Source organism: Lissotriton vulgaris, chromosome 1_1 (genome assembly GCF_964263255.1).
Source record: "Lissotriton vulgaris chromosome 1_1, aLisVul1.2, whole genome shotgun sequence".
In the NCBI taxonomy this organism is placed as follows: Eukaryota; Metazoa; Chordata; class Amphibia; order Caudata; family Salamandridae; genus Lissotriton; species Lissotriton vulgaris.
The window spans coordinates 70,030,687-70,101,847 of NC_141685.1; the positions used below are offsets into that span (position 1 = coordinate 70,030,687).

The following is a 71,161-nucleotide window of genomic DNA, read 5'->3' on the forward strand; positions in this document are numbered from 1 at the left end:
CTCCTCAGGACGTGATGCACTTTACAATGTTTTGTAGTTTTTATGCTGTCACTAGAAAGTTATTTATTATTACCATTCTCAAGACAGCGGGTTTTAGGAGGGTGAGACCAGCTCTTATCTTTTTACAACTCCTCTCTAATAACACTGTTTTGCATACGCTTAACTTTTTACGGTTCGCTGCTAGACTCAGGTCCAGCTGCGATTAACTAATGTATTGTAATTCATGAATTTGTATCTTGTGTTTTGATTAACTTGGATATATTATATATGTCAATCTGTAACTTGGAAGATGTTTTATCATTTTATGTATGACTTTTATTGTTTTCATGTTATAAAACCGAATAAAGTTTGTTGATAATAATCACTAGGGGATTCATTTAGAGGGTAGCATGGTATCCCTCACAATAACTCCAGGAGTCACAGTCCACACAATGTACATGCTTTGTTCCCACTACTTCCAACCTTACATGTACCCCCAATCACCTGCCCAAACCTCTCCTTGCTGATGCCAATGTGGTCCTCCGTCATCCCGCAGACCATATTTTTTGGCCACTTTGAAACTGCCCATACAATAAAAATGCTGCAGTTGTAAATACATATCAACTACCATTTGTTGTGTTTGAAACATTTTATTGAATAATAAAACCTAATAAACATAAACTGATTATTAAAGCAAAACAAAACATCAGTTGCCATACACATAAGAGACACAAGTTGTACATAAAAATCAACATACTGTAACACAGCAAAGTTATGTAGAGCACAATTCTTAATTCCGGGCAATCTTTAAAGTTCAACAATAGAAACGTTCATAAAGAACAGGAAAGGAAAGAAAGACGGTGAGATACAGTGATTTCATTAATGTAATACTTCCTACATATAGAAAAACAAATACTAATTATTTTCTTTAAGCAATAAAGTCCTTAAATTAAAAAACTAAGAGAAATATATTGAACAATGAACATTTCATGTGTAATTTGAATTCAATTTGAATATTTTAACCTCCTCAGCATTATTTGACTCATGATTACAACCTGAATGTTTTCTGGAAAGGAACCGCCACATGGGGTTCAAAACCCATCTTTTCCAACAATATGATTAAAATGATAAACTTGAATTCCAATTCAATTTATTGATTCAGGCCTTTTTGAAGATCAACAATTTTAAATATATACAAAATCCATACACATTTTTAAAATTATCACCTAAACTTGAATTCAATCCACCTTTTGATTAAACACTTCCCATTCCAGCAAGCTTGTACAGTGGTTATTGTCATCTGCTCACCTACATTATGCTTAATATAAATAGTGCACAATGTCGGCGTTTGTGTCTGCCTACAACGTGGACCTAATACAAATAGCAGTACCTACAAGGTGGATTTTACAATTCAACAAGAGTCTAAGATACTCCAGCACAGATGACTTTGCATCAACATTACAGGGCATCAGTCTTGATGGCAAGCCAACTTAAAACTTATCAGTATTGTATACATTATTATCAGAGACTATACTTGCCTCTTGGATACAACTTTACAACGGAATTTTATTAATTTTCGCACAGTTGTGTGTATAGAATGATGTCAAGAATGATGGGCATGCTGGCAATTGGGAGCTGGATGGCTTCCAATTGCCTGAAATTGAACTCCGACAAATCGGAAGTTGTCATTTTTGGCAACTTATCCCCAGAATGGTCCTCTCTCTGGTGGCCGTCATCTATGGGCCAGCCTCGAGATCCGATTGGCAAGGTGAGGAATTTAGGGGTTATGTTTGACAATCGCCTGAACTTCCTACCCCATGCAAATCAGATCTCCTCTTCAGCCTTTCACAAATTACGGCTCATTAAAAAAAATCTTGCCTTTCCTACCCGAGAATGCCGGCAAAACCTTGGTTAGTTCCCTGGTCTTGTCTACTTTAGACTATTGTAATGCTCTGTTTTTGGGGGCCCAAGAAAAAGTGCTACAAAAAATGCAAATTATTCAGAATGCAGCCGCCAGGCTACTTGGGCGCATTCCAAAACACCAATCAGTGTCAGCAACTATAAGACATCTGCACTGGTTGCCGGTTAGAAAGAGAATCAAATTCAAGTCCCTCTGCTTAGTATATAAAGGCTTACATAATGTCGGACCTGCATTCTTCATCCAAAACCTCATTCCCTACTGACCCTCCAGAACATTACGTTCATCCAGCTCACTTGATCTGTTGGTACCACGCACCAAATCTGTTGCGTGGGGAGACAGAAGATTTCTGGTAGCCGCACCGAAACTCTGGAACACCCTCCCACACTCGATTAAAACGAGTACCTCCCTCTGGTCTTTTCGCAAGCAACTTAAAACCTGGCTTTTTAATCAATAAACCCTAGCTCCCCTTGTTGGTTAAACACTGCAGAGACCTCAGCGCAGAGATGCCCTAGGGCCTTCGTTCGCGCTTTACAAGTGTTTTAATAAATAAATAAATAAATATATAATAAAACAACCTACCTACCATAATCGATCTATCTATTCATCTTTTTGGGTTCTGGAGTGGCATGCTACTTGCCGAAAAGCGCTTCAACACTTCATCGGGGTAGCAAGCACTATATAAATGCAAAACCTTCCCTCTTCTATCCCTCCACTATCTTTTTCAACCCAACTAACAGACCAACAAGTCCAGCTCCCAAAATATTTTCTATATTTCCCTATACTAATTCACCACTAATCATTTTTGGATCCCAGAGTAGCGTGCTACTCGCCGAAAGAGCGCTTCAAAGTTCGTCAGGGGTAGTAAGTGTTATATAAATGCAAATACATTACAATTACTGTTTACATCGGGCTGCACTAACACGAGGATAGAAGTAGAGTGGGGCTTAGAGATTATCTGCCCAGAACGAAGCATACTACAGAAAGTGTGTGAACAGTCTATATATTGTGTGTCAGGCGAAACTGCATTCAATATTTATCTTAGAGTCTATTGGCTCAGTCAAGGCTTCTATTTTTAAGACGATTCATGTTTGCAAGCACAAGGATAGGAAAAAAGCTTTCTAAATACACAAAAGAAAATTTAATGAGTTTGAAAAACGTTCCGGCCCACACCCATCAACCATATAGCAGGAAGGATACACTGTGAATGCAATATCCTCTGTGGAAATGTGTGCCTTTACAGGACTTACATTTGAATTATCAAAAACATACCTCCTCCCAAAAAGAAAATGTTACAAGGCCAACTGGAAAGTAAATGTAAAGGAATAAATAGGCACTGTATCAATACTGAAGGCATTTTGCACAAACAGGGGTTAAATGTTTCAAAAGGCAACAATTCGATGAACCAGACTACCAAAGCACAGGAATGCGGTCTCCAGCTCTGGGTAGGATTCCTGTAATGATGCACGCGCCGCAGGGAACAGATACAAGGGGCACGCAGCGTTCTCGTAAACTACCTTGACCTATATGGTGCAAAAATCTAGGCGCTTTCATTATTTGTTATTAAAACACATAGATATAGAAGACAGACCCCACGCTTCGGACCTCAAAAGAATGGATTCTTAGGCATTCTGAAATTTTTTTGTGCATGGAGGGATTTAAAATTAACTACATTGACTGCAAAAGGTCAGAGGGCACGACATGCTCCGGAGTGTGCATGACTTGGTTCCCAGAACTCCTTGCAAGGAGCTTCTGAATTTGAGTCTCCACAGAGCTGCTGCGGGATCTCTGATGGGTCAGTTCATCTGTCCAAGCTATTATGCAATTCATTTCTCCTTAGTTAATGCTCAGAAACCAGCAGACGAGGTCCATTTTTCATGGGTTCGTCATACTCCAATCTGCCATAATTTATTAGGAACAGGGTGATAAAAAAAAGAACAACGATCGGTCAGCAGGTTTTACAGCTTTTTGTTAAACATTGAAAAGGTCCCAAAGCAAGAGAGGGAAAGGCAGAAAAGAGGAAGGTGACAAAGAGAGGCAGCAAGGATGAACAAGCGAGGCCGCGCGCGCCAGGTCGGCGGCGAAAGTGAAAGCGCCACATTTGGAGCAAAAGTGCACCAGGGCCAGCGCGGGCCTCTATCTGTTTCCAATTACCGCAACAGCGAGACGCGGGCATGATAACTGGAAAAAGATGACACTGCTGTTCGCTCCCGAGCTGCCTAGTCCAGGGGTGAGAGAAGGCGGGACATGCACCCTGTCTTTCTTAGAAAGACAAATGTAAAGGCCGATAGCTAGTGATAAAAAAACAAAAAGCACACGCATGGGCGTGTGTTCAGAATTTAAAGCACTTACTAAAAGCCTTGCAGAGCAGCGCATGCACGCTGGCTCAGGGGAGACCGAACAATGGTGTACGAACGAATATAAGTATACAGAAGGGTTTTAATGTACAAAACCATCCAGTGATCATATTAATCTACATAGAGTGGTGAATTTACTGGTGGTACCTAAAAGAATACACACATAGGAAATATAAGAATAGTTTGAAAAAATCTAGGTCAGGCATTTGAACATCTGTGCAAGCGTTACATTTCAAAGCTATTCAGTCCAGGACATACAAAACCATCTGAACGGGACTACCGTAAACTGTATAGTCAATGTCTGTTATTCTTCGTATAGGTGAAAAATAAAATCATTTTTAGACAACAAGATTCACTACAATAACAATATACTGTAGAAGGGTTAATCATCTGACGTTGGGAAATGTGCCTCAACTCACCGTGGCATGCGGCTCAGGGTGACTTTCCGCTCTATAAAAGAATTATAGGAAGGGGAGGATGGTAAGAAAATAAGTCTTTTGGAAGGCTGTAAGTGTTCTAGGCATTTCACAAACAAGTGTAAAGATAAAGTGTGCCCATGTAGATGAAAAACCATCCAAATACTCATAGGAGGTGTCGGCAATAGTGAATCAGGTATTTTCGTATGGCTGTGAAGTCCCTAATAGGTTCCCCAAGCATGTATTCAAATGTCACTAAGGTTTATCGAGACAAGCGGGCAGCGTAATGGTGTTGAACATTAGGGGGAGACACACCAAGACCATAGAGGCAGTCGTGTGTCTGCCTTGAAGTTTGTGTATCAATGCATTTGATGGCTTGCGCTTCATAACAGGCGTGTGTTAAGGCGGCACAGGGTGAACAAAGGCAGAACCTAGTGCAGTATCTTCCATAGCAAACGTGGTGTTATAGGGAAAAAAAAAGACTATTAGAGCTAGTTGGCCTAACACACAAGTACAGTGTGCTTAGATTTCAGAAGCAACTGCCCCATCAAAATATGCAGCGGTAAGGCACATGATAACACTGCCTAGTTTAAACATAGATGCAACATTCTTCAAGTAAAAACAGCGGACGTGTTTGATGTGCACTGCAATAACGAGGCTGCAATGGAGGAAATGCGCTTAAAATAGTTGACCTCAGCATGGGTGCAGCGTGCTTTGTTTTCAAGACAAAACACCTGCCACATGTGCACTGAGAGCTTTCCTACGACATGAGAGTGTGCTTTGAAACCTCCATATCTTCAACACAAATGCAACATTCTTTACGTTTTCATAACAAGAAAAAAAGAAAAGACGCGCACAAGGCACAAAAGATTCAAGTTAAACAAAAAGGTAGGTTCAGGGACCCATTTCTGCATACAAGGAACATGCTTCTTCGGTACAGAAAAAATTACAGATATAACAAAGGTAGGGTCAGAGACCCATACCTATATACGGGGAGCCAGCAATCCGGTATACCACTGCAGATGAAGGACGGTGCCCAGAGTAATTGTTTTTGCTTGAATAGAGGATCCGGGGCTAGCTAAACCCGAATTTGGTGTGTGGCTACTCACTCAGGTTGTATAATTGAATCACTCTGATGCAGTCACGTGACCATGTGTACTTGGGAAATGTAGTCCCATGCCAGCAGCATGAATCTGAATGAACACGCACTAAATGCTGAAGGCTTTCGTGCCTCTGTCACATGCAGCAGGGTTCTTCATGTGGAATAGAATCACTAACGACGGTCCTCCATCGAAGTTAAATGCAAATGCCACGATGTACTGGCATGTGTTTTTAATGGGTCAGCGCCATAAACCCAAGGGCAGAAGACCCATTAGGAAATTCAGCACACCCGAAAATCAGATTGCTCATAGTAGAAATGAGTGATGGGTGTGTAAACCGTGTTCCTTGTGCTACGCATGTATCCTGTTGCAAGCGGTCCGCCCCATATGTCTAAGGGTATAGAGAAGTCAGTGCACCCGAATCAGAGTGCCCAGGCTTGTATGGATAGGTGTATGATGCCCAACGGACAGTCTGTTACAGGTATCTGGTGGTGGTAATCTTCTTCTGAGCTTATGAGAGGACAATAAAAAAAAATATATATGAAAATATAGGAAAGAACAGGCAGTGTCCCTGGCACATATTCTAAGGCACCTGGTTATCAGGAGCCATAGTTCTATATGGTTAGCCATACGTATTCTCTTGTATGTTAGGTGACCTGTGGCACTGCACCACACACCCTGAAGAATTGCTCACGTGGAAAAGGTCAAGTCTAATGGGGCCGCCTCCGCCAGAGAAGGGACAACTCCCTTGTTAGGTCTCGGAACTGCGAACAGATTGCGAAGCAATCTGTCGTTCCGAGACTCTTTTGTAATCATTCTGGCTTTCGAGGAGTCAAGGGAGACAGACAAGCGAGGTGCACGCGCAACCTTGGAACTGGGATCAGGTCGCGCGCGCTTCCTGTCTCCCATGGCTCCATGGAAGCAGACTCACACGCACGCACATACAGACCACCCCCCCCCCCCTCGCCGCACATACACACACTCACCCACACACACTCACACACACACATACAGAACATCCCCCCCTCGCCGCAGCGCATGCGCACGCACACACAGACACCCCCCCCCTTCCTACCTCATCTCGGCGTGTCTTTGCGCTCCATGGTGACGTTCGCCAAATGAGGGTGAGCACTGGACAGACTGTCTTGCACAAGGACGGGCAGGTGCACAGTCGTCAACAGGCCCCCAACAAGTCACCGAGCACCTAAGGAGGGGTACCCTCTTTCAACAGGACACACCGGCTTGCCCCAGTCGCGTGCCGTCCCTGCCTCTCAGATTGCGTGCTAGTGCTCGCGCGCAGCCGCCGTTCACGGCTGCGCGCGCCCCCCGCAGCTGAAGCAGCAGGCCTAAGGTCGCCAGTACATAGGGAGAAGCGGGTTGCTTTGCTAATTGTGCCGGTGCTTTCTGGTGCTTAGCACCGGCACTTACCTATCAGGGCCGTGTCTACTGCATGTCACATTTATTCACATGCTATTTATTACCTCACTGACTGTTGCTGTTAGTGCGCCCTCTGTCGGCTCCCAGCCGCTACAGCATTGATGCCGCCTGAGACGATTACTAAGTACCGCTGGAGCGATGAAGAAATGCTCCCGCGGTGTCACTTACTTAACCACCAGAATCAAACTGAGCTGAAAGAATGGGTGACTTAACTGCTGGCGAGCGGGAAAAGAAAGATGAACACTGACTCACTGCCTAATAGTATGGAGACCCGGGCAGTGGTTATGTGTGTCGTGGCTGTGACCTCGCATCCTCCTCTGGAAGGAAGTGAGGTCGGATATTCAAAAAGTTGCTGGACCCGACTCAAGTGAGTGGTGTGCTCTTCACGTCCTAGCATCCAGCAGCATTACCGGCAGCAGTAACGAAGCATTCTGGTGACAACCAACACGTCTGATTGCAAGTAGGTTCCATGCACACGCACACCACCACTGCCATGCACACACGCACACCACCACTGCCATGCACACACGGACACCACCACTGCCATGCACACACGCACACCACCACTGCCATGCACACACGGACACCACCACTGCCATGCACACACGCACACCACCACTGCCATGCACACACGCACACCACCACTGCCATGCACACAGAGACACCACCAGCTGAGTGCAGAGTGCTGAGTAGTGAGTAGTGAGTTTCCAGAGTGCAGAGTAGTGAGTGCAGAGTAGTGAGTGCAGAGTAGTGAGTGCAGAGTAGTGAGTGCAGAGTAGTGAGTGCAGAGTATTGAGTGCAGAGTAGTGAGTGCAGAGTATTGAGTGCAGAGTATTGAGTTCAGAGTAGTGAGTGCAGAGTAGTGAGTGGTGAGTGCAGAGTAGTGAGTGGTGAGTGCAGAGTAGTGAGTGCAGAGTAGTGAGTGCAGAGTAGTGAGTGGTGAGTGCAGAGTAGTGAGTGCAGAGTAGTGAGTAGTGAGTGCAGAGTAGTGAGTAGTGAGTGCAGAGTAGTGAGTGGTGAGTGCAGAGTAGTGAATGCAGAGTAGTGAGTGCAGAGTAGTGAGTGGTGAGTGCAGAGTAGTGAGTGCAGAGTAGTGAGTAGTGAGTGCAGAGTAGTGAGTAGTGAGTGCAGAGTAGTGAGTAGTGAGTGCAGAGTAGTGAGTAGTGAGTGCAGAGTAGTGAGTGCAGAGTAGTGAGTAGTGAGTCCAGAGTAGTGAGTGCAGACTAGTGAGTAGTGAGTGCAGAGTAGTGAGTGCAGACTAGTGAGTAGTGAGTGCAGAGTAGTGAGTACAGAGTAGTGAGTACAGAGTAGTGAGTACAGAGTAGTGAGTAGTGAGTGCAGAGTAGTGAGTACAAGGTAGTGAGTAGTGAGTGCAGAGTAGTGAGTGCAGAGTAGTGAGTAGTGAGTGCAGAGTAGTGAGTGCAGAGTAGTGAGTGCAGAGTAGTGAGTGCAGAGTAGTGAGTGCAGAGTAGTGAGTGCAGAGTAGTGAGTAGTGAGTGCAGAGTAGTGAGTGCAGAGTAGTGAGTAGTGAGTGCAGAGTAGTGAGTGCAGAGTAGTGAGTAGTGAGTGCAGAGTAGTGAGTAGTGAGTGCAGAGTAGTGAGTGCAGAGTAGTGAGTGGTGAGTGCAGAGTAGTGAGTACAGAGTAGTGAGTACAGAGTAGTGAGTAGTGAGTACAGAGTAGTGAGTAGTGAGTGCAGAGTAGTGAGTACAAGGTAGTGAGTAGTGAGTGCAGAGTAGTGAGTGCAGAGTAGTGAGTAGTGAGTGCAGAGTAGTGAGTAGTGAGTGCAGAGTAGTGAGTGCAGAGTAGTGAGTGCAGAGTAGTGAGTAGTGAGTGCAGAGTAGTGAGTGCAGAGTAGTGAGTAGTGAGTGCAGAGTAGTGAGTGCAGAGTAGTGAGTGCAGAGTAGTGAGTAGTGAGTGCAGAGTAGTGAGTAGTGAGTGCAGAGTAGTGAGTAGTGAGTGCAGAGTAGTGAGTGCAGAGTAGTGAGTGCAGAGTAGTGAGTGCAGAGTAGTGAGTGCTGAGTGCAGAGTAGTGAGTGCTGAGTGCAGAGTAGTGAGTGCTGAGTGCAGAGTAGTGAGTAGTGAGTGCAGAGTAGTGAGTGCAGAGTAGTGAGTGCAGAGTAGTGAGTAATGAGTGCAGAGTAGTGAGTGCAGAGTAGTGAGTGCAGAGTAGTGAGTAATGAGTGCACAGTAGTGAGTGCAGAGTAGTGAGTAATGAGTGCACAGTAGTGAGTGCAGAGTAGTGAGTGCACAGTAGTGAGTAGTGAGTGCAGAGTAGTGAGTGCAGAGTAGTGAGTAGTGAGTGCAGAGTAGTGAGTAGTGAGTGCACAGTAGTGAGTAGTGAGTGCACAGTAGTGAGTAGTGAGTGCACAGTAGTGAGTAGTGAGTGCACAGTAGTGAGTGCACAGTAGTGAGTAGTGAGTGCACAGTAGTGAGTGCACAGTAGTGAGTAGTGAGTGCACAGTAGTGAGTGCACAGTAGTGAGTGCACAGTAGTGAGTAGTGAGTGCAGAGTAGTGAGTGCAGAGTAGTGAGTGCACAGTAGAGAGTAGTGAGTGCAGAGTAGTGAGTGCAGAGTAGTGAGTGCAGAGTAGTGAGTGCAGAGTAGTGAGTGCAGAGTAGTGAGTGCAGAGTAGTGAGTGCAGAGTAGTGAGTAGTGAGTGCACAGTAGTGAGTGCAGAGTAGTGAGTAGTGAGTGCACAGTAGTGAGTGCACAGTAGTGAGTAGTGAGTGCACAGTAGTGAGTGCAGAGTAGTGAGTAGTGAGTGCACACTAGTGAGTGCACAGTAGTGAGTGCACAGTAGTGAGTGCACAGTAGTGAGTGCACAGTAGTGAGTGCAGAGTAGTGAGTGCAGAGTAGTGAGTGCAGAATAGTGAGTGCAGAGTAGTGAGTAATGAGTGCACAGTAGTGAGTGCAGAGTAGTGAGTGCACAGTAGTGAGTGCACAGTAGTGAGTAGTGAGTGCAGAGTAGTGAGTGGTGAGTGCAGAGTAGTGAGTGCAGAGTAGTGAGTGGTGAGTGCAGAGTAGTGAGTGCAGAGTAGTGAGTGGTGAGTGCAGAGTAGTGAGTGCAGAGTAGTGAGTGGTGAGTGCAGAGTAGTGAGTAGTGAGTGCAGAGTAGTGAGTAGTGAGTGCAGAGTAGTGAGTAGTGAGTAGTGAGTGCAGAGTAGTGAGTAGTGAGTGCAGAGTAGTGAGTGGTGAGTGCAGAGTAGTGAGTGGTGAGTGCAGAGTAGTGAGTGGTGAGTGCAGAGTAGTGAGTGGTGAGTGCAGAGTAGTGAGTGGTGAGTGCAGAGTGGTGAGTGCAGAGTAGTGAGTGCAGAGTAGTGAGTGCAGAGTAGTGAGTGCAGAGTAGTGAGTGCAGAGTAGTGAGTGCAGAGTAGTGAGTGCAGAGTAGTGAGTGCAGAGTGGTGAGTGCAGAGTGGTGAGTGCAGAGTGGTGAGTGCAGAGTGGTGAGTGCAGAGTAGTGAGTGCAGAGTAGTGAGTGCAGAGTAGTGAGTGCAGAGTGCAGAGTGCAGAGTAGTGAGTGCAGAGTAGTGAGTGGTGAGTGCAGAGTAGTGAGTGCAGAGTAGTGAGTAGTGAGTGCACACTAGTGAGTGCACAGTAGTGAGTGCGCAGTAGTGAGTGCACAGTAGTGAGTGCAGAGTAGTGAGTGCAGAGTAGTGAGTGCAGAGTAGTGAGTGCAGAGTAGTGAGTGCAGAGTAGTGAGTGCAGAGTAGTGAGTGCAGAGTAGTGAGTGCAGAGTAGTGAGTGCAGAGTAGTGAGTAATGAGTGCACAGTAGTGAGTGCAGAGTAGTGAGTGCACAGTAGTGAGTGCACAGTAGTGAGTAGTGAGTGCAGAGTAGTGAGTGGTGAGTGCAGAGTAGTGAGTGCAGAGTAGTGAGTGGTGAGTGCAGAGTAGTGAGTGCAGAGTAGTGAGTGGTGACTGCAGAGTAGTGAGTGCAGAGTAGTGAGTGGTGAGTGCAGAGTAGTGAGTGGTGAGTAGTGAGTGCAGAGTAGTGAGTGCAGAGTAGTGAGTGGTGAGTAGTGAGTGCAGAGTAGTGAGTGCAGAGTAGTGAGTGCAGAGTAGTGAGTGCAGAGTAGTGAGTGCAGAGTAGTGAGTGCAGAGTAGTGAGTGCAGAGTAGTGAGTAGTGAGTGCAGAGTAGTGAGTAGTGAGTGCAGAGTAGTGAGTGCAGAGTAGTGAGTAGTGAGTGCAGAGTAGTGAGTAGTGAGTGCAGAGTAGTGAGTAGTGAGTGCAGAGTAGTGAGTAGTGAGTGCAGAGTAGTGAGTGCAGAGTAGTGAGTGCAGAGTAGTGAGTGCAGAGTAGTGAGTGCAGAGTAGTGAGTGCAGAGTAGTGAGTGCAGAGTAGTGAGTAGTGAGTGCACAGTAGTGAGTGCAGAGTAGTGAGTGCAGAGTAGTGAGTGCAGAGTAGTGAGTGCAGAGTAGTGAGTGCAGAGTAGTGAGTGCAGAGTGCAGAGTAGTGAGTGCAGAGTAGTGAGTAGTGAGTGCACAGTAGTGAGTGCACAGTAGTGAGTGCAGAGTAGTGAGTGCAGAGTAGTGAGTGCAGAGTAGTGAGTGCAGAGTAGTGAGTGCAGAGTAGTGAGTGCAGAGTAGTGAGTAATGAGTGCACAGTAGTGAGTGCAGAGTAGTGAGTGCACAGTAGTGAGTGCACAGTAGTGAGTGCAGAGTAGTGAGTGGTGAGTGCAGAGTAGTGAGTGCAGAGTAGTGAGTGGTGAGTGCAGAGTAGTGAGTGCAGAGTAGTGAGTGGTGAGTGCAGAGTAGTGAGTGCAGAGTAGTGAGTGGTGAGTGCAGAGTAGTGAGTGCAGAGTAGTGAGTGGTGAGTGCAGAGTAGTGAGTGCAGAGTAGTGAGTGCAGAGTAGTGAGTGCAGAGTAGTGAGTAGTGAGTGCACAGTAGTGAGTGCAGAGTAGTGAGTGCAGAGTAGTGAGTGCAGAGTAGTGAGTGCAGAGTAGTGAGTGCAGAGTAGTGAGTGCAGAGTAGTGAGTGCAGAGTAGTGAGTGCAGAGTAGTGAGTGCAGAGTAGTGAGTGCAGAGTAGTGAGTGCAGAGTAGTGAGTGCAGAGTAGTGAGTAATGAGTGCACAGTAGTGAGTGCAGAGTAGTGAGTGCACAGTAGTGAGTGCAGAGTAGTGAGTGCAGAGTAGTGAGTGGTGAGTGCAGAGTAGTGAGTGCAGAGTAGTGAGTGGTGAGTGCAGAGTAGTGAGTGCAGAGTAGTGAGTGGTGAGTGCAGAGTAGTGAGTGCAGAGTAGTGAGTGCAGAGTAGTGAGTGCAGAGTAGTGAGTGCAGAGTAGTGAGTGCAGAGTAGTGAGTGCAGAGTAGTGAGTGCATAGTGAGTCTAGAGTAGTGAGTGCAGAGTAGTGAGTGCAGAGTAGTGAGTAGTGAGTGCAGAGTAGTGAGTGCAGAGCAGTGAGTGCAGAGCAGTGAGTGCGCAGGGTGAACAATTCCAATCCATACCACATAATTCCATTACACACCACATGCATACACTCCATAACACATGGCTAAAAGACATTGCCATTTACAATGCCATTAGCTCTAACTCAAATAAATCCGAGACCTATTGCATTTCCAATGCTTGTTCCTATAGCAACCAATCGAGATTTGGGACCATCCTACATGGACAAGGGAAAATGGTGTTCAGGCCCGGTCCTATCCCAATCACTGCTTTTGTTACCATGGTTTGTCTGTGCCAATTGGGATTTCAGTTATATGTGTATATCAACGATATTTTGGTCATCTGTCGAGGTGAAGATCAATCTATCACTACCATCGGAAAATCGATTTGCAAAAACAAAGAGTGTGGCATGCCAATGACTGCTTCCACAACAACTTCAAGAAAATATTGTCCTACCTTACAGTCCCTATTAACTGGCACAAATAACATTTTCCTAAAGTAAACAATTGGTTTAATAAGGAATTCAGACTATCAAGTAGATATCTGGGTAAGGCACTTTGCACAAAGGACATCACAGAAATCAGTCTGGACGGAGAGAGGCACAAAAGGGCCCAGGCTCGGGCTACGAAAGAATGGGAGGAAGAAAGATGGCAGGAACTTAAATTGGCTTGCTCTCTTAAGAACTCCACCAGGTTTTGGGCACTTGTAAAGTGGAGGGGAGAGAGGTATCTGCTTCACCTCTGCAAAATAACATTTCTCCCCAGACCTGGGTTGATCATTTCTACAATCTTTATTCAATAACTCCATTTAATGAGCCGGACACTGTGCTGGGGACTGTGCAAACAGACAACTCTACAGCTGTACCTAGCCCTTTCCTTGACCTGGCCGACATCCTCAGCTCTGGATGCAATAACCAGAGGTGGAGCTTTAGGATTGGACAGCATTAAAGCATATATCTTTCTGCTAGAAAGAGATAAATTGTCTTAGTATAACCTTTTCTTAACTAATGTCATTATCAGTGGTGCCCCAGTACCAGACTCTTGGAAGGGAGCGGAAGTCGTCCCGATATATAAGAAGGGGGGTAGATTCCATCCAGCCAATTACAGGCTGATCAGCTAGATCAACTGTGCAAAAAAAAAATTCTGCCCAACTGATCTTGAGCAAGATTGAGGAATGGACTGCTGCTAAGGCCAACGTATCCTCCTTTCAGACAGGCTTTAGAAAGAAGATATCCACGATTATGCCCAGGTTCTCTGGAAAACCCAGGGCCAGGTGACTGAACGATTTCTTATCAATTAAGCTGTTCGCCAAGGCTGTGCACTGGCACCCACCCAGTTTTTTTATATCTTAATGTTGTTCATTATCTGCCCTCAATTGATGCACCATCCCTGGCAGGCACAAAACGAACAAGTTACTTAACTTCGGTAACAATGTATCTGTAAGAGACATACATTATTTATAGATTCTTTACCTTAGAATTACCCTCAGGTGCCAGACTGGATCCGAAGAAATTGGCAGTACCCCTGCGTGTCGGTAGGTGGCATCGGTAGACTCCTCGTCCGTCATCAGCGTCGTGGTCGCCAGGATGACGCCGCAGTGTCTACTTAGACTCCGCTCCTGAGCACCAACCTCAGTTCTGACACGACGTTCAATGCCAGAAGCGCAGACCCATGCATGACACTGACCATTGGTGCACAAAACTAGGGCCCTGCAAGGGAATCCCTATCCCTAGAAGTCAGTGTGCAGAATGGGGAGGTTGGGTAGGGCGGTAAGGAATCTATAACTAATATATGTCTTTTACAGATACAACGTTACCGAAGGTAAGTAACTTGTTCATCTGAAAGAGACTATTGGTTATAGATTCCTTACCCTAGAATAGATACCCCAGCAATACCAACCCTGTAGGCAGGAAACTAAGTTCACCCCAAGAAGTCCTGGAGAACAGAACAGCCAAAATAGCCATCTCTCCGGACTTGGCTGTCCAGGCAGTAATGCATAGTAAATTTGTGCAGGGATGCCCGCGTGACCAGCGGAACTCCACGTCCCAAAGCAGTAGTGGCCGTCGCCCTGGTAGAGTGGGTGTGCAGTCCTACAAGCGGTTCCTTTCTAGCCAAATAACAGATCCTAATGTATAGGCAATCACTTTGGGCAGAAAAGAGGGCTTATACGGAGGACTACTTTGTCGGGATGGACAGCAAGAAAGGGAGGTCTGGAAGATAAGCCTGAAGCTCACTCACCCTGGGAGCAGAGGTGATGGCAAGTAAAAAAGCAGTCTTCCAATGAGGCAAAGTGGATGATTATGTAGGGGCTCAATGGGAGGACACATAAGATAAGTGAGGACAAGATTCAAGTCCCACTGGGGCATTACGAAAGGAGAAGGAAGAAAGATTAGTAATGCACTTCAGAAATCTGTTAACAATAGGATCGATGGCCATGCTCAAGAGCTCGGGGAACCAGACTCTTTGTGCCCAGTCAGGAGCCACAAGAATGACTTGGGACCTGTCGCGTTTGATCTTCTTCAGCAATCTTGGCAGAAGTGGTACAGGCACAACTCCACTCGCGACGAAAAGGGTAGCCGATCGAGAGCCGCCTTGGAAACTCTAAAACGCAGAACTGCTGACATTGCGTGCTCTCTTCAGTGGCGAATAGATCTAACCAAGGCTCTCCCCACTGCTGAAAGAGACCTTGCCCCACCTTAGAGTGAAGATGCCATTTGTGATCCATGAGGCACTGAGTTTGTCCATCCTGGCGTTCAGTGAACCTGCTAGTTGTTGAACTACCAGAGATATGGCCTGATGTTCCAGCCATGTCCAAACGCGAAGAGCCTCTTGACATAGGGTCCACAACCCCACCCTGTCCTGTTTGTTGCAGTACCACATGGCGGTGGTGTTGTACGTGAACACCTGCACAACTCTTCCTTTAACAGAAGGAAGGAATGCCTTCAGTGCAAGATGAATCGCCCAGAGCTCCAGAAGGTTGATGTGGTGCCTGGACTCCGCCGGAGACCAGAGGTCTCTGATCTCCGCCTCTCCCATTTGCCCGGCCCATCACAGAGTGAAGCATATGTCACTGCTGTGAACTCAGGTTTGGGAAGGGAGAGGGATCTGCCGTTTACCCAATCCTCGTTCGTGAGCCATCACTGCAACTGACTTGCAGTCCCCTCCGAGATCTGAACGTCATCGGAAAGATTCCCCTAGTGCTGCGCCCACTGGAACTTCAGGTCCCACTGCAGAGCCCGTATATGCCATCTGGCATGATCCACCAGCAGGATGCAGGAGGCCATGAGGTCCAGCAGCCTCAAGGTCATTCTCACAGAAAACCGGGATGGATGCTGAAACTTCGGTATCATAGTCTGAATATCCTGGACTCGCTGCTCCGGAGGATAGACCCAAAACTGCGCTGTGCCAGAACCGCTCTGATTCAAAGGACTTATGGGAGGGAATCAGGTGCGACTTCCGCGCGTTAACTGTGAACCCAAGCAAACGCAGGAAGTCCGCTGTAGTCTGGAGGTGGGAGACGACAGCCTGGGCGAGCCTGCCTTCAGCAGCCAGTCATCGAGATAGGGGAAGACTGGAACCCCTGATCTGCGCACATGAGCTGCGACCACCGCCATCACTTTCGTGAACACCCTAGGGCCGTTGGTAAGGCCAAAGGGGAGCGTGGTAAACTGAAAAAGCTTGTGGCCTACCATGAACCGTAGGTAGCGACAGTGGGCAGGCAAGACGGGGATGTGAAAGTAAGTGTCCTGCAAGTCCAACGCTACCATCAAATCTCCAGGGTCGAGGGCAGACAAGACCTGAGGCAAGGTTAACATCATGAACTTCTCCTTCCGGAGAAGCCGGTTGATGTCCCTGAGGTCTAAGATAGGACGCAGGCCTTTGTCCTTCTTGGGTACCAAGAAGTAGTGGGACTAGCAACCACAACCTACTTCTGACACAGGGACGCATGTATCTCTTCTGGAATGGGATGGGAAGGCCATATGGGAGACAGAGATTAGGGAACCCTCGTCAGCGGCAGATACCCAACTCCACATCAAGCTGTTGGAGTTGCGAGCATTTCACTTGGCGGTGAAGGTCTTCCGGCCCACCATCACAGGAGGGCTGGAGCAGCTTCTCACAGACAAGACAGTCAATGGCGATGGACTCATCAGGAGTCACACTTGAACTTGTTTGACAGCGAGCCCGGGATTTATTGGCTGCAGTTGTTTGGTACGACGAACAGGCGCTGGAACTGCTTGGTGGAATTTGACTTTCGTGAGCAGTACCCCTGCGTGTCGGTAGGCATCGTCTGCGGCTCCGCGTCCGTCATCGTGATCACCGAAATGACGTCACTGGAGTACTTAGACGCCACCCTCGCTGACGTCAGTTCTGTACATAGCTTTCCGCGCCAGGAACGCAGAGCCATGCAAGAAACAGACACTGGTACCATGAAACTAGGGCCTGACAGGGAAATTCCTGAACCCTAGATATCGGTTCGCAGAAACGGGGAGGATGGGTGGGGCGGTAAGGAATCTAACACTAACTAATGTTTCCTACAGATATATCGTTACCGATGGTAAGTAAATTGTGCATCTGAAAGAAACACGTTAGCGTTAGATTCCTTACCTTAGAATAGATACCCCAGCAATACCAACCCCGGTGGTGGGTCTGCGAACCAAAATCACACCAGGAAGTCCTGGAGAACAGAACGGCCAAAGAAGAAGTCTCTCCGGCCTTGGCTCTCCAGGCAGTAATGCTTGGCAAACGTGTGCAGCGAGGCCCACGTAATGTAGGTATACTTATAGAGCGCAAACCTGTCACCCAGAGGATATCCTGGCGCTTAGCTGCCTGACAAATGTCCTGCAAGGGAATCCCCGTCTCAAAGCAGTAGTAGCCGCTGTAGCCTGAGTGGAATGGGAGCGCAGCCCCACAAGAGGTTCCTTTTTAGCCAAGGAATAACAGATCTTGATGCACAAAACGACCCACGAGAGATGGTCCGCTTGTGCACTGCCTGTCCCTTCTTAGCTCCCACGTGGCCAACAAAGAGTTGGTCGTCCACCTGGAACTGTTGTGTGCGGTTCAGGTAAAAGGAGAGCGCACGTTTGAGGTCCAGACGGTGGAGCCTCTCTTCCTCTTTTGAGGGATGTGGAGGTGAAAAGATGGTGGGCATGGTAATGGTCTGTCCGATGTGAAAGGCAGTAACCACCTTGGGTAGAAAAGAAGGACGAGTCCTCAGAACAACTTTGTCCGGATGGACAGAGAGGAAAGCAGGCTAAGAGCCTGGAGCTCACTCACTCTTCTGGCCGAGGTGATGGTAACCAGGAAAGCAGTCTTTAGGGTCAGAAGATGGAGAGGGCAATTATGAAGTGGCTCAAAGGGAGCGCACATCAAAAAGGTAAGAACCAGATCCAAGTCCCACTGAGGCATCACAAAAGGAACAGGAGGAAACATGTGCTTGATGCCTTTCAAGAATCTATTTACAACAAGGAACTTGAAAAGTGCCCAGGACAGAGCCCTGCTGGGCGACAGAAAGAAGAAAGAGGAAAACCTCTGAAAGAGGGGCAGAGAGAGGATCCACAGCCTTTGCTGTGCATCATGCCACAAATTTGTTCCACCTGCAGGCATATACCGTTTTTGTTGGGGGACGCCTGTCTGGCAGAATAGCATTACAGACTTCAGGAGGCAAGTCAAATGGCCTCAACTGTCGCTGCTCAATCTCCACGCATGGAGGTGGAGGTTGGACAGGTTCGGGTGGAGGACACCTGCTGCTATGACAGAAGGTCCTCCTGAAGAGGCAGTCGAATCGGGGGATCAATTCACATTCTGAGTAGCTCGAGATACCAGTATCTTCGTGCCCAATCCGGAGCCACAAGGATGACTTGGGCCCGGTCGCGCCTGATCTTCTTCAGCACTCTGGGCAGAAGTTGGATAGGCAGAAAGGCGTACAACAGACCGCAACTCCACTCGCGACGAAAAGCGTCGCCGAGCGAGTGCAGCCTTGGAAATTCCAACGCGCAGAACTGAAGACATTGCTCGTTCTCTTCGGTGGCGAATAGATCTAACCAAGGCTCTCCCCACTGCTGAAAGAGACCTTGTGCCACGTCCGAGTACAGACGCCATTCGTGATCGATCATGCACCAGCAGCTGAGTTCGTCCGCCCTGGTGTTCGGCGAACCTGCCAGGTGTTGAACCACCAGGGTGATGCCCTGATATTCCAGCCATGTCCAGAGGCGCAGAGCCTCCTGACATAGGGTCCACAACCCCACCCGCCTTGTTTGTTGCAGTACCACATGGCGATGGTGTTGTCCGTGAACACCTGCACTACACTTCCCCAGACAGAGGGAAGGAATGCCTTCAGTGCAAGCCGGATCGCCTACAGCTCCAGAAGGTTGATATGGAGCCGGAGACCAGAGGCCTCGGATCTCCGCCTGTCCCATGTGGCCACCCCATCCTAGGAGGGACGCACCCGTCACCAATGTGTGCTCCTGTTGGGGAAGGGAGAGGGATCTGCCACTGACCCAATCACGGTCCATGAGCCACCACTGCAGCTGTCTCGCAGTGCCCTTCGAGATCAGGATGTGGTCAGTCAGGTTGCCCTGATGCTGTGCCCACTGGAACTTCAGGTACCACTGGAGAGCCCACATCCGCCACCTGGCGTGATGTACCAGCAGGATGCTGGAGGCCATCAGCTCCAGGAGCCGCAGGGTGATTCTGACCGAAACTCTGGATAAAGGCTGAAAGATTAGAAACAGAGCCTGAATATCCCAAACCCGCTGCTCGGGAGGATACACCCAAAACTGCGCCGAGTGTAAAACCGCTCCGATGAAGAGGATCTTCTGAGAGGGACTCAGGTGTGACTTCGGCACGTTGATGGAGAACCCCAGCGAGTGCAGGAGGCCGGCCGTACTCTGGAGGTGGAAGACGACTGTCTGGGGCGAGCCTGCCTTCAACAACCAGTGGTCGAGATAGGGGAATACTGGAACCCCTAATCTGCGCAGATGAGCTGCAACCACTGCCATCACTTTAGTGACACCCGGGGGGCACTGGTAAGGCCGAAGGGGAGCATGGTAAACTGAAAGAGCTTGTGGCCTACCATGAACCGCATGTAACGCCGGTGGGCCAGCAGGACATGAATATGGAAATAGGTGTCCTGCAAGTCCAACGCTACCATCCAGTCTCCAGGGTCTACGGCAGCCAGAACCTGAGCTAAAGTCAGCATCTTGAACTACTCCTTCAGGAGGAAGCCGTTGACGCTCCCGAGGTCCAAGATAGAGCACAGGCCCCCTTTGCCCTTCTATGGAACCAGAAAGTAGTGGGAATAACAACCACGTCCTACTTCTGGACCTGGAACGCGCTCGATGGCCCCCTTGGCCAAGAGGGCCGTAACTTCCTCTCCCAGAAGTTGCAAGTGATCCCCCGACATGGTACTGTGGTGGCATGGCTGGAGGGGTCGCCTCAAAGGGGAGGGAGTAGCCCCTTCGGATGATTTGCAGCACCCACCTGTCCGAAGTGATGGAACGCCAGTGGAGTACGTGATGGTAAACCCTACCTCCGACTGGCGTGGAATGAGCCTGAAAGCTCAGACTAGGACGGCTTTGAGGCAGAAGCTGCGGGAGCTGATGTGGGCTGACCGGCTCTCTGACCCCCTGCTCCACCACGGCGGAAAAAAAAAGTGGGTGGACAGAAAGCAGGGTTTGCCCGGAGCCGGGCATTGGCGTCGGTCCACGTACTGATCCACAGGGAGAACTGTGGAGGGCTTGGACCAAGTGCCCATCAGAAAGTCAGTGAGGGCCTCATTAAACAGCAGCAGAGGCTTCGTAGAGCTGACTGGCGGTTGAAGCACCTCAGTGAGGAAGTTAGTCCTCACGCTGCTGCAGGGAGCTCAAGGGCTAGGGCCTTGGCCGCCCTGTGCAACACCACAGCATAAGTAGCCCCCTCCTCCGTAGTCACGGAGGGAGGAGAGAGAAAACCAGTGTCAGGCGAAGTGTCTCGACCACTGGCATCCCCCAGCTCATCTGTCCAGTCCTGACTTAACCGGCACTGCTGATCCAGAGGGTCCTCAGACCCCTCCCAGTCCTCCCCTTGATCCGTGTCCTGATTAACAGGCTTGTCAAATGTCAAATGTCAAAGGTTCTTAAATAGCGCCTTATCACCGATAGGTCTCAAGGCGCTTGCTTTGGGAACCCGTCCTGGCTTTTCCCTGTGAGATAACCCCTACTGGGCATCCCCAAGGTGAAAGCCAGGCATCCCGCCATGGGGGGGCCGTAGTGGAGATTAAGCAAGCTATTGCCCAGAGTTGCAGAGTGTGAACCCGTGATTCGAGTAGGCACCGAAGCGAGAATTGTCGAGTCCGTGGACATTTGGGGTCAAGACCCTGCCGCGTCGGGAATTGAACCCTGGTCCCAGGTCTGACCTCTGCTTCAGGGTCTGCCTCCTCTAACCAGTGAGCCACACTTGCATAAATGACAGAGCCGGTAATAGGTGAAGGGCTCACCCATCGACGTCGGAGACGGCGCTGCTCCGACGCCGAACCGGGACTGGGGCTAAAACCAGGGACGGTGTTGTCCGAGGATGGCGCCGGGGTCAGCACCAGCGGAGGAGTCATAAGGTCAACTGGCGTCGACCGGGATCCAGGCCTGGATCCCACGGGGTCCTGCACGCCGAGACCGAAGTTGCCGACGGCACTGGGGCCGAAGCCGCCAGCAAGTTAGGACTCCCAGTCGGACCCGCGGGCCCGAAGCCGCGCCGGCAGGTGTCGACGGCGGGAAGAGAGTCCTCTTGGCAACGAGGAAGTCTCTAATATCGCCCGGAGTCGCATTGAGTCCAGGGAGCGGAGGGTGTGGGACAGGATGCAGCTCCTGAGCTGCGTGAGTGGCGAGGGGAGACCGAAGAGCAACACTGCTTCTTTTTGACATGCCTCGACTTACCCGAGTGCGACGACTTGGATCCGGATGATCGGTGATGACTGCGACTCCGCGACCAGTTCCTCGACTTCCTCCCTGACTGGGACCTCGAGCGTCACAGAGTCGACTGCCGGAGCTCGAGGAGCTTACGGGAACGCTCCCGCCTAGCCTTCGACGTCAAGGCCCGGCAGTCGGGGCACGACTTGGCATCATGGTCGCCCCCCAAACAGTAGCGACTCCGGCGGAGGGGGTCGGTAACAGACATCAGTCGGTTAAAGGCGTCACACAGCTTTAAACCGGGCATCCCTACTGGCACCAGGAGTCGAGTCGACTCGACAAAGATAGACAAAAATGTCAAAAAAGTTAGTCAAAAAATGACTGAAGGTACGTGCTCTTCCCGGATCTGCGCTAGCTGGCGCGGAAAAAAGAAGAACTGACGTCAGCGCGTGAGGGCGGCGTCTAAGTACTCCAGCGACATCATTCCGGCGATCCCGACGACGGACACGGAGCCGCAGACGACGCCTACCGACGCGCAGGGGTACTGCTGACGAAGAACTTTCCGTATCTAGTCTGACGCCTGGGGGTAATTCTAAGGTAAGGAATCTAGCGGCGCATGACTTACTATGCCCGGTTGCTCTAAAATAATTTGAATTGACTTGCTGCTAACTGGTCTTTACTGCTGCTATTTTAGAATTGACTTTTCATATATCGCCGAATTTTAAAACTTCTCGCATTTTAATTGGAAATCATTTTACTGTGCATTGGGTGCTTTGCTTAGTGTTGTTTAGTCCCTACCTGCCTGTGCCCCGTTCCACCGCAGGTTTTCCCGTTTGCGTGGAGGGCACGGCGGCAGACAGCTAGTCCCCCCGCTCCCATTGGCTGGTGCCGGTCAAGTGGTGCGCCAGACTCGGGCCGGACATATTTAATCGGGACGACTGGAATCCTCGGTTGGTTCTCGTTACCGGTGCATGACTTACTATGCCCGGTTGCTCTAAAATAATTTGAATTGACTTGCTGCTAACTGGTCTTTACTGCTGCTATTTTAGAATTGACTTTTCATATATCGCCGAATTTTAAAACTTCTCGCATTTTAATTGGAAATCATTTTACTGTGCATTGGGTGCTTTGCTTAGTGTTGTTTGGTCCCTACCTGCCTGTGCCCCGTTCCACCGCGGGTTTTCCCGTTTGCGTGGAGGGCACGGCGGCAGACAGCTAGTCCCCCCGCTCCCATTGGCTGGTGCCGGTCAGGTGGTGCGCCAGACTCGGGCTGGCCATATTTAATCGGGAGGACTTTCTCCGCGCACAGCGGACGCGCGCAGCGGGCGTGCACCGAAGTTGCGCCCGTCCGCGCTAAGGACGCGCAAGGGGCTAGTTGGGCTGGTCCTCGTTTTACTCTTCATAAAAATCATCATGAGTTATATTCCCACTCTGCACTTCTTGCACTTAGACCTGGGTTTAAACTGTGTCATTTCTCTTCTATTCCTAACAACCTGGTTAATCTCAACTGTTGCAAAGGGGTTTCTAGATCCATACGCCCTCGCCATTATTGTCTTAATAAATGTAGGAGATATGGAAGTCAGTTTCCCGTTCCTAACGATTTAAGTGAGGCTGGCCTGCTCCTTAATGCTAGGTCGTTGGCTCGTAATAATGTTGCCTTCAACGACTTTGTCTCTCAAAAAAGGGCCCCTTGGGTCTTTATTACCGAAACCTGGGGTTCTGAAACCTCCGGCCCTGACTTCGTAGAGGCAGTCCCCGAGGGCTATTCTTTGGCCAGAATGGATAGGTCAGGGTATCCTTTACAGAGACACTTTTACTTGTAGCACTAAGCCTCTTTCATTACCCTCTGATAAGTTTGAGGCTTTGTATTTCTCTATTAATTTCCTTCCCTCGGCCTCTTTCTCTGGTATTCTCTGTTATAGACCTCCTGGCCCCAGAACGACCTTTGCCCATGACATCCTTAAATTGATAGAGCCCTACATTGATAAGCCCCACTTCAGTATTCTCGGCAATTTTAATTTTCACTTAGAGGCCATAGAATCGAAGGATACAGCAGTACTTGTAGATGGTCTAGCGGCATGTGGTTTGGGTCAACTGGTCATTGGCCCCACACATTTGGCCGGCCATACGCTGGATGGTATCTTTTCAAATGATTCAAGACTTTTGGCAGGAACTCCCATCCCCTCTAGGATTACCTTTAAACTCCTGTGCTTAGCCCATGGTGCTTTTTACGGCGCAGGCTCAGAAGGTATCAGGGCCCTTCTGTGTGTGTATTCCCCCAGTAAAACCCTCCGGTCTTCTTCCAATAATTTGCTTGTGGTCCCCAAGTTCACAAAGGCAAAGTGGGGAGGCAGAGCTTTTTCTGTTCTAGCTCCTAAACTCTGGAACTCTCTCCCTTTGGAGCTAACTAGCCAATCCTCTTTAGCGGTCTTCAAAAAACACCTGAAGACCTGGCTTTTCTCCCAGGCATATTAGGGACTGCGCCTTTTGTGGCTTCCTGGTTCATCTATCTGGTAATGTGGACCTTTTGTTTGTTTTTCTGGCGCCTTGATGCCCCTTGGGGCTAAGTTTTGCGTGGTATAAAAATGCTATTCATTCATTCATTCAACACGAACGTGTTTCTTTCAGATTCTGTCTTTCAGATACTAGCTTTTTTGGCATAAGGATTTTCTCCAGTGTGTAGTTTCTCATGGTGAGATAGCATTTTTCTCTGCAGCTTTTCTGGCATTCAGAACACTCATAAGGTTTTTCATCAATATGGAGAATCGCTTATGGTTAGTGAGGCTGTGCCTATCAGATAGGAATTTCTGGCATTCACAGCATTGGTAATGCTTTTTCCCTGTGTGCGTCTGCTCCTGTAGAGTGAGATTGTGTTTAAAACTGGTGCTTTTCTGGCACTAAAATATTTTGATGGTGTGTTTTCTTATGGCGCTTGTAACCATCTCTACCTCTGAATCTTTTCTGACAATTAGAGCACTGATAATTTTCTTCTCCAGTATGGATTTTCATATGTTTAGCGAGATTACATTTAAGGCTGAAATTTTTTTTGCATTTGGAGCACTGATAAGGTATTTCCCCAGTGTGGGTTCTTATATGCGGAGTGAGACTGTTTTTTTCACTGAAACATTTGTGGCATTCAGAGCACCGATAAGGTTTTTCCCCAGTGTGGGTTCTTATATGAATAATGAGACTGTTTTTTTGGCAGAAATATTTTTGGCATTCAGAGCACTGATATGGTTTTTCCCCAGTGTGTGTTCTTATATGCTGAGTGAGACTGTTTTTTTCACTGAAACATTTGTGGCATTCAGAGCACCGATAAGGTTTTTCCCCAGTGTGGGTTCTTATATGAATAATGAGACTGTTTTTTTGGCCGAAACATTTTTGGCATTCAGAGCACTGATAAGGTTTTTCCCTAGTGTGGGTTCTTATATGCTGAGTGAGATTGCTTTTTACCCTGAAACATTTGTCGCATTCAGTGCACTGATAAGGTTTTTCCCCAGTATGGAATCTCAAATGTGCAGTTAGAAGTGATTTACAGTGGAAATGTTTTGGGCATTCAGAGCACTGATAAAGGTTTTCCCCAGTGTGGGTTCTTATATGTTGAGTGAGACTGCGTTTGTCTCTGAAACATTTCTGGCATTCAGAGCACTGATAAGGTTTTTCCCCAGTGTGGGTTCTTATATGTTGAGTGAGACTGCGTTTGTCTCTGAAACATTTCTGACATTCAGAGCATGGATAAGGTTTTTCCCCAGTGTGGGTTATTGTATGTTGAGAAAGAGTTCTTTTGTCAATGAAACATTTCTGGCATTCAGAGCACTGATAAGGTTTTTCCCCAGTGTGGATCTTTGTATGCCGTGTGAGATTACGTTTTACACTGAAACATTTCTGGCATTCAGAGCATTGATAAGGTTGTTCCACAGAATGGATTATTGCATGTTCAATGAGTTTGCTTTTGTAACTGAAACATTTCTGGCATTCAGAGCACTGAAAAGGTTTCTCCCCAGTGTGGGTTTTTATATGATGAGTGAGACTGTTTTTGTCAATGAAACATTTCTGGCATTCAGAGCACTGATAAGGTTTTTCCCCAGTGTGGGTTCTTATATGATGAGTGAAACTATTTTTGTCAATGAAACATTTCTGGCATTCAGAGCACTGAAAAGGTTTTTCCCCAGTGTGGATTCTTATATGCCGCGTGAGACAGTTTTTGTCACTGAAACATTTGTGGCATTCAGAGCACTGATAACGTATTGCCCCAGTGTGGATCTTTGTATGCCGTGTGAGATTACGTTTTACACTGAAACATTTCTGGCATTCAGAGCACTGATAAGGCTGTTCCACAGAATGGGTTATTGCATGTTGAGAAAGACGTTGTTTGTTACAAAATCTTTCCTGGCATTCAGAGCACTGATAAGGTTTTTCCCCAGTGTGGAATCTCACATGTGCAGTTAGAAGTGATTTAAGTTTGAAATGTTTTGGGCATTCAGAGCACTGATAAGGGTTTTCCCCACATTGGATTCTCGTATGTTCAATGAGTCTGCTTTTGTAACTGAAACATTTCTGGCATTCAGAGCACTGAAAAGGTTTATCCCCAGTGTGGGTTCTTCTATGCTGAGTGAGACTGTTTTTCTCAATGAAACATTTCCGGCAATCCGTGCACTGATAAGGTTTATCCCCAGTGTGGGTTCTTATATGACGAGTGAGACTGTTTTGGTCACTGAGACATTTCTGGCATTCAGGGCACTGGTAAGGTTTTTCCACAGAGTGGGTTAATGCATGTAGATTTAGACTAGGTTTGAAACTAAACCTTTTCTGGCATTCAGAGCACTGATAAGGTTTTTCCCCAGTGTGGATTCTCATATGCTTAGTGAGATAAGATTTACGCCTGAAACTTTTTTGGCATACTTTGCACTGAAAGTGGTTTTCCCCAGTGAGCATTCTCTCAAATTCAGTGAGATGAGATTTATGGTTGAATCTTTGTTGGCACAGGTAACTTTTTTCCCCAACTTGGGTTATTTTGCTTTGATTGAGACGGGTTTGAACACTGAATTTGTTCTCACAGCCCGTGCTTTTATCAATTGTATTCCTAGAGTTAATATCTCTACTTTTCTCTTGCTTATATGCCACAGTAAGAGTGAACCTGATTTTAAAGTCGGGCTTGTTTAGATAATGTTCAGCACTTATCTCTAAAAGAAATTGTATGTAATCTTCTTAACACTTGATTTGAGCAAAATATGACTGGAAGCAGCCCTGTAACACCTGTCGAAATGTTTCTAGCAGATAATAGTCTTTTGGTTATAGCCTCTCTGGCAGCAACTTATTTTGTGACTGAAGTTTTTCTCAAATCTATTTGTATAGGTTCTTAGCAATGCAGTGATAAGGTGTTAGTCTGATATTTAATGCTTAAGCTGAGAAGTCACTTTTTGCACTGACGTATTGGCAGTAACCGAGGACATTAAAACATGCACAGTACTATTGTGGATCATTAGTCGCAGAACATCAGTTCCTTTTACCCTTTCTATGTTTGGTGTAAGGTTAAGGTTTGTAGTTCTGAAGACGAGGATTTATTCACATTAGCTATTACGCAACGGTGCTCATTTAATCAGTTTTACATATCACTCCTGCACAACAGATAATGTTGAGGCGATTTACATAGAATTACAGAACTGTACATAATAAAAAGGAAACAATCTGAGATGGTCATGAACACAATAAAGTGGTGAATTTTTAAGGTTTTCGCCAGAGTGAGCAGAGTGGATCGAGGTGTTATATCCCGAGGCAGATAGTCTCAAACTTGCGTAACTGGTTAAAAACGGTTGTTGAACAAAGGTGATTTTCCAATCTTTTGGTTGTTAGCGTGTCAGCTTCGAAGTCTTCTTTAGTGTCTTTTCTTTGATGGTCTGCAGAAGAAACCTTTTGTTATAACTTTCATTCATGCAGTGTGTCCTTCCTCTCTGGGATTACATGATGCTTTAGATGAACGTTATGCTGTCATGCTGAGCCAATTTGTCTTTCTGATAATATTTCAGATGAGGATGCTCTGATTGGTCTTTCTGGCATTATTTCTGATGCTGTGTGCACAGGTATGACTTTGCTCTGGGTTAATGAAATGCAAAATTAGATACTTCACTTACAGGTATAGTACTTTCCTCAGCTCCCACTTCCTCGCCACACCTAGATTTCGGATTTTTTTTAAACTTAGAATGCTGGATGTCCTTCAGTTTTTCAGAATAATCCTTCTTATGGCACTAACATTCAGTTGCCTGGTGGTAAATCGTGCTTTTTTCGTCCATAATTTCAATCACCTATAGTATTAAAATTAAATAGTTAATACATGTAAATTTCTCTAAAAATAATTTACAAGCCAAATCAATACAGAATTGCAGAATTTTGAAAATGTTGAGCTGTTCTTCTGACAGATCAGAGTGTAGAATGGTAGCCTGAAAATACTTGGATGTAGGAGTAAGGATTTGTAGAATTTTCAACATTTTATTAAACTCACAAAGGATACCTGTACCCTATGGAGTTGTAATATAGAATCCCAAAGGCAGAAATTAAAGTCATATGCCCTGGCACCAAACAGCTATTTTAAAAAAATACTATTAATAAATTTTTAATGTAGATTTCTGGGATGGGAATTTCCCCATGGACAACAGGCGTTTTCCCCTGCCCTGAGTTCCCACCAACTTGTATCTGGTATCCTGACTTTTGAGTTCTGGCCTCTGCCGCACGCAAATCTATTCTGTGCTGCGAGGACTATGCCTAGACCTATCCCTCAACTATTGTCCAGAGTGTGAATCAAGGGCAATGAAATTAAGGCGTACTTTCATGTGTTCATTTTATTCCACCTGATTATCAGTGGTTAGGTTTTTCTGCACCTGGATTTAATGGGTGCAGAAAAACAGGACACCATTTTTTTCCAGACAGAAAAATTAGACTGAAAAGACGCACAAGACTCTGGGTGCAGCAGAAGCAGCCAAGACTTATGCTGTTTTTTTTCACTAACTGCAGAAAACACACAATTCTTCCCTCTGTTTTCCCCTTCCCTCCCCTGCTTCACCAATCCCTCCCCTACTTCACCAATCCCCCCCCCCCAACCAACCACATGCATATATATATACCACCTGCTTAAAACAAGTGGTAAATAAAAGCAGAAAAACACTATGAAATAGTGAATGGTATGTGGTTTGACAGGCAGAAGAATCTGTTCCTCGTGGCAACTCCCCAGTCCATGGCGTCAAACTAGTAACTACACGTTACTGGGATAAATCTACCACAAAGTAAAAAAAAAAAGAAATTTACATGAGATTTTCCTGTCACCCCAGTACTGTGCAACTTCGAACAAGGGGTTATGATAGGTCACGGACCGGTCCTTTGACCTGGAGGGTCACACCAAGTGTGCCTTTATTTAAGGCAGAGGACAGTCATGGGTTTAACAGCTAGAGCGGTGGTGGCAATGCACCCTGTTGTAAGGATCAATAGCCTGATGCGATCTTTGCATCATGGTCAGTGGAGTCGCTTCCTACTGACACACCCATGTAATGCTCCATTTCTTTGCCTGTGCCCAGACTTTGCGCTAACATCCAGTGTGTGTTTAGGGTGTTGGTGTGCGTAGCATAGATGCAATGTGAGAGTGGGACAGATTAGAATGCATCTCCTGCCTGCCAGTTGTGTATGCAAGTGGGGCCATCTATCCCTCTTTTATACCCTAGTTCAAAGTCCTCTGTTACCAAGGAATAATGTGCTCTACAAAGTACCCAGGTGCCTGCTGTGCCACCAGGGATGGTGTCAGCCTGACAGTTTTTCTAAGTTGAGGGGACATCACCTGCAGGCTGAATTACTTAATGGAGAAGCTGTGTACCTGTCCTGAAGAGCCTAGAACTCTGCCTAGAAGTCTGCCTGTCTGGTGAGAAAGGGAAGGGAGTTTGACTATCCAGTAGGAGGACAAGGCGGTCCTGGAAGAACCAAGGTCTGACACATCCCCGGTGTTTGTAGGGCGGGCCGGAAAGCCATTCAGCAGGACCAGCTAGTCTGAGGGACCCCCCGCCAAGACTCTCCCAACGGTTCAAGGCAGAAAATAAAACTCTACGACAACGTGATTGTTGAGGCCCAGACACGTTGGGACGTGTCTTGTGCGCTCCCACCCTTTGAACTGTTTAAATTTTGTGAGCTGACGAGCTCGGGAGCCTGCACCTTCATGCTGTGAGTGGAACTGGTCCTGAGAGACGAGGCAGCATGCCCTGCAACCTATGAACTTTGCTTTTTCCCTATTGACGATTGAGGAATCATGAAACACGTGTCTAGGGATACGAATGGAAACTAATAATACAGCACTGGCTATGAACACTTTGAAATGAATTGAGCGAGAAATAATGAACCATCATGCTTGAGGTAATTATGTTGGGACGTGTCTGGTGCGCTCCCACCCTTTGAACTGTTTAAATTTTGTGAGCTGACGAGCTCGGGAGCCTGCACCTTCATGCTGTGAGTGGAACTGGTCCTGAGAGACGAGGGAGCACGCCCTGCAACCTATGAACTTTGCTTTTTCCCTACTGACGATTGAGGAATCATGAAACACGTGTCTAGGGATACGAATTGAAAATAATAATACAGCACTGGCTATGAACACTTTGAAATGAATTGAGCGAGAAATAATGAACTACATGAACCATCATGCTTGAGGTAATTACGTTGGGACGTGTCTGGTGCGCTCCCACCCCTTGAACTGGCTATATCTATCAGGCTAATGGGCCTATAATTCGAGGGTTGCAGAGGGCAACCTTTTTTTCAGTTCAGTTCAGTTCATAGGGCTTTATTTCGATAAAAATATCATAAAAGCACACATTATATACAACACATTTACATAAAAACAATTTGTTAGCAATTCATTATTGTTTAAAATCTAAAACCTTAGACAATAAAATTGTGGTTACAGATTTAAAATTTAACCATGTTTTAAAACCAGATTAAACATTTGGTGTTAGCCTTTTAGCCCTAATGGACCATGTCCCTGCTAAAAACTTAGAAAGACCACAAACATATAGTGGCCGTGTGTCCGACATTAAAATCCGGAGTGCCCCATTGGAGTGCCTAGTTCCCATAGCTTGGCATATAGGTTTGAGCCACCTTCGTCTTGGGTGGGCATAATCCGGGGAAGCACACACGATATGTAGTACAGTTTCTCTACTAGTTTGACAAATAGGACAAAGAGATGTTGTCTGAGACAGGGTTTCCAGTGAGCAGTTAGGGCGCGCACTGGGAGTGCCCCTACCCTGAATCTAAAATATAATGCCCTGTCATAAGATTTCCATACAATATCTAGATATAGTTCCCGAAATAGTACATCTTTATGCCTTAGGAACTCTTCCGTCAACCTACCAAGAGTTGGGTCAATACAAGTTCTGGTAGCGACCCATTTCCAATAAAGGATCATAAGGGTCGCTTTCGGGGGAGAAGACTGAGTATCCCAGGCTTCAGTAAGGCCTAGCTTGCCAAGTAAAAATGTAACAGGGGGGGCGCCCAATTTTTTTCGGGGGGTTCAACACCAGAAACTTAGTCTTGTCAGTATTTATTACTAGGCCACGTTGGATGCAAAAAGCCTGAAAGTTATCTAGGAGGCCATGAAGGCCTACTGGGGTCTTAGAGCGTATCATCGGCGAATAATTGGGTAGGGATACACTCCCCTGCCAGGGATGGAGCATCTGATGGTTTAAGTAGCAAGTGCTCAACCACCCCATTCACATACAGTGAAAAAAGGGTCGGGGCAAGGGCACATCCCTGGCGGACCCCAGTTCCCCACCGGAATCCTATTAGTTTTCTGCCCCTCTGTACCCCACCTCACTTGTGCGAAATTTCCTTCGTGAAGCCTTACTAGAATAGACAAGATGTTGGGTGGAATCCCCATGTCTGACAGCACCCCCCATAAACGTCCTCTAGGCACAAGGTCGAAGGCAGTCCTTAGATCAATAAAAGCAAGGTAAAGGCTGCCTTTGCCTATAACAGCCACTTTCCAATAAATAAGTAGTAATCTAAAAGCCTGCTCTATAGTGCCTGTGCCAGCTCTGAAGCCCGCTTGATAGTTGGAGAGAATCTCATTGTCCTCAGCCCATTGCAGAATTCTTTCAAGCACCACCTTCCCCACAACTTTCTGGGTGGAGTCTAATAAACTTATTGGGCGGTAGTTGGAAGGGTCGTCCCTCTGGCCCTTTTTATAAACAGGGACGACCTCGGCCCCCTTCCCGGATTCGGGAATGGCGGCACCCTTGTCAATAGCAGTCAAAAGAGTATGAATAAGCTTCCCCCATTTCGGCAGGTTAGAACAAAGCAAGTCCCCAAGAATACCATCAGGGCCAGCTGCTTTTTGGGGCACAATGCAACTAATTGCGAATTCAACCTCCTTGACTGAAAAAGGAAATTGATTATTCTCTCCGGGTACTACTTGAGAACTGCATGGAGCGGAATCACTAGGAGCTTCTGGCAGGCAAGAATACAACTTAGAAAAGTGGTCAAACCACACCTGGTCAGTGATGTTACAGGTAATAAGGTCGCTGTCAGGACTATTCCTCGCTCTTATAGTGCTCCAGAACCGGCCTGCATCCCGCCCTGCGCTAGCCTCTTTTAATGTTTCCCAATGCAGGTCCTCCCACACCCTTTTGGCGTTAGTTACCGCAAAAAAAGTACTCTTTCCTGGTGTACTGGATCAGAGGTTGTGACTTCATCTTGACAGCCTTAATTAATGCCAACTTCTTCTGCCTACAATCTGTTGTATACCAGCCCTGCTTTGCCTTAGGCCTCTGGGGCCCTTTTGCCCTGCCCCCACATGTTTGTACCAAGAATACATTTCCTATGGACTTTGTGGTATCCTGGAATACCAACGTAGCCCGGGAAGGGTCTGGATGCTCCAGAAGGGACACTTCCATCTCGCTTAGTGAGGCTGCCAGTATCATTCCTATAGCCTGGACCTTTGCTTCATCTAAGGCAACTTTGCACCACTTGAGGCGCCTTCCGCAGTTAGATGGAAGAACTTCTGAGGTGGACTTTACTTTGCTTGGAGGCAATAAGCCGCTTTGGCATGGCCACAGGTGCTTTAGGCTCAAAGACAGCGAGTTGTGATCGCTGTCTACAGTTGGTACTACTACCATATCCTGAATATATTTCCAAAGTGTTAAATCAAGGAGAATATAGTCAATCCTTGACGTATGGTTGGGCCTATTGTATGTGTGGGCACCTAAGGGATCCGAGGCGGTTCTGCCATTTGCTGCTCTTAAACCATCTTCCAGCATCAGGGCATTGAGCTGGATCGCCCTCTGGGTCCATTTTGTTATTGGTTTGATCGCTAACGCTGGTATGCCCCTCCTAGTGTCGTCCTCAGTAAGATCTAGGATGTCCTCTACTGCAAGGGGCTCAAATGTGCAGTTAAGGTCCCCCGCGACCAATACATGCGTGCCACTACCACAATCTCGAATAGATTTTTCTAGCAATGCTACTGTCGGGGAAAAGGAACAGCCTTTAGTGCCCCTGGCATATATATTAAATATATCAAGTAACCTCCCCCTGCCTGGGCCTCTTATTGAGATCCCAAGAATGTCTGGCGAGTTGCACTGCTCTTGTGTGATACTACATCCCAGGGAGATGCTCACTCAGATGAGTAGTCCGCCCCAAGGCCGACCCCTCCCTGTGGATGGCAAAACTGCGGGTATAAAATACGTGGTGTAGCCAACCTTGTGGTTAGGTTCCATGCTCCAGGTCTCTTGGAAGATACAAATTGTGTGGGACTCCACCAAGGTGTTCCAATCAGGGAGATCTAACTTCCTAGCGATTCCTGCTATATTCCAGCTGAGAGCCCGTCAGCCACCTCTACACCCTGGAGGCAGTTAAGTTGCTCTGCATGTAGTGGTGAATGCTCTCCACCAGGGTCAGTTGCCATAGAAGATTGCAAGAGATCTTGTACGGGGAAATGGCGCTCTCTTGGGCAGATAAATCTGCAGAGGGAATAGGGGTGCCCAAGGGACTAACAGATATATCCTTGTGGCCAAATGGGCCAAATCTGATGATGGAATGGTTCCCATATTCCTTTCCCTTCCGTTTACAGGAGTTGGTTGCCACAGCTTGGGATCCTATCTGAAGCCCATCACCCCGGCGAGTTATTTCTGGTGAAATTAAATTCGGGGCTGACTGGATAGTCCCTGGGGAGAGGATTGGAAACCTACAACCACTGTGCCTACTATAATCAGGAATAAAGGGCAAAGAACGCGAAAACAAATCATCGCTATGTCATTACCCCAAATTACTTTCGTGATGGATAATATCTCTGTAAAAAGCAGGATTTGGGAAAAAATTGGAACTGCCAGCGTACCCTCCCCAGAGTTGGCTTCCAATGTTCTGTCCCTGATGCCATCTTAGTGGGCTTGAGTAAAAATATCCCAACTCATGCGTACTGATCGCAAATGTGCCTAGCCACTCGTATGTCACTAAAATTGACTAGAATACAATCCCCTTTAATGTCTTTGGTCCTTTTTCCCACCCATCTTACTCTTCTAACATGAAGGATCTGTCCATCTAATTCCCTCAGGAGGGGCCTATTATCGGTTAGCCAGAAGATGGTTTTATTCTTAAGTTTGGCATATGATTCAATTTTGCCCGGTTTCAAACAAGGGACTCCTGCCAATACAACTACATAAGGCAAACAGGCTGGAGGCAAATTAACACAAGGAAGATTGGAATCCATGCTATGAGCTATATCAGATTTTAAGAGTGGATCTTTGCTCTGCTTATCTAGTTTGCTATTATTATGATTACCCTCTTAGCCCCTTTAGTTAGCGATTGATCTGGTAGATTGCTAGCCTTAATTGGAATAGCTACTATAGCTGGAGCTTTGCTCGTTGTGACAGATCTCGTGGGAGGGTTAGTTCCATTTGGGGTCCCTGAGGCAAGGTGTTGTTTTGAAGGTGTCTGTTTACCCATTACTGCAGGAGCTACAGAAGGATTTTGCTTATGTGCGCCTGTTGCAACATTTTTTTGGGAGTGTAGCTTAATTAGGGACTCTACAGAGAAAAAGTTGTCAAGTGTACCCTGTTCAAAGCAATCTATTGTTGTTAATTCTTTTAACCTCTCAATCACCGGTAAGATCAAGGACTTCAGAATTTGCTCAATATGAGCAAAGGGATTTCTTTATCGGCATTGAGAGGGCGCGCAATGTTTGGGCTAGCATTTGTTTGCTGGGTGTCATTACCACTACCCGTTCCACTGCTCACTGGGATGGTAAGAGATTCTTCCAAAAGGTTGTCTAATAATTCCCGGAAACTCTCATCAATAATAATAATAATAATAATCAACATTTGTAAAGCGCACAATGACCCGATAGGGTCTCCAGGCGCTGGGGGCCGTCGGGAAGATTAGGCAAGCTATTGCCCAGAGTCACATGGTGCTGGGCTAATCTCCCGCCGATGCCGGGGATCGAACCGTGATCCCCAGATTCCGGAGTCAGTCGCCCTAGCCACGGCGCCACACCTCTTCAAGAGATGGGCATGAATCCTTGAGAATGTCAGGTGCAACATTAGGTACCTTGACATTAGCATTCTTGCCCTTTGATGTGCAGGGTTTGGCAGGTACCTTCTTAGATTTACTCCCTCCTGGTAATCCCTTGCTATTACTCACAGTTGGGTGTGCCTTGGCGGCGTATTTCGACCTACACCTTGCTAGCTGCCCTCTAGTTGTAACACAAGGCCTATCACTATTCGCACTTGACTGTGAGCCAGGGACTGAATTAGTGCCAGCTGGCGTATTACAGCACCCTTTATCATTAGAGACCACTTCCTCAGACGGGAAATCATCAATGGCCACATCTTGGAAAATAGGAGGGGTCAATGATAGCCTCGCAACAAAAGGATAAATATCCGAGGATAAGTTACCCACCGTAGGGGCTACATCCTGAGATGTTGAGGTATGACTACATCCAGGGAGAGCGACAAAAGAAGGTCCTAGTAACGAATCCTGGGAATTAACAAAAAATGTTGACATATTAGCAAGGGGTAAAGGGGGAACAGAACCAACAGGTAACGAGAGACGGCGCTCTGTGTTCTCTATGGCATTTTCCACCACCCCGATGGTCTTCTGAAGCATGCAATCTATAGCTGTCCGGCTAGGGAGTTGGGGTTTCGCAGCCTCCTTTTGCTTAGGGGGAGGGGCAGGCATTGCGGGGTTACGTCTCACAATTTTTTATTGCTATAACAGCCAAAGTGGAAGATGCAAGAAAAAATGTGCCAAACATTACCTATCAAAATAGCCCACAACAAAGAACGCTCTGATAGACAACAGTCGATACCAGCAAGCGAATAATACAGTTTAAAACACTAGCTAGCTAGAAGCAAGCATGCAGGAGCCCAATCAAATATAACAAGAAATACCTATAACGCAAATGAGCAGAGTCAAAGGGGGTGGCCCAGCCCGGCCTCACACGGCCACTAACGGCCAAAAACGGTCCCGCCCTTGTCCCGGGCTTCTCCCGGGACGCTCCCGCGTAGCGGAATGGGCGAAGCAATTAATAGACGTGTGCTGGGGGCGGTGACAAGCCCCGTCACAGGCGCAGGCAGCCCCAGAGCCTTCTGCGGGATGAAGTCCAGATGGTTATGCTGGGCGTTGGGGATGGTTTACTAGCAGCCAGCAGGTAGATCACGGCGCAGGGGGTCCTAGCACACGACCCCGGCGCTTCTCAAAGTTGGCCCAAAATAGGCAGTAAGTTCCTCCCTGGACCGAAAAGCACTCCTGGACGCAGCGGCCTTTTTTAAAAATAGGGACTATCTCTTCCCCCCGCCAGGTCTCTGGTGGGTCCATCCCTGTTAAGATTGCATTAAACAGGACACAGAGATAGGGGGCCCATATTTTCGGTTCTGACCGATACAAGTCCCCGGGGATTTTGTCAAGCCCCGGGGCTTTGTTAGGCAGTAACTTAGCAATGGCTGATTCCACTTCTAGTATCGATATCTCCTGGGCCCTCCCCAGTCGATACTCGTGGAGGATGCTCTGTGACACCGATACAGGATCGGCATTGCTCGGCCGAACATAGAGGCTTCCAAAATGGTCTTCCCATACTTTTGGGGCTAAGTTAGAGTTTACTGCATTTTTCCCTCCCCTCCCATCATTACTAACAATTGCCCAGAAGGATTTGAGGTCTCTAAGCTGTAAAACTGACCTCATTCCTCCCACTTTTCCGCCTCCCAGCACTTTCTTACCCTTTCTATAATTTGCTAGTACTGCACCCGGAGTAACTTGATACAGGGTTTATCTTTGGCCTTAATTGCTTTAATCAGGTCCTTTTTTTTCTTACGACAATCAGCATTGTACCATGGGTGAGTCTTAGCTGGGTTTTCCCTATAGGTCTGGATTGGGAAAAAAACCTCCAGCATTATTGAGGCTAGTTGGTTGAGGATTTCAACAGGCCTATTATCCCTCCCGTCTATAGGCCCGTTGACCCTACCTATGCCATATCGATAAGATGGGGCAAAACCTGAAGATATATTTGCGACTGCCTGTTGGGAGAGCCTATTATGTGGGGCCATTTTACTCTCTGTCTATTATTGTGGAGAAGGTGGGGCTGTTGGGCAGGATTCGGCTCAGTCTGGTTATTGGACAGTCCCCAACTCCCTGCCTTTAGAGACATAACTAGGGCGTTGTGGTCGCTGTCCATCCGTTGGTGGATCCTAAAATCCTGGACCTTATCCCATGATCTACATTCGATCAAGATGTAATCAATGATCGATGATTGCCCTTCTCTGTTAAACGTCACCTGGCCGGGTCTATCCGATTTTAGTCGGCCATTACAGGGCCTTACAGATAAAGACAGGGTAAGGGAAGTAATTTGTAGCACCAACGGAGTCCAAGCTTTAACTGGTGGAATTAAGGTTTCCGGAATATTCCAATGCTGATTCTCCTCATCAGTGTCATCCAGGCCTATGTTGCTGAGGGGTTCAAACTGACAATTGAAATCACCCCCAATGATTAAACCAACCTCGGGATCAAGAGTCAGTGCGATTTCCCTCAATTGTTCAATAACCATGGACTCTTGCCCACTCTTGATAGGCCTAGAGTAGATGTTTAATATGGCTATGTGCTTATTTCCTGTCAAAGTTAGCAAGACCCATTGGATGTCTGGGGAGTTTACTGTCAGCTGCTTGGCTGTAGCTCCCAAGTGAGTGGCTACCCAGATACTTAGCCCTCCTGACGGTCTTCCTCTGCCCCCTTTTGATGCGGGAATATTAAATGTGGCAAACCCACTCCGCTGGTAATTGTCCACGGCCCACGTCTACTGCATTAGGCAGATGTCGTGTTTGTCCATGAACAAGCCCCAATCTTCAGATTTTAATTAGTTTTTTTAGTCCTGCCACATTCCAGGAGAGTATGTTGATGTTCCCATTTGACACCCTGTGAGTGGGGCTTATATTTAAGCCACAGTTAAATGGTCTATGCACACGGTCACCCGTCGGTGTAGTTCCCCTCCCCTCATTTACACAGCTGACCCCACTGATCCCCAACGCTCCTACCCCCGCACCTCCATTTTCCATAAGTTCTCCTGACCCTGGCCACTGTAGTTTTTAGGACCCACTTTTCCAGCTGCTTAGTTCCCCCTAGTTTGACCTTTTTTATCCCCTAGTATACCTTCCTCACCCATGGATCCTCCCAGGATGATTAAACGTTTCATCTCAACAAAATTGCCCTTGACTTCCAGTAAGTTCTTGTTTACCACTGCAGAAGATAACGACTCCTTAATCTTCGGCAGTCAATCTACTAATTCCAGAGTACTATACCTATTCTGGTGGTGGAACATATCAAGCAACAAGGGGCTATTTGGGACCCATTCCAGTTGACATTTCCTAGCAGGGGATTGCCTCCTTGGGTTTCCTTGCCCTCCCACTGTATCTCCCCCTCCTCTTGTGTGCTAAATGAGCATTACTGTGGGCACCCGGGTAGAAATACGTTAATGGAAGTGATTTTATTAACATTTCTGGGTCGTCTGTCTCCAAATTATATATATATGCTTGACTGTCCAACTGTTCCTGAAATTAATCACAATACAGTCCCCGTCTATGTTTTTCCCTCGAGGCCCCACCCAATCCACTCGTCTTGCGAATAGAATTTCGTTAGATCCCCCGTTTGGAAGGGGTTTGTTGTAGTTTAACCAGTGGATGCATTTGTTTTTGAGGTCTCTATAGTCCTCCAACTTTCCCAGGCTCAGGGAGGGGACCCCTGCAAGGACCACCACATAGGGTATTGACTCTGGGGGCAAATCTAGACGAGACAGCAGGGGCCAATTCGCACCCTGTGACCTCGTCCTTTGTCCCATATTTGTTGGCTGTATAGGGTTATGTTCAGAGCTACTAGCCCCCAAGCCCCCCTTTCCTCCCCCATTCTTTGTATTTACCGGGGCATTAGGTACGACTAAGACAGGCTGAATAATTGGGTTATCGTTCGTTGGACCTATTTGAACTGGTGTTGCCCTTTCTGCATTTGTAACCACCGGAATTGTACTCCGGGTGCCTACCCTAATAAGACCAGAAGGTCCCATGCCGCTACTAGCGGGTTCCACAACCCCTAAGCCCTCCCCTCCCTGTTTTGGTAAACATAGTGATTCAAGGCGAGATAGTCTTTTCTCAATAGAGACCAGTCTTTCATGGATCGGGAGGCAGGACTCTATAAAAATCAGTTCCATTTTAGCCCAGAAGTCCCCCCTCTCTCTTGAGGTGAGATGTTTTCATTGACATCTATGGGCAGCGACTCGTCCACTAAGGGCGGCGGTCCATGAGGTACAACAACAGGTGGTTCATTTTCCATATTAACCAGTTTTTGCATTTTCATTTTCTTGTTCATTAATGCAGTTCCCCCAGGTTTTCTTTTAACTACTTTGCCGGGCACTTTGTTAATAGCCCCTAGATTAGTTTCCATAGCCAACCGGATTGACTGTCCCGGTCAAGTAGTTCCTGGGCTTTGAGAAAGTATAGATGGGTCTCTTGTTGGTGGTGCCACAATGACTACTTCTGTCAGTTGATTGCCCTCTCCAGTCGGTCTAGCAAATGCAATATCAGCCACAGTGTGTATTGCAGGTGGTGGCGTCACAGATAAAGATTCTGGTATCGGGGATTGTACCTTGGCTAGTTGCCCCAGTGATGACCGTTTGTTGAAAATTGGGTCCGTGGATAACCTTCTCTCTGTTAGTTCAATTTCACGTTGCAACATGGACGTTACGCTGGTTAGGAATTGGTCAATTGTCCCTACAACACTTCCAGTGGTAGACTTTCTCCCCTTCCCAGCACCATTTAAAGCCATGATCACGTTTAGTTGTTATACAGTATCTCCAGGCTTTATTGCCCAAGCAAAATTAGTCGATATCAGTGGGATTTACTCAGAGACTTTGTGGTACAAATATAACACACTGACCTTGCTGTGCAATTCTGCATGGGAAGTCAAAGAGGAGGGCCCGCCCCGTCCTTGGTCGTGCTTGGACGGGCTCAGACGGGCCCGCCCTTGGTCCGGGCTTCACCCGGCTCGTCCCGCGGAGCGGGTTATGCGTCTGATTAAATACAGTGCAAGTCGTGTCTCCAAAGGGTGTCTCTCAGCCCCGCTGGCTTGTGGGGAGCGTGGTTCTCCTCCTTGCGTATCCCCCTCTGCTGCTGCTGCCGGTAGGTTTTGCCCACAAAGTACGAGGTATTTGGCTTCCACTTGGGCAGGTTGTGTCTCCAAAGGGCGTCTCTCAGCCCCGCTGGCTTGTGGGAAGTGTGGTTCTCCTCCTTGCGTATCCCCCTCTGCTGCTGCCGGTAAGTTGTGCCCACAAAGTACGAGCGTTTCCTGCGGAGTGGGAAACGCGAGAGGTATTTGGCTTCCACCTGGGCAGGGCGTGTCTACTAAGGGCGTCTCTCAGCCCCGCTGGGTTGTGGGGAGCGTGGTTCTCCTCCTTGCGTATTCCCCTCTGCTGCTGCCGGTAAGTTTTGCCCAAAAAGTACGAGCGTTTCCCGCAGAGGTATTTGGCTCCCACCTGGGCAGGGCGTGTCTCCAAAGGGTGTCTCTCAGCCCCGCTGGCTTGTGGGGAGCGTGGTTCTCCTCCTTGCGTATCCCCCTCTGCGGCTGCCGGTATGTTTTGCCCACAAAGTACAAGCGTTTCCCGCAGAGCGGGAAACGCAAGAGGTATTTGACTTCCACCTGGGCAAGGCGTGCCTCCAAAGGGCGTCTCTCAGCCCCGCTGGCTTGTGGGGAGCGTGGTTCTCCTCCTTGCGTATCCCCCTCTGCTGCTGCTGCTGCCGGTAAGTTTTGCTCACAAAGTACGAGCGTTTCTCGCTCCGCGGGAAACGCGAGAGGTATTTGGCTTCCACCTGGGCAGGGCGTGTTTCCAAAAGGTGTCTCTCAGCCCCGCTGGCTTGTGGGGAGCGTGGTTCTCCTCCTTGCCCATCTCTCTCTGCTGCTGCCGGTATGTTTTGCCCACAAAGTACGAGTGTTTCCCGCGGAGCGGGAACGCAAGAGGTATTTGGCTTCCACCTGGGCAGGGCGTGCCTCCAAAGGGTGTCTCTCAGCCCCGCTGGCTTGTGGGGAGCGTGGTTCTCCTTCTTGCGTATCCCCCTCTGCTGCTGCCGATAAGTTTTGCCCACAAAGTATGAGCGTTTCCCGCAGAAAAGAGGTATTTGACTTCCACCTGGGCAGGGCGTGCCTCCAAAGGGCGTCTCTCAGCCCTGCTGGCTTGTGGGGAGCGTGGTTCTCCTCCTTGCGTATCCCCCTCTGCTGCTGCTGCTGCTGCTGGTAAGTTTTGCCCACAAAGTACAAGCTTTTCCCGCTCCGCGGGAAACGCAAGAGGTATTTGGCTTCCACCTGGGCAAGGCATGCCTGCAAAGGGTGTCTCTCAGCCCCACTGGCATGTGGGGAGCGTGGTTCTCCTCCTTGCGTATCTTCCTCTGCTGCTGCCGGTATGTTTTGCCCACAAAGTACGAGCGTTTCCCGCAGAGCGGGAAACGCAAGAGGTTTTTGGCTTCCACCTGGGCAGGGCGTGCCTGCAAAGGGCATCTCTCAGCCCCGCTGGCTTGTGGGGAGCGTGGTTCTCCTCCTTGCGTATCCCCCTCTGCTGCTGCCGGTAGGTTTTGTCCACAAAGTACGAGCGTTTCCCGCTCCGCAGGAAACTCGAGAGGTATTTGGCTTCCACCTGGGCAGGGCGTGTCTCCAAAGGGTGTCTCTCAGCCCCGCTGGCTTGTGGGGAGCGTGGCTCTCCTCCTTGCGTATCCCCCTCTGCTGCTGCTGCTGCTTTGCCCACAAAGTACGAGCGTCATTCAGGATATAAGATCAATTTGAAGAAGTCCTTAATATTCCTGCTGGAGGCAGGGACCCTGCAGCTTTTTTGGGCGTAATCTGTCTTTCCTACTACCTCTTCTCTTTCTGACACTTTTCTGTCCACTCATCACTGCTCACTTCTTATGGGCCTCTTGCCCGTGTTCTTAGTGTTGTTGTTTTTAAAGGGTCCTGCGACTTCCCACAATAGACCAATATTGCTATACATAATGTGTCACGCGGCCCCCCCAACAAGGGTTGTAGGCGACATGCTGTGTTCAAGCTACTTTGCTACTGCTTCTCCATACTCTTGGAGACTCTCCTACAGTACACGGCCGGCCCTAAATAGGGTTGTGGGCTTAACGCTGTGTATATCTGGACCTGTGTTCTATTCTTTACCTACAAAATAAAAATAGATTTCAAACAACATACTTGGGCATGTTCATTACAAGAGAGCCACAGGCAGGAACATACTCACGGAATTAGACCGGTGTTGCAGGGATACCCCAAACTGGTAGGCGCTCTGGCTCTCCTTACTGGGCCGGGTGGCCCTATTTAAAGTGATAACCCTTCAGGGTCTCCTGTACATCGTGCCAAAAACGTCCTTTAAGATCCTACTGGACATTTTCTTTCAAAAGGTAGACTGAGAACTTCGGCTCTTGTTGTGCGATGGTGGTACTTCCCGCTGAGTACGTTGCAGAAGTGAGTTTATTAAGGTGGACCAGCAGTTCGGAGCATTCTCAAGTATTACTGGACCACGCAGCTGGTGGCAGTAAACAACTGGGTTTTTGCGGACCGTGAGGAACCTGCTTACCGGGTAGATAGATTGGCCATGGGCAAGAGAGGTTAACTTACCCCGGTGCTGTATCGAAGAAAGTATGAGTGCACCCTACCAACTCATACCCAAACAGTGGTAAGGGTGTGGAGAGAGGCTACCAAGTATTTAGGCTGAGAAGGTAAGCTGACTGAAATTACTCCACTGAATGATGGTGATCTAATAAGTGCAACAGGAGTATTGCAGGGCTTCACAAAATGGGGATTGATTAGCTTAAAGCGGCCGAGCGACGTGTGGAGGGGACAGGCACTTGTGTCCTTCACGATCCTACAACAAAAGTATAAATTAGGTGACTAAAAATGGTTCTAACATTTGCAGCTGGATCACGCTCTGCAAGGTCACATCTGGGAAGGGGATCAGTTGCCTGAAGAATCCCCACTGGAGGACCAGCTGCTAACTAATCCCTGACTGAAAAAGCAATCTCAACCATCTATAGGAAGTTGATCTACAATTCCCTGGATCCCTTGGGGACGCGGAGGGATGTGTGGGAGAGGGATCTAGGCACGCTTGTATATGGCGATTGGGTTGAGGCCATTAAGGGTGCCAGGGAGGTTTCAATTAGAACTTGTTTTGGTCTAATTTAACTACAGATCCTACATAAGACCTATTACTCCAGAACTTTGTTGCACCAAATAGGGTGGGCAGCCACCTCTCTGCATAAGGTAATGTGAGGGGGGGCTTTTTTTAATGTGGTGTGGAGTTGTCCGGTAATTCAATGCTACTGGGTAGAGATCATGAGAATAATGTCCCAGGTCATGGGACTAGCGATCCCCATGGGGGCCAAATGGCACCTCCTGAATATCACAAGTGAGGTGACATGGCATAGTATTCACAGAATATGACTGGCCCTGGCATCAGCGGTTGGCAGCGTAATATTGCACGGGGTTAGGGAGCCAGCTCTCCCCCCCTAGGGTGGAGGATTGGGAAGCAGATCTTGATTGGTGTCAACGGGTGGACACAGGGTGTATCTCAGCAGGGGCTGCCCTTGTAAATGGGAAAAGATATGGGAGGGATGGTAGAGCTACCGGGCCATGTGACGCACCATGAAGTGGTGAAAGTTAAATATGTACCATTCTTGTGAGCTAGTTTTATGTAGTCGTATTTAGCCAGGGAGTGTCAGGACAAGCCAAGCTATGTTACTCACTCCATATTTGCAGACTTTGCCCTTTCGTTCTAATCACTCTCACTAATGTGCACCGTATTTTCGGTGTCAACACCATCGATTGAGCACTTGTTCAATAAAAAGAGCTTTTAAAAGTACCCGTGTCTTGGCAAGATAAGCAGCGTGCTGGTCATTTATTCAATCGAGTCTGTTGATCTATTGCTGAGTTCTGAGTTCAAGCTGGTCGACATTACAAAGCTGTGAATATTGTGACTGCTCGCCCTCGCTAACTTGAGAGTCAAGAACAAAAAAGGGTTTACTTGGTCAGTTTGCGCAGCATTACTAGGACAGGTCACATGACATCAAAGGAAAGTGACCTCAACCCAGTAGCCGCTGCCTATCCCGTCGCCCCGGAACTAGACTGAACAGAGAGGCGGCACTGAAACTCCCGTGCTTTGTCAAGCTGAAGCGTTTGGTCCTTGTATGCTTTTTAGACAGCAATCCAGTATGACATAATTTAACATAACCAGTAACTTGCTCAGCTGACATTGCAGAGATAAACCAATGCGACATATATAGCAGGTTTTTTAAAAAAAGGCTGAGTTAAGGTAAGGAACACAGCAGCGTCTTGTCATTTACTTATTCACATACAAGAAATCACATAGAGGCAGCATTCTAATTAACTCTCTTTTCTCCACTCCTCTATTTGTCAATTATCAAGACTATGGGTTTGATTAAAAGTCCAAAGGGTCCCCGACTTGTTAGAGATCTCTGCTGGCCCTGTTGCGCTCTCTGTTCCTTCAGAAGAGCAGCAGCCATGGTGGCTCCTCTGAAGGCACTGCAGGGGTGGTGAGCGGCTGCGTTGTTTCAGGCGGCCATTCACCAACTTGTGTGTTTTTCAAAAACAAGCTTCCAAAGCAGTAGTTTGTTTTTAAAAACCAATAACTAATCACCCTCGCACCCTAGGAACTTTCTCCCTAATTAATTTTCTCCCAGGAAGTGGGGTTCATTTAAAAAAAAGATTCTCATCACGACTGCCAGGTATTCCCTGGTGGTCCTGAATAAGAGAAAAAATCATCAGACTGCTTGATCTAAAAAGGAATGGCCGTCCGATGTATTTAAACCAACGGCACCCAAGCAAGGCTCGACACATGACACTCCACCTGACTTGCTTTAGGTCAGGCAGACCATCCGTTTGTTGGACAGGATACTCAAACATGCTTGTGAAGGAGTACCCTGCTCACCAAACTCTAAATCAAGACCTCTATATTTTCTGTGTTATGCATATATCTCTAGGTCCGCTTCAATATGTCCATCAGTCTTTCTATGATGTACCTGTTGTACAAGTTACTTACCTTCGGTAACAATGTATCTGGTAGAGACGATTCTAGCCGCAGATTCCTTAACGTAGAATTATCCTCAGGCGTGAAACAGGATCTGGAAAACTTTTTGCCACAGCATCCCTGTGCGCCGGGGGGACAGCATCACGCGACTCCGACCAGGCGTCGTCCGCGTATGTGACGTCAGCAAAGACACATAAGTCCCACCCCGGCGCGCCTACGTCAGTTGTGTTCGGAGAACTTTTCCGCACCACAACGTGGAGCCAGCAGAGAAACTGTGGGAGCATGGGACCAGTGTGTGAAACAGCAGAAAAATGGAAAAGAAGGAATTGTGACGAAGAACACAATAAGGAGCAGTGCCAACACTGCAGTACCCAAAAGCAGGGAAAGAAGAAAGAACAGAGCACAGCCCTGAGCAGCCACCCTGCCAGTATGAAAATAGTACCCCCTTAAGACAAGGAAAATATGCAAAATATCATGACAACATGCAGCAGGACTACACCCCCGACCAAGACCCATGAAGGGGAGCAAGTTCCAAGAAAAAAAGGGAACGAAAGACGTCCAAGGCAACCCCAGCACAGAGTGCCACAACCCCCCCCCCAAGGGAGCCAGGACAGGGCACGGCCAAATGACACAAACCCAGAGGATAGCAGAGGGGCCAGGACCCTCAGGAACAAGAGGGATGAAAGAACGCCAGCCTCAATCCTGGAGCAACCAGAGTAGAGGGGCACAGGAGTACCTATAGACCCAGTCTCTACATTGCCAAGGAAGAGGAAGGAACAAAGCAAGACAACGTCTTGGCGAGAGAGCGAAAGACTGCACTCACTCATCATAGCCATCCAACGGGAGGCGAGTGCAGAAGGGCAAGCCAAAGGGTCCTCGCAGAACGGGGAGGAAGGGCGGGCCGTGAAGGAATCTACGGCTAGAATCGTCTCTACCAGATACATCGTTACCAAAGGTAAGTAACTTGTACATCTGATACAGACTACTAGCCACAGATTCCTTAACGTTGAATAGATACCCTAGCCATACCCTAGGGAAAAAAGGGTCTGCGGAAGGACCTCACCAGCCAGGGGACTAATCCAATGGACAGGGCGAAGAGCCCCGTCTTCCCAGCCCCCCACAAGCAGAACACCACCGAACCCAAGAGTGGAAGAAGAAGAAGAAAAAAGAAGAAGAAGAAAGCCTGTTCACTCTCAACAGAGGAACCACGGGCAAGGCCAGGGAGGCCGAAGCACCCCACGCCCCTACAAGGCAACAGAGCTTCCATCCAATGCCAGGGCAAGGAAGAGGAAGAAGAAAAGCCTAGAGGGCCCAAGTAAACGATGAAAAAGAAGGCGAGCCCACCATAGACGGAAGGCAACAGATCAGACAGAGCTGCGCCGGCAGTAATGAGCCGCCGGAAGCAGGACGAACAGCCTGGGGCCCCAGGAGCACCGGGCAGGCTACGCCTGACAAAGGGAGAAACACAGAACCAACCCAGCCTCCAGGAAAGGAGCATGAAGGCAAGGAAATGCCCGGACACACTACTACGAGGGATCCACACACACGACCTAAAGAAGCATCAGCAACATACATAAACGCCATGGAGAGCAGAGGCCCGAAGGCGACCATAACTCCCTAGTAGAGCGCAAGCTATATAACAGCTACTACTACCCCACATAGGGTACGTTAAGTCCCAAGACATGGGATCCCTCTTTGGAAGAAACTTCCGCAGCAGAGGAAAAAACGAGGGGAAAAGAAAAACCCGCAGAAGGCTTGTCAAGCAGCCCAAGAGAAAAACAGAAGGCCTAATCTCAGGGCCAATTCTGTGCAGATAACTCAAGCAAAAATACACACAGTCAACACCAGCAGCCAACAAAGCCACAGTCTCAGCAAGGAGGACTCGAGTGGCCATAAAACCCACTTCACAGCCAGGGCAAACTGCCCAAAAGTAGGTCCAAGAACCAGATCAACTCAGCAGTCACTGAGGAGGAGGAGAAGGAATAGGAGAAGGAGGAGGATGGAGCCCTGCCAAGAACCTCTGGATGGTGGAGTCTGCCGGGGCATGGAATAACAGAGTGCCACCGAATGGAAGATCAACCAGCTGCTCCCGAACATTTTCAGGGAACACACTGTCCCGAAGCCAAGCATGCCGACGGAGGGCGACCGAGGTAGCCATGGCATGGCCCAGCACTTCCGAGATGTCCAGAGCGGAGCGGAGAATAAACGCTGCTAGCTCCCGGCCATCCAACGCATGATGCCGTAAGTCGACCTAAACAGTCTCCTGTGAAGCGGCGAATCCCATGGACTCAGCCGAGTCCCAAAAAGAAGAGGTGGCCCTAGCCAACACACATAAAGTGTTAAGGGCCCGCAAAGCATCGCTGGTCGAGGCGAACATGTTGTGTCCCCAAGAGTCCAGCCAGCGGGCCTCCCACGATGGCGGAGACAACAGTGGCGGCAAGGAGGGAAAATAAGTCTGCAAAAGTGGACTGGAGGCAGAGGGGTGGAGGGAAAGACACGCCGGGTCACGTGGCGCTGGAAGGTGCCGGTGCAGGAGGTGTTGGAGCACCGGATCGCCTGTGGCGGGACGCCCCAGGTCTCCATCAGGGAACAAAGGAGCGAACCCTCAAAGGGTAGCAATAGCTCCCTCCCACTAGAGCCATGGTGGGGAACCTCCAAAAGATGGTCTGCCGGGAAATGAGCAACCGGGTCACCCATGCGCAGAAATCCCAGAGCCGTGGACACTGCGTGAGCGAAGGCCGCACCCGCCTCCGTAGGGCCCCACAGTGGAGAAAGCAGGTCCTCTGTGGGCGACGGCTGTAAACTAAGGCGGCCGTCACCGAAGCCAAGCGGGGCGGGCAAATGCCAGACCTGGAAGTTAGAAGGAGGAACCAAAGAGTGGGGGACCTGTTGCACCTCCGGGAAACACCGCGGCCTCAGGAATGGCGGGGAGCCAAAGAGGTTTGACCTAAACTTCTCAAGGGACCAAACCACAGCAAAGGTGTCCATCTAAATGGCACTTCAACGCTATTACCTGGGGATTAGCCTTCTACTGATGAAAGCCAGTGGATGATCTTGACCGTGGTCATGTTTTTGGGATAGCACTGCTCCTACACCATGTTCAGAGGCATCGGTCTGCACAATGAATTGCTTGACATAATCCAGGGAAGCCAAGGAAGGCCCTCACTTGAGTCTGGGTAGTTGGAGCCACCAAGTCCAGAGTGGTCTAGATCTTGGGTTGCAAAGGTTGAACCTGGCCTCCACTAACAAAGTACCCCAAGTATGCAACCTTTCCCTGCCTTATCTGGCACTTGAATGTCTCGATAACGAGGCCTGCACTTCTCAGAGCCACTGGTGCTTTCCTAAGGTGGATCAGGTGATCCTGCCAGGTGGAGCTGACAGCAATGTTGTGTAGATATGCTGCACTCAAGGATTCCAATCCAGCAAGGCTTAGTTCACCAACCTTTGAAAAGTGGCAGATGCATTTTTCAAACCAAAGGGCATTACAGTGAACTGATAACACCAATCTGTGGTTGGAAATGCAGATATTTATTTTGCTCCTGGAGTCGTCAGACCTATCAGCCAGTACTCTGATGTGAGATCAAACTAGCTGTCGAAGAAATGGTGCATGCCACACAACTAAGTATTGAGCTGACACCCAAATGCTTTTTATTAGGCCTCTTTAGATGCCAGAAGGGCGCAAGATAACCTATACATTTGGTCAGTCGCCTATGGTAATGGTATGACGTAGAATTGCAATCACATGGCTGCCCCAGCATGCCCCAGCAATTGCGCTCTGTCATAGAGATGGGCCTCTTCTTCTACGGCGGACGCTTCTATCTCGTCTTGGTCAGATTCTTCCCCGAAGATATCCAGAGTGTGTTGAATGCTTTGACGCTGTCTCTCTCATCATCGAGCCTGATGATCGTGAAGAGTCCTCTTGGACCGAAACGACTTACAAGCGTCGCAGTCTTCCTTCTTGTGCTCCGGAGAGATGCACAAGTAAAAAACATGATGTACGTCGGTGCGAGGGTACTTTGCGCGGCACCCAGGACAGAAATAGAATGGAGTGCGTTCCATTTGCAGATGGCTGGCCCTACGCAGCAAGGCCCGACGGTTGCCCACGAGGTTTTCTACCAAAAATGGAGAGTTTGCCAATTGATTTGAAACGCGGAGAACAGGGAAACGTGTACTGAAACAATACATTTTAGGGTAGAGTGGACTGCGCACCGAGGGGAACCTGAAGAGCGGTTTCGGAGTGCAGTAATACACATCCAAACCCGTTTGGGGAAAAAAAAAATCTAACAATGCAGTCGATGCCCATGCGCACTATCACCAAAAGGTGGAGTCACCTTACCTTGTGACTGGAAAGACTTCTTCAAAGGAAAATAACTTGCAAACATCCGACCCAACACAAGATGGCAGGAGTATGTAAAGCATGTGCATCTACAGCACACGAAAAGAGGATTAATGGCCCCAAATCCCTGCCGTGGTATCTGGTCATGTTGTGGCTGAGTGTGCCATGTGATGTGGCAGGCTATAGTGCTTGGTGTGATTTGGTCATTTTTGACAAGGTGGAGTGCTGAACAATTAGGCAAATTTTGATTTTCTTTGTTTTTGGGATCGTGTGAAATAGTGTGGTACCTACCGTATGATGTAAGTAAATAAATTATATTGCTATTATACGGTAAGGATGTGGGGGTGAGTGTTATTAGGGCCAAAGCCTTGATGATTATATGCAGAATAACAGGTCTGGGAGGTCACTACTGACTAGGGCAGGCTAGCAGCTGCACAGGCCTTGGGCATTGATCCTATTGATGATAATATGTGACGGGCCACTGGTGACTGGAGCTGGCTAGCAACAACGCTGGCCTCTGGTATTCATTACAAGCAGGGTAACAATTCATGTCAATATTGACTAGAACTGGTTGGCAGTAGAGGTAAACTCTGGTTTTGAATATTTGCAGGATTTAAGGTACAGGGGTCACTACTGACTGGATTTACTTAGCAGGATAATAGGTCTCAGGGGGCCAATACTGACTGAAGCTGGTTAGTATGATCACTAGTCCTACTAATGACTCAAGTTGGCTAGAATGATAACCTGCAAAGTTACATGATTCTTTTAGGGCCCAGAACCCTTTTATTTAGTGATGTCCATCTGCACACTTTCCTGCATCTTGTAGTAAATTGAATATTGACAAACAGAAGTGTTATTTCCAGAAACAGTGAATTCTGAAGCTTGTCTGTGTATCTTTTATCTGCACCTCACGGACTCTGCACCTCACGGACTCCTCACATTCCTCTCGAGAGAAGATCCTGCCTCTTACTCATTAGTGTCGTTTCAGTAACTGTTTCTATCATGTGTTCAGGTTTCATTGACTTGTATTAGGAGAAAAGTGTATAAAAATACATGGGGAGCATTAGCATTATATACTCCAACTTGCTTTAGGGTGGATGCTCTTGTCCATTGCAAAGATAATTGTCACTTGTTAGTTTGCTTGACCTTTTGCTATTTTTGCATTAAATTCATAATAGATTTGTTGGCCTCCAGGTGTGTTGTGTTTTATTTTACAAATCACAAGAGATGACGAGGAAAATGACAGTCCAGTATACACATTCTTCATATAATTCAACTCACAGTATACTGTTCTGGAGGTTCAGTCCCATAGACATTATCTCTAACTGAACACAGGCACCCTAGGAAGCATGTGCTTTTCAAACCAGGTGCCGTCTGATGCGGCGTCTTCGCTATTGGATAAGTCAGTTTGTCCAGAATTTTAGGAGGGTTGCCGTATGTAGTGCACTCTGTTAGACAGCGCTCACCTGTGGTAGTAAGATGGTACTAGGCACCTTATCACCTATGCACGGTGCAGGGCTTTGAGTTACAGAGCTCCTTACGCTGTGGAGAAGATTAGGTCACATTTACCCATTTTCCCATATTTGGTCCTTATGAAATGCCAACAGATTGCTCCATGACTACACAAAGAATGAAAAAAGTTGACCTGAAGTATAGACCCCAGCTTAACAGCAGGTCCATAGGTGCACGACACTTTCACACAGTGATAGGGGCCATTAGTTCCTCAATTTCTTTGCCACCGTTTTTAATCTCAACATGGACCAGGATGATCACATTAACTATATTGTGGCAACTGGTCGATAGTTGATCTTATATTCAGACTTTCACCAATCTCACATCTTATGACACAACATCCTCTGTCCTCTTATGCTTATCCGGCGTACTTAATAAAAGATCTCCGACAAAGTGCCCTCTTGTGGTGCCCGCCAGGCATTGTAGCGCCGGCCTGGTGAGGAGTATAGCCCAATGATGAAGCAGGTCACCTTCAGGTGAGTGAACGCAACTTGTCTTAAAAGCATATGCTTCCTAGGGTGTCTGCGTTCAGTTACAGATAATGACTCTGGGACTGAACCTTCGGAACAGTATACGGTGATATGATTGTGTTTTATTTTAACAAATGTACATAGCAGATATTGGCCCTTCCTTGTTTCACAAAAATGATCGGATACCTGCCTCAGAGCGCACTTCTTACAGACGAGTATGGGGTTATCATGTTGCTGCTACAAGCTCCTTACCTGTGTGAGTGATCGGGAACGATGCAGGGGGCACACCCAATCCAGCCACATGTGGAGATCAATGACAAATACTGAAGAATTAACAGAGCTTCCAAGCTGGTGACCATTACTTAATTGACCTTCAAAATAAAAGACACGTTTTTAGTATTCTGGTGACTCATGACCATAAAAAACAAATGTTATAAATTCAATATTGTGTCAAATACTTAAAAAAATGAAACTGGATATGCTGAATCGGATGTTGCGCCAGGTCATGTGTGACACCCTCCACCACTATTGCTTATGGGACTTGTAGTTTTGTTTTTCTCATTAAAAAGATAGGCTCTAAAGTCCCAGTGTTCTAAGCGATGTTGGTCAAAATCAGAGGCCTGACGGAGGATGAAGCATGACACTGCTCTGCTTAGCAGTGAGATGACAGTTCCCCAGCCCTTTCATTCTTTGACAGACAGAGGCTCGTCGGCCGTTCATATTTATTTGCAACGACAAAGAAACTTTTATTGCAGCTTCTGTCAACTGAAGAGATAAAACGCCTAGGCATGTTTCATTAACTACATGAACAATCAAGAACATGAGTTTCTGGAAAACTATCAAGCACCCAATCGGAATCAGCCGCCCTTCACACCCAGGAAATCCTACTTGTTGGCAGGGTGCTGCCTGCCACTATATTGCAGGTTACTTCCAACATAATCTGATTTATACATACATACTCCAGGGTGCTGCCAGCTATCGGGTGTACACACAGCAGTCTGGAGCCACTCAGTAAAGAGGTAAGCTCTTCATTTCATCTTAAGCCCATAGGTTACATTCACAGCCAGATGGGTCCGGAGAACTTTATCTGCACTTTAACTGCGCCGAGTAGATAGACGTAGCACATCATAGTCTGTGTTGTCTGATGGGTGATGCCTGGCATCTTATTATCGTTGGCGGATGGATGAAGCTCTGATAAGAGCTACTACAAGGAGAGCAGAGAAACAGGACCACAGATCGCCACAGAGTGACAACTGCCCAGAAGCTGAAGAAAGAACTCTGGAACAGCAAACCTCCTCTACCCTGGAGATTCTCCTGGGTAAGCAAATGATGGTAATGAAATGCAAACTGCAGCATTAAGATCACACACTACAGCATCATTCCCTTTAAACCAAAGGTAAAAGCCTACAAGAAAAAACTAAACAAAAAGCAACAAAACTAGAAAATGCATTTCCAAATGCTGCAAAAGAGAAACAGTTAATACAATTGAAAAAATATTAAACTTTGTTGGTACCTTAGTAATGTGCTTCCTTCTTGGCTTCACTCCATCTGCAGCAATAACGCTCTGAAAGGAGAAAATACTGCTGTGAGGCTCAGAGTCTTCAGTGTTACTGGTCTCAGTCACGAAGACTGTGATGTCGGAAGATAACTTTCTCTTATTTGGCTTCATAGATCCACCAGTCATGCCATCGCTTTTAGCAGACACGCTACTGTCAGCAGCATCACAACTTCAGGCAGACCAGCAATGCGGATCTCACCACTCACATTGGGTGAATATTAATAAGTACGGTCTCGGCTTACCAAGCAGAACAAAATAATCGGGTCTCATAACCATACCTAGAGCCACAGCTAGCTCTGCCGCCACTCGACTAAACCCAAACACCTCAGCACTTAAGCACCAGTCCCAGGGGAGACCATGTGTGAAGTCCTTGTTAACTTGCACCACTCCTGGGTCAGCACAAACAGCATCATGGAAAGCGTCTAACACCGCTACCACAAACATTCATCAACATCCAAACCCTCAACACCCAAACTACCCAAAAGTGGCTTTCTAGATAAGCAGCCAGCCCTGTAGTGTCTGTCTCTGTGTACTAATTTGATGCCAAAGTTGTAATTTTAAAAACAGCCTTAGCAACCTTACAGGGGCCTTACTGACACCATTAAGGTTTCAAAGCAAAGGACTGTGGTCTGTGAACTTTAAAAGATGCCTGCCCCCAGACCTCTTCTGGACAATAAGAACTGGTGAAACCATTCAGAGGAATTGGTATCATAAATCATGTAAGAGGGCAGTAAGCTCACTCCGTACCCTCAGAAAAACAGAGCGCACTCTTTGAATGAGAGGTACTGCCTGAGCTTTAAGTTTGATACAATGCTCAACCCATTCACTGGACCCACTCGAGAAACATAAGGAGAATGTAGTAAAGTATTCTTAATGTCATTGGCATCAAAATCTACATTAGATACAGGCATGTCACTCGACCAATCATTCCAGCGGACTAACAAAGTAATCCAGTATATATCGATATCCTGCTCACCTAAGGTGTGGGGATTTATACTGGAGCTGGTCGGCTGTTTCTCACGGCTCTAGTTTTATCAAAGGCTACATCACACAAAATCTTGATGGGTAGTCCTGAATCCGCCATTCCATTAACAGCATTGTACCAGCATGAACCATACACAAGGGACACATTACCTGTCACATGAAGGTGGAACTATGGAATCAATTGCTAAAACTAAGTTATTCCCTCTGGGGACATGCTTCCTCGTAAACATCAATTGTACCGACTTTCACAGTAGTGCATACACTCATACTGCTTGAAAATGCCCCAACACTGCAACATTGTCCTTGATCCGGGCTTTTCCATTACTTCCCACGTGTGCCTTAAACCCACACCTGTAACAACTGCCATGATGAGCTTTCTGAGCCCAATTCCTTTTTGTTCGGTCTCTGGAGTTCACAGAACAACCCAGAGCAGTCCCAAGAATGCGACTCACTGGTGATGCGCCTTCCCCAGAGGTCAGTGTCTTAGATGAAAGCGTGGAGCGCTCTATGCTTTAAGGAATGTTCACCTCTCGGGGAGAGTTGGGTTCCTGCAGCTCAGTAATCTCTCCTGCAAATTCTTAGATAATCAGTTAAACACAAACTCGTCTCTGCTACATCCATCCCTTCTGTTCTCAAATTTTCTTGGGGCTGTCAAAATGCAAAGAGCTGCAATATATTTGTTTTAAAAAGTTGTGACGTTCAAGCGTGAAGCTTGGTTTATCTCTAAACTGAATTTTATAGCGGTTCTGTTCCCGCACAATACTCGTCCCATATTCCAAGTGCTTCAACCCTGGTAGGATATCAACTGCCTTTTTACAGATCATTTCTAAAAACTCTCTGCTAGTTTCTGCAAGAAATTGAATTATTATTTGTGGTGAAAGAGATAAAATCACAACCCCTGTCAGAGTGAATTCTCAACGCCAATTAAAGTAACCTGGAGTCAACCCCCTGGTACCTAAGGCACGGAACAGGCACGCTTAACTTAGGACAATATGTAAAATATGTATGCAGAAACCAAAACAGTAAAAGTCAAAATGCAAAACAATAAAAATAAAAAAACGAAATAGAAAAATAATGTAAAATGTAATGAACAAAATAACACTAAAATGACAAAACCCAATAAGCGGAATCTGAAATATGAAATGTAACGCTTCAAGTAGCGATAGCGCCAAGAATCACAAGGTGCCAATGATACTCCACTGTTGCAGAAGACCTAGGCATAAATTGATGGTGACCACGATGGAAGTCAGGTCGGATACACCAACCAGGTTCGTGCTGGTCAAAGATTTTACCTTTTGACTTTAGTCCTTTAAGTCTTCTTCCATAATCAAAGTGCACTTCTTTAGCCCCCCAGGACCTCAGGGGAAGCACGTAGAGCCTCATATGGGCTCAGTCAAGGACCAACAGCCGGGACAAGTCCAGTCCATGCCTCTGGTCAGCTGGACAGTTGTAGCAAAGGCCTTTTTAGTGTTCTGTATCCTTGTAGGTTGAACACTACACAGCACATGGGCACATCTATTGTTAGTGCAGCAGGCACAGTGGCACCAGGGCTGAAGAAGGGGTAAGAGCTCACTGAATCCTACCCTATGCCCACAAAGGAGCAGCAATCATTAGAGAAGCAGGTGCAGGGAGGCTCACCAAGGTGCTATTCCCGTAATCAGATGTAGGATAGATATATAGGCAATCACCCGGCATACCCGACGAGACTACACGCTAGTACTTATCAAAGGCAATAATCCTTTCAAGATTTTATCTGACTGGATGCGATGGTGATTACCACCTTATTGATATTGCATCTCTTAATAAGAATAAGCGACTTGGTGTTCTTCAATTAGACTATTTCAATATGGATCGAAGGCATTAAATCAATCATGAATGTACCAAACTGATGCTACATTGATTGCCTATATATGAATACTACATCTGATTACATGCTTAGGTGAAAGAACATGGACAGTGGCCCTTTACTTCAGAGGCACTCATCAGTTCTATGCCCCTTTGAACTCAGATGGATACCTCTATCTACACTCTCCTGAGACACTGAACTGACCTACGGGGAACTCTTCTCCTCATCTGTGCAGCACCTAACCGTAACTTGTTCACAGATACATCCCAGGTGGCAGACAGTAACACCATGGCAAACAAAAGTGATCTGGCTCAGTACACCCCTTGGATCAGACTTTTGTTCCCAACCCAAGGTAAACTCTGTGAATTAAGACAGCAACCAACAGAGGCCCCTGACAGCTGTCAGCTGGCAAAAACATTGAAGACAAACGTGCCAATACATAGGTGAAGAGACCAAAGGTTTCCAAACAGACCATGCTAGCACTACCTCACATTAAAGGACACCACCTATGTGGAAATTGTATCTCATGCTTGAGCACCATCGAAGGAGATACATTTGAATACAGAGGCAAAAGTATCATACATGAAGAATTCACAAATTACAATAGTACCAACGTAATATATTGTGTAATATGCCCATGCCAGGTTGCATATGTAGGTAAAACAACTCAGGCAGTAAAAAAGAGGATCACTCAACACAGATGAAGAATTAAATGCAAACCCCAGAATGCACCCATGGTACAACATTACGAAGAAAAAAAGACATGGGACACAAGACATAAAATGGACAGTCCTAAAACACGTAAAAGGAAGTTGCACTGACTCCATACTATCGTGCTTCGAAGCAAAAACGATCCTACGTCTGGGCACAACCGACAATGGACTAAACGAGAAGAGCGAAATAATTCATTGCATATGAGGTGCCAACTACATAACGCACAGCACAATATGCAGTAAAATTCGTACTGATAGTTTTTCACTAGGTCCTGATGAATTGCCACTGATTCTCCAGACTATTAGGCAACAAACATGTCGACCCCTTAAGAGTAGAGCGCAGTTATCCCGAACCATTAGTTCAGAGAGTCACCACTCTTCCTTTTAACCAGGTGGGGAGCCAACCTTAATAAAAGTCAGTCTTTGCACTACCCAACCTGTTTTAATCACTTTCCATTACATCTCATCTACACTTTTTAGGTCCCTTACCTCCACTGCACCAAACGGCATAGAACAAAAGTTCACCGCCTAAGAGGCCCTCTTTGGGTGCCAGTCAGGTCTTGCAGCGTCGACCCAACGAGGAGCAGGCCCAAATGATGAAGCATGGCACCTAGCTGGCTGGGTGTGTGAGGGCCCTAGTTCCGAAAGGAGGAATTCCACTCCTCATTTGACCATCAACATTTGCTGATTAAAGTCCTATCAGACCAACCAAACAAGGCGGGGCCTCATCATGTAGGACACTCAGGCCATGGTCAGTCTACAGATGCCCAGATGTAGATTGTCTTAGCATTTGAGCAAGCGGTAACATATGACGCCATGAATTGCACTCAGCAACGGAAGAACTTTGTCAATTTGCCTTCCATCGAGAAACAAGCACTATCTGCTTTAGCTAATGATATGTCCCTTACCATCAAACCCGCGGATAAGGGCGGAGCGATCGTGCTACAAGATACCACCACCTATCAGGCAGAATGCGAAAGACAACTGAGTGACACCAGAGCCTATCGGCGCCTTCAACAAGACCCCACGCAGAGAGTCTCGAATGACATCAAGAGTCTTGTAGAAGAAGGAGTATCAGAGGGTTGGATCACTCCTCAGGAGGCGAGATACCTAGTAACAGCACATCCGGTCACTCCTTACTTTTACTGTCTACCAAAGATACACAAGACCCAGAGACCACCGCCTGGACGACCCATCATCTCGGGGATAGGCTCACTACTCGAGCCACTTTCCACCTTTGAGTTTTTGATTTATCTGGTTGTTGTATTGTTTCTTCTGTGCATTCCTTTCTCCAGCACTATTTCTTAGCACCTCGGCGTTATCCGACCGACAGGTACTTTTTGTTCTTGTGGCTGTTGTACTGGGGGTAACTACCTGTGAGGTCGTTAAACTTTCCCTCGGACCCTCCTATACCTTCTTGTTGTATTGGAATTCCACTCCTGCCGATTATTTTAAGACTTCCATTTCTCTTTGTGACAATACACGTTGTTGATCTCTCTTTACTTCTCTTGACCCACATAAGGAACTGCATACCCTCTTCTCTGGTATTGGCCTGGGCATGTATGCTCAAGAGCTCCAAGAAGAACTGCCGAGCCCTCGAGAGAACCGGGCGCAGAGACCCAACACCGGACAACATGACTGCCCTCAAGCTCGCCACCCGAAAACACCGCCAACTCATCCGCGCCACCAAGAAAACTGCATTCAAGGAACGACTGGACAACAACTCACACAACAGCAAAGAACTCTTCAACATCGTCAAAGAGCTCTCCAACCCCAACGCCGGAAACAACGACATCACCCCTTCGCAAGACCTCTGCAACTCCCTCGCCTCCTACTTCCACAACAAGATCGCGGACATACACAACAGCTTCAGCACTCAACCGACGAACACCACGACCGAACCACCGCCCCCCCCCCACCACCCTCCACGCCTGGACTCCAATCAGCACCAAAGACACCGTCCGCACGATGAACTCCATCCACTCCGGATCTCCGACCGACCCCTGCCCTCACCACGTCTTCAACAAGGCCGACTCTGTCATCGCACCCCACCTGCGGGACATCATCAACACATCCTTCGACACCGCTTCCTTCCCGGAGAGCTGGAAGGACTCCGAACTCAGCGCTCTACTCAAGAAGCCATCGGCTGACCCCACCGACCTCAAAAACTACCGCCCCATCTCGCTGCTCCCGTTTCCTGCAAAAGTCATCGAGAAGACCGTCAACAAGCAGCTGGCCGCCTTCCTCGAGACGAACGGATCCCTCGACCCCTCGCAGTCTGGCTTCCGGGCCAACCACAGCAACGAGACCGCCCTGATCGCAGTCACCGATGACATCCGAGCGCTGCTCGACAACGGAGAAACAGTGGCCCTCACCCTCCTCGACCTCTCCGTGGCCTTCGACACTGTCTGCCATCGTACCCTAGTACAACGCCTCAGCAACGTCGGAGTCCAGGAGAAGGCACTGGAGTGGATCATCTCCTTCCTCGCCGGAAGGACACAGAGAGTCCGCCTCCCTCCGTTCAGATCTGAAGCCACCGAAGTCATCTGCGGCGTCCCTCAAGGCTCCTCGCTCAGTCCAACCCTCTTCAACATCTACATGAGCCCCCTCGCAGACATCGCACGCCAGCACAACCTCAACATCATCTCCTACGCCGACGACACCCAGCTGATCTTTTCCCTTACCAACGACCCCGCCACCGCCAGAGCCAACCTTCACGAAGGGATGAAAGAGGTAGCCGAATGGATGAAGAACAGCCGCCTGAAACTGAACTCAGATAAGACGGAAGACCTCATCCTGGGATCCTCACCCGCCGCTTGGGACGACTCCTGGTGGCCCCCCGCCCTAGGCAGCGCACCCAAACCAACAGACCACGCACGCAACCTGGGCTTCATCCTGGACTCCTCCCTCTCCATGATCAGACAAGTCAACGCCGTCTCCTCGTTGTGCTTCAACATCCTGCGCATGCTACGTAAGATCTTCCGGTGGATCCCCACCGAGACCAGGAAGACGGTCACCCAGGCCCTCGTCACCAGCCGTCTGGACTACGGCAACACCCTCTACGCCGGAACCACCGCCAAACTCCAGAAGAGACTCCAGCGGATCCAGAACGCCTCAGCACGACTCATCCTGGACATCCCCCGCCGCAGCCACATCTCCGGACACCTGAGAGACCTGCACTGGCTCCCGGTCAACAAGAGAATCACCTTCCGTCTCCTCACCCACGCACACAAAGCCCTACACAGCCAAGGCCCAGGATACCACAACAGCCGCCTCAACTTCTACGCTCCCAAACGCCAGCTTTGATCGACCAGCCACGCCCTCGCCGCCGTCCCCCGCATCCGTAGAGCCACCACAGGGGGACGGTCCTTCTCCTACCTCGCCGCCAAGACATGGAACTCCCTCCCCACCCACCTCCGCCTGACCCAGGACCACCTCGCCTTCAGGAAGCAACTCAAGACCTGGTTGTTCGAGCAGTAGCAGATCCCCCTCCCCCAGCGCCTTGAGACCCACTGGGTAAGTAGTGTGCTAAATAAATGCGATGATTGATTGATTGATTGACCTTCCAAAAGCCCTTCTGTCCCCCTCTTGTTGATGAACATGAGGGGATTGCCTCCCTACTGTCAATGTTCAGCTGGAACCTTCCTCTGCGCCCTCCGTGGATGCTGCTCTCCCGCCCGCTCTTAACATTCCTTGCATCGCACCCTTCATGCGCGCACCCCCCTCCTTGCGCCTCACGCTCCCAGCCCACCGCACCCCTCCTTGCGCCTCACTCTCCCAGCCCCCCCTCCTTGCACCTCACTCTCCCACCCCCCCCTCCTTGCGCCTCACTCTCCCAGCCCCCCGCCCCCCTTCTTGCGCCTCACTCTCCCAGCCCCCGCCCCCCTCCTTGCTCCTCACTCTCCCAGCCCCCGCCCCCCTCCTTGCGCCTCACTCTCCCAGCTCCCCCACCCCCCTCCTTGCGCCTCACTCTCCCAGCCCCCCGCCCCCTCCTTGCGCCTCACTTTCCCAGCCCCCACACCCCCTCCTTGTGCCTCACTTTTCTAGCCCCCCTCCCCCTCCTTGCGCCTCACTCTCCCAGCCCCCGGTCCCCCCTCCTTGAGCCTCACTCTCCCAGCCCCCCACCCCCCTCCTTGCGCTCACTCTCCCAGCCCCCCGCCCCCCTCCTTGCGCCTCACTCTCCCAGCCCCCCGCCGCCCTCCTTGCGCCTAACTCTCCCAGCCCCCCCGCCCCCCTCCTTGCGCCTCACTCTCCCAGCCCCCCTGCCCCCCACTCTCCCAGCCCCCCCGCCCCCTACTCTCCCAGCCCCCCCGCCCCCTCCTTGCGCCTCACTCTCCCAGCCCCCCTCCTTGCGCCTCACTCTCCCAGCCCCCCGTCCCCCCTCCTTGCGCCTCACTCTCCCAGCCCCCCGCCCCCCCTCCTTGCGCCTCACTCTCCCAGCCCTCCTGCCCCCCTCCTTGCGCCTCACTCTCCCAGCACCCCGCCCCCTCCTTGCGCCTCACTCTCCCAGCCCCCCGCCCCCCCATCTTGCACCTCACTCTCCCAGCCCCCCACCCCCCTCCTTGCACCTCACTTTCCCAGCCCCCCGCCCCCTCCTTGTGCCTCACTCTCCCAGCCCCCCGCACCCCCTCCTTGCGCCTCACTCTCCCAGCTGCCATCCCCCTCCTTGCGCCTCACTCTCCCAGCCCCCCCACCACCCTCCTTGCGCCTCACTCTCCCAACCCCCCTCCCCCCTCCTTGCGCCTCACTCTCCCAGCCCCCCGCCCACCTCCTTGTGCCTCACTCTCCCAGCCCCCCGCCCCCTCCTTGCGCCTCACTCTCCCAGCCCCCAGCCCCTCCCTTGCGCCTCATTCTCCCAGCCCCCCTCCCCATCCTTGCGCCTCACTCTCCCAGCCCCCCGTCCCCCCTCCTTGCCCCTCACTCTCCCAGCCCCCCGTCCCCCCTCCTTGCCCTTCACTCTCCCAGCCCCCCTCCCCCCACCTTGCGCCTCACTCTCCCAGCCCCCCCGCCCCCCTCCTTGCGCCTCATTCTCCCAGCCCCGCACAGCCCCTCCTTGCGCCTCACTCTCCCAGCCCCCCTCCCCCCTCCTTGCGCCTCACTCTCCCAGCCCCCCCGTCCCCCCTCCTTGAGCCTCACTCTCCCAGCCCCCCACCCCCGCTCCTTGCGCCTCACTCTCCCAGCCCCCCGCCCCCTCCTTGCGCCTCACTCTCCCAGCCCCCCGCCCCCCTATCTTGCGCCTCACTCTCCCAGCCCCCCCACCCCCTCCTTGCACCTCACTCTCCCAGCCCACCCACTCCCCTCCTTGCGCCTCACTCTCCCAGCCGCCCTCCCCCCTCCTTGCGCCTCACTCTCCCAGCCCCCCCGCCCCCACCTTGCGCCTCACTCTCCCAGCCCCCCGCCCCCCTCTTTGCGCCTCACTCTCCCAGCCCCCGCCCCCCATCTTGCGCCTCACTCTCCCAGCCCCCACACCCCCTCCTTGCGCCTCTCTCTCCCAGCCCCCCGCCCCCGCCTTGTGCCTCACTCTCCCAGCCCCCCTCCCCACTCCTTGCGCCTCACTCTCCCAGCCCCCCGCCCCCCTCCTTGCGCCTCACTCTCCCAGCCCCCTGCCTTGCGCCTCACTCTCCCAGCTCCCTCGCCCCCCCTCCTTGCACCTCGCTCTACCAGCCCCCCTCCCCCCTCCTTGCGCCTCACTCTCCCAGCCCCCCACAGCCCCTCCTTGCGCCTCACTCTCCCAGCCCCCCTCCTTGCACCTCACTCTCCCAGCCCCCCCAGCCCCTCCTTGCGCCTCACTCTCCCAGCCCCCCGCCCCCTCCTTGCGCCTCACTCTCCCAGCCCCCCCGCCCCCTCCTTGCGCCTCACTCTCCCAGCCCCCCGCCCCACCATCTTGCGCCTCAGTCTCCCAGACCCCGCCCCCACATCTTGCGCCTCACTCTCCCAGCCCCCCGCCCCATCCTTGCGCCTCACTCTCCCAGGCCCCCTCCTTGCGCCTCACTCTCCCAGCCCCCCCACCCCCTCCTTGCTCCTCACTCTCCTAGCCCCCCACAGCCCCTCCTTGCACCTCACTCTCCCAGCCCCCCTCCCCCCTCCTAGCGCCTCACTCTCCCAGCCCCCCGCCCTCCTCCTTGAGCCTCACTCTCCCAGCCCCACCTCCCTCCTCCTTGCACCTCACTCTCCCAGCACCCCCTCCCCCCTCCTTGCGCCTCACTCTCCCAGCCCCCACCCCCCCTCCTTGCGCCTCACTCTCCCAGTCCCCCCGCCCCCCTCCTTGCACCTCACTCTCCCAGCCCCTCGCCCCCGATCTTGCGCCTCTCTCTCAGCCCCCCACCGCCCCTCCTTGCGCCTCACTCTCCCAGCCCCCCCGCCCCCCAATCTTGCGCCTCACTCTCCCAGCCCCCACGCCCCCTCCTTGCGCCTCACTCTCCCAGCCCCTCTCCCCCCTCCTTGCGCCTCACTCTCCCAGCCCCCCCGCCCGCCTCCCTCTCCCAGCCCCCCTCCCCCCTCCTTGCACCTCACTCTCCCAGCCCCTCGCCCCCCCATCTTGCGCCTCTCTCCCAGCCCCCACCGCCCCTCCTTGCGCCTCACTCTCCCAGCCCCCCCGCCCCCCTCCTTGTGCCTCACTCTCCCAGCCCCCCACAGCCCCCCTCCTTGCGCCTCACTCTCCCAGCCCCCACAGCCCCTTCTTGCGCCTCACTCTCCCAGCCTCCCCGCCCCCCACTCTCCCAGCCCCCCGCCCCCTACTCTCCCAGCCACCCCGCCCCCTACTTGCGCCTCACTCTCCCAGCCCCCCGCCCCCTCCTTGCGCCTCACTCTCCCAGCCCCCCCTTGCGCCTCACTCTCCCAGCCCCCCGCACCCCCATCTTGCGCCTCACTCTCCCAGCCCCCCACCCCCCCTCCTTGCGCCTCACTCTCCCAGCCCCACCCCCTCCTTGCGCCTCACTCTCCCAGCCCCACCCCGCCCCCCTCCTTGCGCCTCACTCTCCCAGCCCCCCCGCGCCCCTCCTTGCGCCTCACTCTCCCAGCCCCCGCCCCCTCCTTGCGCCTCACTCTCCCAGCCCCTGCCCCCTCCTTGCGCCTCACTCTCCCAGCCCCCCGCCCCCCTCCTTGTGCCTCACTCTCCCAGCCCCCCGCCCCCTCCTTGCGCCTCACTCTCCCAGCCCCCAGCCCCTCCCTTGCGCCTCATTCTCCCAGCCCCCCTCCCCACTCCTTGCGCCTCACTCTCCCAGCCCCCCGTCCCCCCTCCTTGCCCCTCACTCTCCCAGCCCCCCTCCCCCCACCTTGCGCCTCACTCTCCCAGCCCCCCCGCCCCCCTCCTTGCGCCTCACTCTCCCAGCCCCGCACAGCCCCTCCTTGCGCCTCACTCTCCCAGCCCCCCTCCCCCCTCCTTGCGCCTCACTCTCCCAGCCCCCCGCCCCATCCTTGCGCCTCACTCTCCCAGGCCCCCTCCTTGCGCCTCACTCTCCCAGCCCCCCCACCCCCTCCTTGCTCCTCACTCTCCTAGCCCCCCACAGCCCCTCCTTGCACCTCACTCTCCCAGCCCCCCTCCCCCCTCCTTGCGCCTCACTCTCCCAGCCCCCCGCCCTCCTCCTTGAGCCTCACTCTCCCAGCCCCACCTCCCTCCTCCTTGCACCTCACTCTCCCAGCACCCCCTCCCCCCTCCTTGCGCCTCACTCTCCCAGCCCCCACCCCCCTCCTTGCGCCTCACTCTCCCAGTCCCCCCGCCCCCCTCCTTGCGCCTCACTCTCCCAGCCCCTCTCCCCCCTCCTTGCGCCTCACTCTCCCAGCCCCCCCGCCCGCCTCCCTCTCCCAGCCCCCCTCCCCCCTCCTTGCACCTCACTCTCCCAGCCCCTCGCCCCCCCATCTTGCGCCTCTCTCCCAGCCCCCCACCGCCCCTCCTTGCGCCTCACTCTCCCAGCCCCCCCGCCCCCCTCCTTGCGCCTCACTCTCCCAGCCCCCCACAGCCCCCCTCCTTGCGCCTCACTCTCCCAGCCCCCACAGCCCCTTCTTGCGCCTCACTCTCCCAGCCTCCCCGCCCCCCACTCTCCCAGCCCCCCGCCCCCTACTCTCCCAGCCACCCCGCCCCCTACTTGCGCCTCACTCTCCCAGCCCCCCGCCCCCCTCCTTGCGCCTCACTCTCCCAGCCCCCCCTTGCGCCTCACTCTCCCAGCCCCCCGCACCCCCATCTTGCGCCTCACTCTCCCAGCCCCCCACCCCCCCTCCTTGCGCCTCACTCTCCCAGCCCCCCACCCCCTCCTTGCGCCTCACTCTCCCAGCCCCCGTCCCCTCCTTGCGCCTCACTCTCCCAGCCCCACCCCGCCCCCCTCCTTGCGCCTCACTCTCCCAGCCCCCCCGCGCCCCTCCTTGCGCCTCACTCTCCCAGCCCCCGCCCCCTCCTTGCCCCTCACTCTCCCAGCCCCTGCCCCCTCCTTGCGCCTCACTCTCCCAGCCCCCCGCCCCCTCCTTGCACCTCACTCTCCCAGCCTCACCCCGCCCCCTCCTTGCGCCTCACTCTCCCAGCCCCCCGTGCCCCTCCTTGCGCCTCACTCTCCCAGCCCCCCACAGCCCCATTCCTTGCGCCTCACTCTCCCAGCCCCCCGCGCCCCTCCTTGCGCATCACTCTCCCAGCCCCCCACAGCCCCATTCCTTGCGCCTCACTCCCCCAACCCCCGCCCCCTCCTTGCGCCTCACTCTCCCAGCCCCACCCCGCCCCCTCCTTGCGCCTCACTCTCCCAGTCTCCCCGCGCCCCTCCTTGCGCCTCACTCTCCCAGCCCCCCGCCCCCTCCTTGCGCCTCACTCTCCCAGCCCCAATCCCCGCCCCCTCCTTGCGCCTCACTCTCCCAGCCCCCCCCGCGCCCCTCCTTCCGCCTCACTCTCCCAGCCCCCACAGCCCCATTCCTTGCGCCTCACTCTCCCAGCCCCCCCCGCGTCCCTCCTTGCGCCTCACTCTCCCAGCCCCCCACAGCCCCATTCCTTGCGCCTCACTCTCCCAGCCCCCCACAGCCCCTCCCTGCACCTCACTCTCCCAGCCCCCCTCCCCCTCCTTGCGCCTCACTCTCCCAGCCCCCCGCGCCCCTCCTTGCGCCTCACTGTCCCAGCCCCCCGCCCCCCTTCTTGCGCCTCACTCTCCCAGCCCCCCCGCCCCCTCCTTGCGCCTCACTCTCCCAGCCCCCCAAACTCCCCTCCTTGCGCCTCACTCTCCCAGCCCCCGCCCCCTCCTTGCGCCTCACTCTCCCAGCCCCCCACAGCCCCTCCTTGCACCTCACTCTCCCAGCCCCCCTCCCCACTCCTTGCGCCTCACTCTCCCAGCCCCCCGCCCCCTCCTTGCGCCTCACTCTCCCAGCCCCCTGCCTTGCGCCTGTGAGAAGTTGGCCTGATAGGTAGTGTTTCCAATTCTGGAACCACTGGTTATCAGTCCAAACAAACCCCAAAGATGTCAGGTTGTAAGTCAACCTTGTAGACAAGCTATCCTAGTGGTAGCATGGACTAAGCAGCCTTAAAGGCTTAACTTAAGAGGTCGTGTTAAGCGAGCTTGTTTTACCACATACAATCCTGTAATCAAATGAAAGGACACCACACAAGTATATATTATAAAAATATATGTATTTATTACTAAATTACTCCCCAGTACTCTTTATGAGGAAAGGGGCACAAGCGTTAAATCAAAAGCACTGTTACACATAGAAAGTTGGCACAATTATGGCTGAGGGCGGGGGGCCACTCAGACCATATATCAAAAAAGTGGTATAAGTAACACTTTACGAACAATGGTTAGGCCTAGGGCCTAGAGATTCGCTGGGAGCAGTCAGGACAAGCAATGAAGAAGTCGGGAGTAGCCCACAGGAGACGGGTGCAGCACGGAAAGTGCGGCGCGCACCAATGCACTGTCAATGGTGCGTAAAAGTCAGTTAAAGTGAATAAAAAGATACTTCCGCTGAACCTAGGAACACAAAACTTTAGACACAGACCCTAGAGGTGTGTACCAGTGTAAAGACACCGGCGTTGCAAAGTTACCTCACCCACAGGCCGTGGGTGCACAGGGTCGAAGTGGCGTCGGGTTCTGTCACGCAGGTTCTGGGTGCTTGGAGCTGTTGCAGCTGCAGGCGCTGTGAAGCAGAAGTGTCCGGTGCGATCCAAGGGTGGATCGATGTAGAAAAGTACCTGAAAGCAGAGGGGACAGAGTCTGGGTCACTCAGCAGTGACCAGGGTGGAACCAGGACGGAACCAGGCAATGTCGGGCGCAATCAGGCGGTTGTCGATAGGCTTCTCTCCGCTGTCACGTGGGCTCTGGGGCATCTGCGACGTCCAGGAGCAGGTCACGATCTGTCCCACGTAGGCTCTCGCCGTCAGCACCGTCGGCTTGAAGATTGTAGCAAACAGCACTTGGCAAAAGCAATCCACGCGGAACCGGGAGATTGCTTATCACTCGAACCAGGAGGGTCAGAGTGGGTGCTCCTTTTCACAGGAGCTGGTGCAGATCTGGAGCAACCAGAAAAGCAAGTCGTATTTCGAAGTTCGTCGGCACAGGGGCCACAAGCCAGCTGGCAAGTGACCGGGCCAACGCGTCGAGCGCACACAAGCAGAAGGGCCCCACGCAGCACTCAGCGAGTGTGGAGGGGTGAGCTTTGGTGCAAGTGGAGCTCGGGGCTGGGGCTTCTCAAACCCCGGTGTACAGCTTCGAGGGTCACTCGTGGGCCGCACGGTCAGCGTCTCGTGGCCTTTTCAAGATGGCGTGCCCCACGCTTCCGGTCGCCTCCACGGGTCTCAGCTCTGCAGGGACTGTGGATCGGGCAGGTAGAAGGCAGGCAAGCTTGATCTCGTCGATCTCTGTCGCTCGAGTTCCGGCGGGAACTGCAACAAAGCAAGGGTCGAGGGCTGGATGGTGCCTGTTTGCACAGGGTGGTCACTCCTTGACCACAAGGGAGATTCTTCAGTCTTCTCACGTCGTGTAGAAAGTCGAAGGGTCCAGATTTCGTTTCTTATGTTTCTTCAGGATGATCTGAGGTCCGTTGGGACTGCTCCCCCTCTTATTCGAATCTCGGGGGTTGGACATCCTGCTAGGTCCCCTCCTATGGGTGGGACCCAGGAAGGGGGTGGTTACACCCCTCTCCTTTGATCCTGGCCGCGCTGGGACAGGGGCTGGGAGGCCCCAGAACCGGTTTGGCCGGATCCTGCAAGGGGCAGCCTTGTGCTCCCCAGGCAGTGTCTGGTTTCATTGAAACCTCCCTACTCCAATCCACTATCTCCTGTCTGGGGTGGTTTGACACCGCCCTGTGACAGGAAACTCTTTGTCCAGGCCTCCTCTGCCGGGTTTCGGTCAGCAGCAGGAGGTCAGACCCGTGTCTGTGGCAGGGGCATCCATTTTGTGGATCTGAGGCTCATTTTAAATCAACCGCGTTTCAGTAAAGTAACATGTCTTCTCCCTCTAGAAGGGTGGAATGCTATCCCCGTCGCCAGAACTGGCGAGGGGATAGTATTCCAATTCGTATGACACCTTACACGACATGTTTTGATAAAGCCAAACCAAAGTTGCTATATAACCGCGAGGATTATAATGCGCTTAAGAGTATATGGTATGGCATTATCCCGGATCAGCTTAGGGAGTTGTTCCCGACAGCTGCAGACAGGCTCAGCTCACGCCAGAGCACCATCTCACATAAAACCACGCACTCTGCCTCCAGGATTGATGAGGCCTTCCGTAGGAGTGGCTTACAGGCTATATATGTGTCCAGATATAGGTTTAGATATAGGGATACTATATCTAAGCAAGGGGTGATTACACCCACTTGCCCCAGCTGAGTGATCAGCCAGTTGTGTCAATTTAAGAACCAGCCAGGGGTGGCAAAAGCTATGCTTCAGCCCCTGGTAGGCCTTGGTGGCACCTATGCCCTGGGCACCTATAGTGCATGGTACAGGGGCTGACAAGGAGTCCATTTCCAATTGTGGTATGTACCTATAGCACATGTATTACAAATTTAGAGAGAGAACAGCAGGCTGGGGGTCTGATTAGCAGGCCCACAGCCTCAGTAAGTCGAAAACCAGTGAAGCAAAAAGCAAAAATTGGGGTGACCATAGGATAGCAGACCCTACTCTCCTACATAACCCCCCCCCAAACGCAGGGACATTAAACTTAACCTTGACCAGATAAGTCTTCATGTTCTAAGTGGAAGTACCTGGAGAGACCATCTGCATTACCATGGTCAGTCCCTGGGCGGTGCTCCACTGTAAAGTCCATCCCCTGTAGGGAAATGGACCACCTGAGCAGTTTGGGATTTTCACCCTTCATCTGATTTAGCCACAAGAGGGGCTTATGGTCTGTCTGAATTAGGAAGTGAGTACCAAACAAGTATGGCCTCAACTTCTTCAGGGCCCAAACCACAGCAAAGGCCTCCCTCTCAATAGCTGACCAACGTTTCTCCCTGGGGGTCAGCCTTCTGCTAATAAAAGCAATGGGCTGGTCTTGACCATCTTGATTAAGTTGTGAAAGCACAGCTCCCACCCCCAACTCAGAAGCATCTGTCTGTACAATGAACTGTTTGGAGTAGTCAGGACTCTTCAGGATAGGTGCAGAGCACATGGCCTTCTTCAGGTCATCAAATGCCTTTTGACAGCTAACTGTCCACTGAACCTTTTTGGGCATCTTCTTGGATGTCAAGTCATTCAATGGTGTCACAATGGACCCATAGTTCTTTACAAATTTTCTGTAATACCCAGTCAGGCCCAAGAAGGCTCTGACTTGTGTCTGGGTAGTTGGAGGAGTCCAGTCCTGTATGGTCTGGATCTTGCTCTCCAGTGGTTGAACTTGACCCCCACCTACTAGGTGGCCCAAGTACACAACCTTGCTCTGCCCTATCTGGCACTTAGTAGCCTTGATAGTCAGGCCTGCCTTTTGCAGGGCCTCCAGAACCTTCTTCAGGTGGATCAGGTGATCCTCCCAGGTGGAGCTAAAGACAGCAATATCATCTAGATATGCTGCGCAAAAGTCATCCAACCCAGCAAGGACTTGGTTCACCAACCTTTGGAAAGTGGCAGGTGCATTCTTCAAACCAAAGGGCATTACCACAAACTGATAATGCCCACTAGGGGTAGAAAATGCTGTTTTGGCTTTTGACTCCTCAGCTAGTCTGATTTGCCAGTAGCCAGCTGTCAAATCAAATGTGCTCAGAAACTTGGCAGAAGCCAATTTATCAATGAGCTCATCTGCTCTTGGAATGGGATGAGCATCTGTCCTAGTGACAGCATTGAGACCTCTGTAGTCCACACAAAACCTCATTTCTCTCTTCCCATCTTTGGTATGAGGTTTTGGCACAAGGACCACTGGGCTAGCCCATGGGCTCTCTGATGGCTCAATCACTCCAAGCTCCAACATCTTTTGCACCTCAGCCTTTATACAATCCCTGACATGGTCAGGTTGCCTGTAGATTTTATTCTTCACAGGCAGATTGTCACCAGTATCCACCTCATGGGTGCACCAGTTAGTCTGACTGGGTGTGAGTGAAAACAATTGTCTGTGGGCCTGCAACACTTGTTTGCAGTCCACCTGTTGCTGCTCAGTGAGGCTGCCTGCCAAGGCTACTCCATCAACTGAACCATCATCAGGGTTCTGGGAAAGCAGGTCTGGGAGAGGGTCACTCTCTTCCTCCTGTTCCCCATCTGTGGCCATGAGGAGACTCATGTCCTCCCTGTCAACAAATGCTTTCAAACGATTGACATGGAGCACCCTGTGGGGGCTCCTAGGGGTGCCAAAGTCAACCAGGTAGGTGACTTCTCCCTTCTTTTCAATGATAGGGTAGGGTCCAGTCCATTGGTCCTGGAGAGCTGCTGGCCCCACTGGGTCCAACACCCACACCTTCTGCCCTGGCTGGTACTCAACCAGAACAGCCTTTTGGTCATGCCAGGCTTTCTGTAATTCCTGACTGGCCTCCAGGTTTTTGGATGCTCTCTCCATGTATTCAGCCATCCTGGAGCGGAGACCAAGTACATAATCCACAATGTCTAGTTTAGGCTTTTTGAGAGGTAACTCCCATCCTTCCTTCACCAAACTCAATGGACCTCTTACAGGGTGGCCAAACAAAAGTTCAAAAGGGCTGTAGCCAACCCCCTTCTGTGGGACCTCTCTGTAAGCAAAGAGCAAGCAGGGTAAAAGGATGTCCCATTTCCGCCTAAGCTTCTCTGGTAACCCTTTTATCATTCCCTTTAGGGTCTTGTTGAACCTTTCCACAAGCCCATTGCACTGTGGATGGTAGGGTGTGGTAAACTTATAGTTTACTCCACACTCTTTCCACATTGCTTTTAAGTATCCAGACATGAAGTTGGTACCTCTGTCTGAAAGAACCTCCTTTGGAAAGCCCACTCTTGAGAAAACTGCAATGAGGGCTTTTGCCACCACAGGAGCTGTGGTGGTCCTCAGGGGAATTGCTTCTGGGTACCTGGTGGCATGATCCACTACCACCAGTATAAATCTGTGCCCAGATGCTGTTTGAGGATCCATGGGACCCACAATGTCTATTCCAACTCTTTCAAAGGGTACCCCCACCACAGGTAGTGGTATCAGGGGGGCCTTTGTTGTGCCACCTGACTTACCACTGGCTTGGCAAGTGACACAGGAGCGACAAAACTCCTTGACATTTTCTGACATGTGAGGCCAGTGAAAGTGTGGAACAAGCCTGTCCCAAGTCTTATTCTGGCCTAAGTGTCCTGCAA

The 71,161-nt window shown here is 50.1% G+C and overlaps 1 protein-coding gene and 1 long non-coding RNA gene across 3 annotated transcripts; both read right to left on the bottom strand.

Moving 5' to 3' along the window:
* Positions 1-24,343: 24,343 nt before the first annotated feature.
* LOC147737343 (uncharacterized) lies at positions 24,344-26,404 on the bottom strand. Of its 2 annotated transcripts, XM_086925179.1 has the most exons (4): positions 26,310-26,404; positions 25,993-26,225; positions 25,588-25,908; positions 24,344-25,335 (listed from the first exon to the last, which is right to left on the bottom strand). In XM_086925179.1, exons 1-4 carry the CDS (start codon positions 26,402-26,404, stop codon positions 24,344-24,346), a joined length of 1,641 nt encoding a protein of 546 aa, XP_086781305.1. The 2 variants fall into 2 exon arrangements, with proteins under 2 accessions (XP_086781305.1, XP_086781264.1); XM_086925138.1 differs by having other exon boundaries at positions 24,344-25,481; positions 25,650-26,404.
* Positions 26,405-27,476: 1,072 nt separating this feature from the next.
* On the bottom strand, positions 27,477-52,937 carry LOC147737344 (uncharacterized). The gene is made up of 3 exons (XR_015296584.1): positions 52,876-52,937; positions 51,615-51,733; positions 27,477-27,771 (listed from the first exon to the last, which is right to left on the bottom strand). It is a non-coding gene; the product is annotated as an uncharacterized LOC147737344 (long non-coding RNA).
* Positions 52,938-71,161: the final 18,224 nt, after the last annotated feature.

Excerpts from the sequence above, each read along its gene's own strand:
- LOC147737343 (XM_086925138.1), bottom strand. The coding sequence starts at position 26,404 with ATGCTCACTGGGGAAAACCACTTTCAGTGCAAAGTATGCCAAAAAAGT. Across the intron at positions 25,482-25,649 it reads TGTCTCACGCGGCATATAAG|AACCCACACTGGGGAGAAAC; the intron begins AATCCACACTGG and ends TCATCATATAAA.